This window comes from Clarias gariepinus, chromosome 11 (assembly GCF_024256425.1).
Source record: "Clarias gariepinus isolate MV-2021 ecotype Netherlands chromosome 11, CGAR_prim_01v2, whole genome shotgun sequence".
Taxonomy (NCBI): Eukaryota; Metazoa; Chordata; class Actinopteri; order Siluriformes; family Clariidae; genus Clarias; species Clarias gariepinus.
In genome coordinates this window covers 8,332,227-8,404,315 of record NC_071110.1, presented here as the reverse complement: position 1 = coordinate 8,404,315, position 72,089 = coordinate 8,332,227, and the positions used below count along the sequence as shown (strand labels likewise).

The 72,089-nt window shown below is 40.8% G+C and overlaps 3 protein-coding genes and 2 pseudogenes across 3 annotated transcripts; 4 read left to right on the top strand and 1 right to left on the bottom strand.

Annotated features, from left to right (window-relative positions):
- Positions 1–378: 378 nt before the first annotated feature.
- LOC128533287 (olfactory receptor 52N5-like) lies at positions 379–884 on the top strand (annotated as a pseudogene).
- Positions 885–6,771: 5,887 nt separating this feature from the next.
- LOC128533649 (olfactory receptor 52B2-like) lies at positions 6,772–7,719 on the top strand. The gene has a single exon (XM_053507933.1). The coding sequence runs from the start codon at positions 6,772–6,774 to the stop codon at positions 7,717–7,719; it is 948 nt and encodes a 315-aa protein (XP_053363908.1).
- A 12,804-nt stretch (positions 7,720–20,523) lies between these two features.
- LOC128533284 (olfactory receptor 52E4-like) lies at positions 20,524–25,461 on the top strand. Its single transcript, XM_053507527.1, has 2 exons — positions 20,524–21,441; positions 25,249–25,461. The coding sequence occupies exons 1-2, from the start codon at positions 20,524–20,526 to the stop codon at positions 25,459–25,461; spliced, it is 1,131 nt and encodes a 376-aa protein (XP_053363502.1).
- A 5,197-nt stretch (positions 25,462–30,658) lies between these two features.
- LOC128533282 (olfactory receptor 1J1-like) lies at positions 30,659–31,366 on the top strand. The gene is given in 3 exon segments (XM_053507526.1): positions 30,659–31,181; positions 31,184–31,254; positions 31,256–31,366. Coding segments are annotated over 3 exon segments (705 nt in total).
- A 16,435-nt stretch (positions 31,367–47,801) lies between these two features.
- On the bottom strand, positions 47,802–48,797 carry LOC128533281 (olfactory receptor 2A12-like; annotated as a pseudogene).
- Between the last annotated feature and the right edge of the window lie 23,292 nt (positions 48,798–72,089).

Sequence of the window (72,089 nt, the reverse complement as noted above, 5' to 3'; positions counted from 1 at the left end):
TTATGGGAAAATTTGCTTTGAGATACAAGCAAGCTTCCGGGAACAAATTATGCTCGCAATCCAAGCTGTACAGTGATCTGCACATTAATCTTTGAAGATTCAGTTTTGATAGTCTTCTTTTCTTTTTTTGGCCTAAACTATACTGCCACACTTTTATTACTGCTTCTTAAGCATTGTGGCAGCTTGTAGGTGCATTAGCGTCACTTCTGTGTCGTCTGTACAAGGTAAACTATCAAATTGATTGGCTCTGTTGAGTGATGCATATAGCTATGTCCACCTTAAGAGGAAAAAGGGCTAAATAGGAACAAAAAGTGCTACATGCTGTGACAAGCTGGTATATAACTGCTAATATCTTCACTTCTCCCTAACATTTTGATAATAGCACTGGCTTGGGGACTTGACATTGTCTTGATAGTTGCATTGTATGCAATTCAGGCAAGACTTCCAAAATGTAAAACAATAATTTGTATTGTAGCAATAATACACTGTTACGACTTTCATGTGGTGGTGACCTTACTGTGAATTATGTTTATGGATTAGCTATAACAGGGGTTGTGCAGAGCATTAGTGTGACTATTCTGTTATTCTCTTATGTACAAATTCTTAAAGTCTGTCTTTCCCATACACAAATTGATGCTAGACGTAAGGCTGTAAACACATGTTTTGCACAGATAATTACTTTTATTCTGTATGAAATAGTTGCACTCTTTACTGTACTTTCATATCGTTTTCAAAATATACCACTCGTTGCACAAGAAATGTGTGGTATGCTGATTTTTACAATTCTTCCAGTTTTGAATCCAATTATATATGGAATGAAAATGAAAGACATTAGAAATTCATTCGTCATAGTTTTGAAAAAAAAATGTGGACAATTATTTTAAAAGGTATTTTAAAGAATGTTGCACTCAGTTCCATTCCGTATGCTCTGTTAAAATATAACCATTTTATGCCTTTTTAAAATGTCGCATTTAACAAAAACACCTAAACGAAAAATTTCCCTTTATATTCGATAGATTTTATATACTTACCTCCTATAACTGACTTTGAATGTGCTATACCAGAGAAGTTTCATGAAAAATATCAGCCTTGCATATGCTGTATACTTTAGCCAATAGGATCGGTTCTTGTTGTATATTAAACAAGTTTTAAATGCAATAGAATGTATAAATATCTACATAAGTATTGGGTTTGTCATTTACATAGCATACATTTTACACTGGCATCTGTACAGCAATGTAAATGTTTTTGGGGGAAGTGGCGCCTCAAGCATTTAAGGCTCTTTGTTAATGGTTGCAAGGTCGGGGTTTAAGTACCACCAATGCCAAGCTATTACTGTTGAGCCCTTAAGCAAGGCTCTTACCCTATATGCTCCAGGGGTTGCTATACCTGTGACCCCAGTTTGCCAACTGGGATATACGAAAAAATAATTTCACTCTGCTATAATGAACATGTGACAAATAATTGAATCTTAAAATGTTTCTTTTTTGTGTATGTTGTCTCTATGAGGACAATGGATGTGCAAGATTTTATTTGATTTTTTTTTACAGATATTTCATACTGTATAATATGGTGTGAACAGCAGATGACAATACGATCCACTAGTCAGTCAATGTCCAGAATGGAATAATAAACGTCCATGTAACAACATGGATTATTATTTCTGTCAGAGGATCACACAATGCCAGAGGGTAATCTAAAGCACAAGACCTGAAAACAAAGCTATGTGTTTTAATGATAATTACGAGGTCTTGTCACACTTGCTCACAAAATTCACTACTGACATGTTTGGATATATTAACAGTGGGTAACATAATTAGAATTTAGCAGCTGTGTGACTTGGTAGTGGTGCACAAGTCACCGATCAATTTCTATCTCTATTTTGAAGTCATGTTTTGGAAACTTGGGGGTTATTTTTTTTTCTTTTATTATAAATTAAACCTAATTTGCACTATTCCTAAAATAAACAAAGTAAAACTACTTACCTATGATTGAGTTATACTGCATATACTTTACAAGTATCAACTTCAGATTGACCAACATACAGACATATTTGTTAAATATTGTTATATTTGCCTAAATCTGAGACCTGCTACAATCTATATATATTTACTGTTGCTGCTGCAATAAGAACATATTAATGGTATATTAACAAAAGTTTAACAAAAAAAAAAAGGAGGAAAAAAAAGCGTATACCAAGGCCTAGGGTGTATCAATGGGGGAGGCTGCAGACATGAAATTGTATACTGTATTTGAGTTTTCTGATTATATCATGTAAAATTAAAGTTCACTTCTTTTAAGCCGTGTACATTTTACTGTAAATAGAATCTGGGAATAACGTGGCAAGATGTAGAACTCACAAAATGTGAAGGGGTTTTTCTGTCACACAACCTACAACCTACAAACAACTACAAAAACACAATCTTATGAATATGTGCTATCTATTTGCTTACGTGGCCTTTTTTTTTTTTTTTTTGCTAAAATGAAATAAAATTCAGTTGATCATATTGCTTAGGTCATGCTGAAAAAAGGATGTGACTCATATTGCACAACCCTAAACCCCATATATAATTATTAAAACATAGTACAGGAAAAAGAAATGGCTGGGTTGTAAGGGCTATGTGCTCAAAAGAACAGCTCCATGTTTGTACACCAAAATAGTTTTTTACTCTACAGATATTGGTGGATTGAGAAGTGGGTTTATAGGTTGGATCACTGACGTGTAATTTTTGAAATATCAAATAAATCAAAATATTGTGTTAAATATGTATTTGTTATGTGTAGTAGATGGCTTTTGTGTAACATCCGTTTTGCTGCCAACCACCACAAGGATATTTATGATTATAGTTCAAGTTCAAGTTCAAGTAGGCTTTATTGTCATTACAACCATATACAGTTAGTACACAGTGAAACGAAACAACGTTCCTCCAGGACCAAGGTGCTACATGCAACATAAATTTACAACATAAACTAACAGAGACACTAAACTAGCTAACCAGGAGGCCTAGTTAACTGGCTAGCAGAGACAGGACAGAGAGACCTAACATAAATTACAACATAAATTAATAAAAACTAACTAACTAAGTATAACTATTTTAACAGACAACATAAAGTGCACGTTCAAATGTGCAAACAAGAGCAACAACAAAGTGACAGTGCGCAACCACAACATAACAGAACATAAAATATGGTGTTGAGGTAGTGGGTAAATGTAAATGTAACAGTTACAGAACATAAAATATGGTGTTGAGGTAGTGGGTAAACGTAAACATTCTTTAAAAACAGCAGCAAGAATTGAGGAATTAGTGCAAAAATTAGTCCAGTAATGATCATTGTGCAAAAGATAAACAGTGAAGCATTTACAGGTTGGTGTGTACGATAATTTGGTGGTGTAGGTCAGTGTGTCTGCACTTGTGTTGATTAGTCAGTCCAGTCCCAATGCTTTGAGATAGTTGAGTTAAGCTGTGTGATAATGTTTGTGTTAGTGTGTCTCTGTGTGTGTGTGTGTGTGTGTGTGTTTATCAGTCCAGTCCCTTTTTGTTAAGGAGACGGATGGCTTGTGGAAAAAAGCTGTTGCACAGTCTGGATGTGTGAGCCCGAATGCTTCGGTACCTTTGTCCAGATGGCAGGAGTGTGAAGTGTGTGTAAGAGGGGTGTGTCCGATCAGCCACAATGCTGGTGGCTTTGCGGATGCAGCGTGTGGTGTAGACGTCTTCAATAGAGGGGAGAGAGACCCCGATGATCTCCGCTGTCCTCACTATCCGCTGTGGGGTTTTGCGATCCGATATGGCACAATTCCCAAACCAGACAGTGATGCAGCCGCTCAGAATGCTCTCGATAGTTCCTCTATAGAAGGTGGTCAGGATCGGTGGTGGAAGCTGGGCCTTTCTTAATCTTCTCAGAAAGAAGAGACGCTGTTGGGCTTTCTTGTGTAGGGAGCTGGTGTTAAGGGACCAGCTGAGGTCCTTCTCTAGGTGGACACCCAGGAATTTGATGTTTTCGACGATTCCCACAGAGGAGCCGTTGATGCTCAGCGGAGAATGGTTGCCTCGTGTCCTCCTAAAGTCAACAACCATCTCCTTTGTCTTGTCAACATTTAGAGACAGGTTGTTGTCTTTACACCAGTCCGTTAGCCTCTGCACTTTCTCTGACTTGTCGCTGACTCGTCGTTCTTGCTAATGAGACCCACCACGGTCGTGTCATCAGCGAACTTAATGATGTGGTTCAAACTGTGTGTTGCTACACAGTCGTGAGTCAGCAGTGTGAACAGCAGGGGACTGAGCATGCAGCCTTGTGGGGCCCCAGTGCTCAGTGTGGTGGTGCTGGAGGTGCAGTTTCCGATCCGTACTGACTGAGGCCTACCGATCAGAAAGTCCAGGATCCAATTGCAGAGGGAGGTGTTCAGGCCCAACAGGTTCAGCTTCCCAATTAGTTGTTGGGGGATGATAGTGTTGAATGCTGAGCTGAAATCTATGTACAGCATTCGAACATATGTGTCTTTCTTGTCCAAGTGTGTGAGGGCAAGATGTAGTGTAGTGGAGATGGCATCGTCCGTTGAGCGGTTAGGACGATACGCAAACTGCAGTGGGTCCAGTGAGGAGGGCAGCAGGGTCTTGATGTGTCTCATGACGAGCCGCTCAAAGCACTTCATGATGGTGGGTGTGAGTGCAACGGGACGGTAGTCATTGAGACAGGACACAGTAGACTTCTTGGGCACGGGGACGATGGTGGTGGCCTTGAAGCACGTGGGAACGATGGCGCTGCTCAGAGAGATGTTAAAGATGTCGGTGAGAACATCTGCCAGCTGTTCAGCACATTCTCTGAGCACTCTGCCTGGGATGTTGTCTGGTCCAGCAGCTTTACGTGGGTTGACTCTGCGTAGAGTTTTCCTCACCTCAGCTGTAGTGAGACACAGCACCTGGTCGTTCGGAGAAGGGGTGGTCTTTCTCGCCGCCACGTCGTTCTGCCTGTCAAACCGAGCATAGAAGTTATTCAGCGCATCTGGAAGGGAGCCGTCACTGTCACAGGCAGTTGATGTCGTCCTGTAGTGAGTGATGGCTTGTAAACCCTGCCACATTCGCCGTGTGTCGCCGCTGTCTCTGAAGTGATTGTGGATTCTCTGGGCGTGTGCGCGCTTTGCCTCTCTGATGGCCCGAGAAAGTTTGGCCCTTGCTGTTCTGAGGGCCACCTTGTCTCCCGCTTTGAAGGCAGAGTCTCTGGTCCTCAGAAGTGCACGCACTTCCGCAGTAATCCACGGTTTCTGGTTGGGTCGTGAGATGATGTTCTTGGAGACAGTGACGTCATCGGTGCACTTGTTGATGTAGCTGATCACTGATGACGTGTACTCCTCCAAGTCAGTGAAGTCGCCGTAAGTTGCAGCCTCCCTAAACATGTTCCAGTTAGTGCACTCGAAACAGTCCTGAAGAGCAGAGATGGCTCCTGCTGGCCAGGTTTTCACCTGCTTCAGAACCGGTTTTGAGCGCCTGACGAGTGGTCTGTATGCTGGAATTAGCATAACAGAGATGTGGTCTGAGTAGCCGAGGTGGGGGCGGGGCTCTGCCCGATATGCGCCGGGGATGTTTGTGTAAACAAGATCCAGCGTGTTTTTTCCTCTCGTTGCAAGGTCCACATATTGATGGAATCTAGGAAGCACTGACTTGAGATTTGCATGGTTGAAATCTCCAGCAACAATAAACAGTCCATCCGGGTGTGTATTTTGCAGTTCACTGATCTTTGTATACAGTTCCCATAGCGCTTCCTTAGCATTAGCGCTAGGTGGAATGTACACTCCGATAATGAAAACAGTGGTGAATTCTCGTGGTAAATAAAAAGGTCTGCATCTAACAATCACAAACTCCACTAGCAATGAGCAATAACTAGAAACTAGCACAGAGTTCTTGCACCATTTCGTGTTGATGTAAACACATAAGCCGCCACCGCGAGTCTTACCGCACAGAGCTGCATTTCTGTCGGCGCGAAACGAGGCTAGCCCGTCTAGCTGAATAGCGGCGTCCGGTACTCTGTCGCTGAGCCATGTCTCCATGAAAACAAAGACACAGCAGTCTCTAACCTCACGCTGTGTAGCCTGCTGGAGTCGGATGTAGTCCAGTTTATTGTCCAGGGAGCAGACGTTAGATAAGATGATGGACGGGAGAGCCGGCCGGCTAGGGTTTGTTTTTAGCCTAGCACAGACTCCCGCCCGCTTGCCGCGCTTCCGCTTCCTCGCGCACCGCTTCCGATGACCCTTCCTCCGGCCTCTGGCATCAGGCAACGCCGAGGCTTCAAGGCCTGGTAACGCAGCAAGCCGAGGTTGCGTAGCTTTTCCCGCAGCTCATCGTCGACACATTACCCGGGTTATTTATATCAATTGTATGTCTGTAAGTGTCTGGCTGTTGTATGTACGGACACCAGTTGCGAAGATATCCATACACATAGAAAAATAGAAAAATAAACGCGCTACACACAAAACGTAAACAACGTAGCACCATTTTGGCTCCGGAGCGGCCGCTGCGTGCTACTGCCACGCCGCCATCTTAGTTATATAAGTTTGAGAGCATATTCAAGTTGTTAATATCCTCAAATGACATATGAGTCACCACATTGACTTGGGAGGACATACAATTGATATAAATACTGTATGGCTTACAATATCATTATTTTGACAGAGATTTTTGCACGGTAAGGTTATAGGCATTGTGATAAAAAAAAGCCAAATCCACACTGTAAATCTGTCATTTTCTTGCTTCGTTTGAAATCACCTACAGGTTCTGAATGGAGCAACTACTTTACAATAACACATTCAGTTTCAACCTTCAAATTTCCAGATTTGATACATCTCCTCAAGCTGTTTATCCTGTTTTTATTATTGGAGCTTTAATCTATTTATTTGCAGTGTTCTGTAATGTAACTATTCTAACATTGATTGTCACACAGCAAACTCTTCATAAGCCCATGTTTTACATTTCTTTTAGTCTTCCTTTGGCAGATTTAATGGGAATAACATGTGCTTTGCCCAGAGTGCTTCTGGATATTTTAACCCAAACAAATATGGTCTACTACCCAACATGTGTTCTGCAGGGTTTTCTGCTTCATTTGTATGCCACTAGTGTACTTTTTATTCTGGCAGCAATGTCATTCGATCGCTACATAGCGATATGCAAACCACTGAGATATAATTCTATAATGAGTCCCTGCACAGTTAGTGGTGTGATAGCACTGGCTTGGGGTCTTGACTTTGCTTTGATTGTTGTGTTGTTTGCTCTTCAGGCAAGACTTCCAAAATGTAAAACAATCATTTTTAATGTGTATTGTAGCAATAATACACTGTTACAACTTTCATGTGATGGTGACCTTACTGTGAATAATGTTTATGGATTAGCTATAACAGGAGTTGTGCAGGGCATATGTGTGACTATTCAGTTACTCTCTTATGTACAAATTCTTAAAGTCTGTCTTTTGCGCACACAAATTGATGCTAGACGTAAGGCTGTAAATACATGCTTAGCACAGATAATTATTTTTGTTCTGTATGAAATAATTACAACCTTCACAGTACTTTCATATCGTTTACAGAATATACCACCTGATGCACAAAAAATATGTGGTATGCTAATTTTTACAATTCTTCCAGTTTTGAATCCAATTATATATGGAATAAAAACCAGAGACATTCGAAATTCATTCATCATTGTCTTTAAAAAACAGATGACATTTAAATAATTCTAAAACAAAAGGTCATTTATATAAACATTACATGCTTACTCGTTTTTACTCTGTTTAAATACAACCAACTGCAATCTGCTGTCTTTTTCAAACATATTGTTAAAAAAATATATCTTTTTTTTTTCTGTCAAAAATGTGTAACTTTTAATATAATTATCTTCTTTAAAGGAATATAATTTCATGTCTTAAATCTGAAAATGTTTATGAAAATAGTAAGACTTACCGTATATACAGTGGGGGAAATAAGTATTTCATCCCCTACAGATTTTCTAAGTTTGCCCACTTACAAAGAAATTAAGGGTCTATAATTTTTATCATAGGTTTATGGTAAAGGTAAAGGTAAAGGATTAAGACACAATCAAAAAAATAACTTGTTGAATGAACGTAATTAAATTATGGAAAGAATTTCCACCTGATTTAATGGCTTTCTTTCAGCGTTAAGCAATTTTGTTGGCCCAACTTAATGTTCTTAGGTTCAGTCAAATTAATTTTATTAGGTTCATTTAACTTATTTACTACAGCTGCGTCCAACATACTTTAATACTGTTAACATAAATGAATAGCGTTGGTACAACACATTTTTCAGTTGTAAATTAAGTTGATCTAACTCAAGTAAATTTAAATTTCAAGACCTGGTCAACAGAATTCTGTGAAGGAAGGAAGCATAAGACAAACGGGATAAAACGGAGATTTTTATTTTACACCAGCAGCAACTTACAAATGAAGTCTCAATTTGAAAAGATGTACAAAACATAAAACACCACAAATAAGTATTAATCATAGAAAAAAAATTAACACCAACAGAAAGTTTTGTACTTCATAACTGTACGTTATGACTTAAATATGACCGTTAGAGACGGTTGGTCAGGAAACTCCTGAAGTCAGATGCAGACAGGACACTTTCACTCACAAACTCCTGTGAAAAAATACAGAGATAGATTCAATTAAAATTCATGATACTTAATTTATCAAATGAACAATATTTATACTTTCTTCCTCTCGCTTCACAACTCATGAGAAAAGACCGAAACCAGAACCGAACCACAGATTAAGCACGCGCATATAACCGTCGGTATTTTAAGTGTGATTAAAAATACAAGAAATAGCTTAAACCAAAATAACGTGACTACACATCGCTAAACAGCAGGTAACATTTATGTTCAGTATTTGGTTTCTATTTAGAAAGACGGGAATAATTCCTGCTTACCTTTTCCACACGCCCGCCAAACGTTTGTCTTCTCAACACGCTGTGTTCTCTTCTCGCGATATTTCCGGTTTTGCTATTTCCGGTTTTCATAGTGACAAGATCTCTTTGGTTTATCTCAACATGATTAAATCTAATACATGTTAAGTTGTTGAATTTCATGTAAATACAACATAATTTATTCATGGTCATATTGGAAACATGAAATTATTATGTACAAAACACATAATACATTTTAGTACATGTAACAGGTAGCCATGTTCATTTTTTTGAGTGCAGAATATCAACCAAAAATCTATAATAAGCACATAATGCAAATGTTATGAATTAATTTGCATTTCAATGAGGGAAATAAGTATTTGATCCCCTACCAACCAACAATAATTCTGCCTCTCACAGACTGGTTATGTGCTCTTGTGGTACACATATTAATTTAAGAAGGTGCTTTTAACAACAATGTGGTATGTGTATAAAAGCCACCTGTCCACAAAATCTCTATCTTCCATTCAAACCTCACCACCATCGGCAAGACCAAAGAGCTGTCAAAGCAAGTCAGGAACAAGATTTTAGACCTGCACAAGGCTGGAATAGGCTACCAGACCATCAGCTACCGTAGACGCTTGGTGAGAAGGAGACAACTGCTCCTTAAGAAGAAGAAATACAAATTACCTATTAATGCCCCTATATGCAAGATTTCACCTCATGGACTAAGAATAAGCATAAGAAAAATAAGGGACCAGCCCAAGACTACATGGGAAGATCTTGTGAATGATCTCAAGGCAGTTGGGAGCACAGTCACCAAAAAAAACATTGGTAACACAATACACCTGCATGGATTGTAATACTTCAGTGCAGCAAGGCTTCCCCTCCTCAAGAAGACACATGTACAGACCTGTCTGAGGTTTTCCAATAAACAGAGAAAGATTGGGATAAACTGCTGTGGTCAGATGAGACCAAAATTGAGCTTTTTGTCATGAACTCGACTTGCTGTTTTCGGAAAGAGAAAAATGCTGACTATGACATTAAGAACACCACAGTCCCTACAGTCAAGCACAGAGGTGGAAACATTATGCTTTGGGGCTGTTTCACTGCTAAAGGTACAGGTTGACTTTGCTGCACTAAGGGGCCAATGGATGAGGCCATGTGTTGTAAAATTTTGGATGAGAACCTCCTGAAGATGGGTTGTGGATGGGTCTTCCAGCATGAAAATGACCCCAAACATACTGCCAAGGCAACTAAGGAGAGGCTCAAGAATAAGCACATTAAGGTCATGGAGCCAGTCTTCAGACCTTAATACAATAGAAAATTCACAGAGCCATCTGTAACTTCGAGTTGCCAAGCAACAGGCAAGAAACCTTAAACCTTAAACATTCAGAGAAACATCTGTAAAGAATAGTAAATTAAAATGCATCCCAAGATGTGTGCAAATCTGGTAAACAACTACAAGAAGTGTCTTTCCACTGTGCGTTCCAGCAAGGGTTTCTTTACCAAGTACTAAGTCATGTTTTGCTTGGGAATCAAATACTTATTTTCCTCATTGAAATGCAATGAGGAATTTATAACATTTGTATCGTGTGCTTTTTCTGGATTTTTGATTGATATTTTGTATCAATCCTTTACTATAAATCTATAATAAAAATTATAGACCCTTTATTTCTTTGTAAGGGGGCAAACTTAAAAAATCTGTAGGGAATCAAATACTTATTTCCCCCACTGTAAATATGCTTTGCCCATATATATTATACCAAAAGCCATAAAAAAATCATGATATAACCTTGTTATGTATTAAAAAAAAATTATAAAAGTACCTCAATACCGACACAATATCTCTTAAAAATATCTCTTGAAGACTTGACTGTCTATGAAATATATCTGTGGTGATAAACAAGGGTGTATTTGTGTAAAAACCTGTAAAATAAATTTTTCTGTGTTATTTGATGTGATCAGTCATGCAATTTTTATTTGTGCAAAAATCAAAAATTGAAAACAAAGGATACAACCACCTTGGTTTCGCATTGTTTTATTGGACCTGGAAGTTTTTACTTGAGCTAAATAACTGGCATTTTTATTATTATTATTATTATTATTATTATTATTATTATTTTATTTTTTTACCTAAAAAACATACATGATAATTAAAGAAACCAAACAGCAGCTCACCTTAAAACTGTGTTAGTTAGACATATGGGACTAATTTATTTATGTTAGTTTTTTTTTGTTTTTGGACCTTTAGTGTTAATGTTTCGAAAGTGGAGAATGAGTTTCTCCAAAATTATCATGTTAAATGAATAATAATGGAACAAAACAAACTAAGCAAGTCAAGATATAACTGATATTCAGGAATTATAGTAATTTACATATAGAAAATGGCAAAATCGATCTAGTTTAGGCTCATCCATGTGGTGGGCTGGTGCCCTGATCATGTTGGTTATTGCCAAAATAGATCAATGCCAATGCAATCAACAAAACATTTTGGTTAGCTTATTAAGTGCATAAATAGACCTTTGTTTATGTTTGTGGGTGGTCACGCTCTGTTGTTTGTAGCTGTAAGTCTGGTGTTAACTGTGTTGTTCCTGCTCATACGCTGTCAGTGCTATTGCAAATTCTGTTGTTTTTTTTATTTTTTATTTAAAGTCTTCACTTATGCCTTGCCTATGACAAAGGCATAGCGGAGAGGTCTCCTAAAAATTGGGGGCTGTGACATTGTGACGGAGTGCACAGGATAGAGTGGAGTGAGATTCTGCAGAGTTCCCTAGAGAGAGACTGGATGAGGTGAGCGAGCAGCGCAGCAGAATTGGAAAGTCTCCTCACCAACTATAAAGTTGTCTATACACAGCTACAGGCTTATCTTAATATTAACGACATTTCTGAAAAATTTAAATCACGTCATAGTGAGTTTTTAACGATCTCCTTTAACTACAGATTTTGGCAATATCTTTGGCAAAGATATTTTTTTGTCAATATGGGCCCTTACAATTCTAAAGCAGCCCATCTTAATTGTGGTGCTACAAGGTTCTATTCTTAGCCCAACCCTTTTTGGCCTTTATTTCTTGCCGTTGGGATCAATCTTTTCCAAATACAATATTACTTTTCATTGTTTTGCTGATGACCTACAAATTTATTTGCCCTTAGATCAGGCACAGGATCTTTTAGCAACCTAATGGACTGCCTTACCGAAATTAAACAGTGGATGTCCATTAATTTTTTAAGTTAAATGGAAAAAAACTGAAATTGTCATTTTTGGTGATCTTGCGGTTTCAAGTGAAGTGGATAGTGCTTTGGGCACATTATCCATGTATTGCAAATCGCATGTAAAAAACTTGGGAGTGTTCTTTTTCTTTAAGTCCTTTAAATTTCATAAGCAAGTAAGTTATAAGCAAGACAGTTAGCCAGGGTAAAGCCATACCTCCCAGCTCGACTGGACTACTGCAACTCCATTTATTTCAACCTAGATCAGTTGTCATTATAGTGTCCACAACTTGTTCAAAATGCAGCTGCTTGGTTGCTGACTGGTACCAAGCAGCAAGAGCATATAATTCCGATGCTTGCCTCTCTTTACTGGCTTCCTGTTGCATACAGGATTCAATTTAAGGTCCTGCTCCTTGTGTTTAAATCTTTAAATTGTCTAGCTCCTTCTTATCTTTCTTATCTTATCTTTTCTATGCATACTCCAGCCAGAACCATGAGATCCAGCACTCAGCTCATTTTAACCACTCCAAGAAAGTTAAAAACCAGAGGGGACAGAGCAGTTGCTGTGGCAGGCCCCAGATATTGGAACAGTTTGGATCTGAATGCCAGATCTGCACAAACTTTGGAGCATTTTAAATTATTATTAAAAACACACATTAATGGACTGGCTTTTAGCACAGGTTGACTTGGATGTTTTTACTTATTTTATTTATTTTACTTTATAAAAATGTATTGCTTATTTTTCTTTTTAACTGTTTTATTTTCTCTTACCTAGTTTGATGTATTTTACCACCGGAAAGGATGTTGGAGAGACGAACCAACAGGGTAAACGCATAGAACAAACCCCTCTCGCAAGGCATGATGGTTGCCAGCCGAAGCCCCGCCTACGCCACACTGCCCCCACCCGAGCTATTACCGTCCCCGGTCACCATGACGAACTTAGTCTTTGAGGCGTGAAGGCAGTCGGCGCTGGCGTTGTGAACGCCGGAGGCCTTTTGGTTTACGTCGCCACCACCCACGCGCTCGTCAACCCGCTCGCAGTACTGATAACGCGCTTTGCTGCACGGCCAGCGGGATAAAGCATCGCTGTTAGCATGTAATTTTCCCACCCGGTGTTGAACGGTGAAATTGTAGTCCTGTAACCGCTCGAGCCAGTGCGCTAACTGCCCCTCGGGCTCTTTAAAACTGAGCAGCCAAACCAGCGAAGCGTGATCGGTCCGCAGCAAGAACGGTTGCCCATATAAATACGCCTGGAAATGTTTAAAAGCCGCAACGATTGCTATCAGCTCGCGCCGCGTGACGCAGTAATTCCTCTCAGGTCCAGACAACGCGCGTCTGAAGTGGGCGATAGCATGCTCCTTGCTCTCGGAAACCTAAAACAGGACAGCCCCCAGTCCTACATCGCTTGCGTCCGTGTCGAGGATGAACGTCCAAGATGCATCCGGATACTCGAGAACAGGAGACGTGACCAAAGCTTCACGCAACCGGGCGAAAGCATGCGCGTGCACAATGCCCCAGCAAAACGCTTGCGATCGTGGGGAAGTCCTTCACGAACCAGCAGTAATAAGAAGCTAACCAGAGAAAGGTGCGTAGCTGCGACACATTTATCGGTTCGGGCCAATTCTGTACCACAGTGATTTTGGCTGAATCGATAGCAATCCCTTTAGCACTAATTATGTGACCCAGAAAAACGGTCTCTTGCCGCAACAGCTGGCACTTCTTGGGATTAAGCCGCAAATTTGCCCGCCGGATAGCCAGAAATACCTCTCGTAGGTTAGCTAATGCGCCCTCAAACTCTTCTCAATCGTCCAAGTAGACCACACAACGGCTGCGAGGAATATCTGCCAGCACTTTCTCCATGAACCGTTCAAAAGTAGCTGGAGCGTTACATAGGCTGAATAGCATGCGATGAAATTGCCATAGCCCGCAACATGTTCCAGCGCATCATCTCTCTGCGGCAACGGATAAAAGTCCTTTCGCGTCACCTCGTTAAACCGCCGGTAATCAACACAAAATCGCCAAGAATCGTCCTTTTTACGCATGAGCATAACCTGGCTCAATGACTTGATGGCCATCTCACGTCTGTGTGCGACTAACACGTCCGGCTGTTGTTTGGGTATTAGCAACCTGGCTAACCCAAAATTACCACGCAGAGTTCCGTTATTCAAGTCTAACACCACACCCCATTTTTCTAAGAGATCCAACTCCAAAATGCACTCATCCTTGATGTTTCCCACGAAGAATTCATGAGAATGAGTCCGCTTACCTATTTTCACTTGAACTGTGCAACACGCCCGTATCCACTCATAGCTCCCTGAAACGGTGCGAACATCGAAGGCTGGGTCAGGCAGTCTGCAAACGCGCTTGCTTTGTCCCAGTAATCCTCGCACGCTGCCTCCTTACGGTTACCCGTGCCGAACCGGAAGTGTTGAAAAAGAAAGAACGGGTGGAAAATAATTAGTTTTAGATTGCAGTTCATTATACTAGCAGCACTAGATGAGAGTGTGCATTTAAAATGTACTGAAGTACAAGGTTATGGAATGAATTATATGTATGCCAGGCCAAAGGGGTATGTGCTTTAAAACTGGGAGACTGTGTCAGAACCCTGAACACTTTTAGGAAGGCTATTTCAAATGTTATGAGCTAAATATGAAAACGCTTTGCCCCTTTTTGTATTCTTTGATATTTTGGGAACTACCAGAAATCAGGAGTTTTGTGATCCGAAGAAAAGCAACGTGCGGATTGGAATTGATTCGAAAATTCACAGGTATCCACTAGAATAGGTAGATAGTATTGGGGTTATATGATTATATTTTCTTGATCTGGTGAGAACTCTGCCGGCTGCATTTTAGACTATTATTTGTATTATCAATGGTTTTAAATCCATTACAGTAGCAGCTTGTAGGTCATGAATGCATGAACTATCTTTTCTGCATCAGATAATGATAAAATGTTTCTAAGCTTGGCAATATTACTAGGGTTGAAAATGGCTGTTTGTTTTTTTTAATATTAAAAATTTGATTTTCATGGAACAAGTTTCTGTCTAATATTACACCCAGGTCTTTCAATGTCGAGCTGGTAGTAACAGTACATGCTCCTAAATGCAAGCTGAAGTGTGAGCATTTGTGTACTGGTTTTCAGCGGTTTGTGATCAGTGATAGTGCCCCAGAAAAAGAAAAAAAAACATTAACTTGATAAATTACTTGCAAAGTAAGAGTAAACAATTTCACCATTCACCATTACTGAACATATAGGGTGAGTGAACTGTATAGTAACATTAGACTGAAACACACACACACACACACACACTCGCTTAGATAAACTCAAGACATAAAATCACCTCAAAATATTGGGACTAAACTATATATTAGTGCCAAAATTCCTCAAAGCAAAATAGCAGGTTGAATTTCATGAACTGAGAAAAAACATGTGGCAATAAAAATGTTTAAAAGTTACAAAAATATTTTCAAGTGGTAAAAATACAATCTAATGAACAAATCTTCATTATTTTTCAATCTTACAAATTCAGGTAGACAGAATTCAGGTAACAAAATTCAAGTCGTTAAAATAGAGGTAATAAAATTCAGTGAAAGGTTTTTCTTTTTTCCTTTTTTTCTTTTCTCTTTTTTGCCTCATTTTGCATCTCACCCCCGTAATGGATATTGGATACCATCTTAGCTACTTAGCTAGATATTACTCCATCTGCCCAAATTGACAAAATCTCTGCTTGCTTGAAGGACATTACAGATTGGCTTAACTTAAACTTTCTGAAAATTAACATGGAAAAAACTGAAATAATTTCCACAAATTTTACTGGCAAGATTGCTGTCTCTCACATTAAAACACCTACAGTACTTTTGTCAAAAATTTGATCTCCACACTCTCCACACTCTCCTTTTAGCCTCACATTAAATCTGTCACTAAATCTGCATTCTTTCATTTACGCCGCATTGCCCAACTGCATCATCATTACCAAAGATGCTGAAACTGTCATCCATGCATTCGCCTCATCACGCATTGATTTCTGTAATGCCCTTTTCATTGGTCTTCCTGTCAGCTCCATCTCCAGATTACAATATATTCAAAACTCTGCGGCTAGAATACTCATATACTGTAACCCCAATCTTGTCTGATCTTCATTAGCTCCCAGTTGTCTACCATTCAAAATTCAAAATTCTTTTCCTTGTTTTCAAAACTATAAAAGGCTTAGCTCCCACTTACCTTTTTAATCTGCTTGCCCCCTACATTCCGACTCGTCCACTACGTTCCTCCGATTCTGGCTTTTTTGTTGTCCCTCAGTACCGCCTCTCTTCAATGGGCGGCAGATCCTTCAGTGTTATTGCTACCAAACTTTGGAACTCTTTACCACACTCTCTACGATCTGTTAACAACATCTCCGTATTTAAATCTTTACTTAAAACTCATTTGTTTTCCAAATGTTACACCTGAATCCACCTGTCCTCTGCATGTCTGTTTTTTTTTTTTTTTTGTCTGTTTGTTGACTGTTTTCTACTATTGTAAAGTGTCCTTGAGCTCTGGAAAGGCGCTATATTATTATTATTATTATTATTATTATTATTATCTTTAAACAGAGTTCATGTTTATGTCCAGAAGCAAGGCATTAAAAAGGGTGTGGGTTGCCATAATTCTGCATCCCATTTCAACTCATCATCTGGGTGTCAAGGCGATGCTATAAAAAGGAGGCCAGAAAGGCAGTCTGGTAAGTGTGATGTTTAACTAATCTAAACTAAATTTGCTTCTCTCTTCATTTCTCACAGACTCCAAGACTCCACCACTGCTGGTGCTCTTCTTTAGAGGACAAGCCCGCTGGGTCCTCTCTGTCTTTAAGGACCTCCTCACTGTACCACTCCACTCCACTCCGACCCATGTATTTCTTCACTGCGTGTGTATGCACAAGTTTGAGAAGGAAAGCTAAAAAAAAAAGCTGTCAAAAACCTGCACTTGTTTGAGCACCAGTAAATAATCTGCCTTTGTCTCTGTGTCACCACCCACACCTGACCAAGTCATCTCCCAACTACTTCAGACAAGTATCCAACAACATGCATTTTTTAACAGATTGCACAGGGATTACAAACCACTACTACAGAGCTGCCAGATTCCCCTGTCAGATTCGCAAAAAGAAGAGCAGGAGCTTCACCAGACATACACCCACACATTTTAGTGCACCCATGATCCAGACACAAGGGGAAAGCATGGATCTAAGCTCCTCTGCACGGAAGTGAGAAGGATCTCCTTTTTGCTCCTCACACACCTCTCTCAGCAGGTGGTGCACAAGGACAACTTTTCGAGGCTGCAAAAAGAGGACAGCTGCCAAAAGCACTGTTGGGGGCAGGTGCACGAGGTAGAAGGAAAGTTTGAGTAAAATAGGCAACCACAACCCACGGCATACTTTCTGGTACGAGGAGGCCACCTGTACTATCACACCAGTAGAAAAGGTTACCCCCTGAAACCTTCTAGTAGTTCTGGAAGCTCACCCCTATGCCGCGGCATATCTAGATGATGTCATTATCCACTTTGGCAGCTGGGACGACCACATCTTTTATTTCCAACGGGTATTTAGAGAACTCAGAAAAGCCGGTGTAACAGCCAACCTGTACCAGTGCCACATCAGCTTAATGAAGGCCTGGTAGGATACCTAGGATGTCGCATCGAGCGAGGACTGCTTAAGCCAAAAGAGAAAAAGTTAGAAGCAATAGTGGGTGCTCGAAGCTGGGGGAAGGGGGGATTATTGTGACGGCAGGGTGTACACACACACTACTCTTTCAACGCTGCTCCTCGCAGACGGCCAGCAAGAGCAAGGCACTAAAAAAGTGGGTGGGGTGCCGTAATCCCCACTATAAATAGAGGCCAGAAAGCCAGTCCGGTGTGTATGATGTTTAACTAGTTGAAACTCAATTTTACTTCTCTCTTCTGGAGAGCCCATCTCCCGGGGATCAGTGCACCAGAGAAAGCCTGGCTGAAGCTCGGCCACCTCCTCCACGACCCCACCTCCCGCCTCTTTCAGCCTTGCTTACCCAGTCTTGCTGGGTACTCTCTGTATTAAAGGACACCCTCAACACCACAGATTCCACTCCAGTCCTACCCATGTATTTCCTCACAGTGTGTGTGTGTGTGTGTATGCACAAGTTTGAGAAGAAAAGAAATAGAAAAAAAATGTCAATAAACTGCACTTCTTTGAACACTGCTAACATGTGCCTCTGTGTTAGTACCCAGACGCTACAAAGCTTTACATATATATATATGTGGTTGATGTATAGGCGGTGGGCAGTGGTGTATGCACAGGTGGTCACATACGATTATCTGATTTTATGTCATGCTGTGGGCATATCACAGGCAATTATCAGCTTTTGTGTCATACTATGGGGTATCACAGGCATAACTCAATGGCAGGCAGTAACATCAACTTTTCCGTCGTTCTGTGATCATGTCACATGCATTCCTCAATGATCTTAACAGTAGGCAGCATTGTCTTTAGCAAAAACGGGTACAGAACAGAGCTTAGGACTGCAGAGGTCTGTATATAACAGTTAGAAAGGCTGATGAAACATTAGAGCAGTGTGAGGACGAATTACCTGAAAACTCCATTCGTAGGTAATGGTAACACACAGATATCTGGATCTACACGCAGGTAAACCTCATGTCATGAGCAGAGCCACGAGTAACTTCTAGTAAGTAAAGAGGTATTACAGTACAAAGATAGCAAAGGTTTTACAAATACAAAACTATTACATTGTACTGTAAACATGTATGCAGCATATAGTTAAAGCTCATAGTACTTTTGCTATTATTTTTGCACAGTATACTGTATATCTTTTCATCGTCATTGACCTATGCTGAGTTGCCAGCACATTTCCGTGCCGCTTGAGTTTTAAGGGTTGGAACTACACTTTGGAATATGCAAGCCTTTAAAATAGTTTTTATGTAAAAAAGTAATAGCATCAAGTGCTTTTCGAATCCAGCTTTCATAATTTTAAAACCACCGAATTATAATTTTGAGGGCTTAATGGTTAGTACTGCTGCCTTGCACCTCCAGAGTCTTTGTTCGATTCCCACCTTTGATCTGTGTGCATAAGGTTTGCATATTCTCTTTGTGTTTGGTGGGTTTCCTTCTGGTTTTCTCCCACAGTCAAAAGAAAGGCAGATTAGGCTAATTGGTGTTCCCAAATTGCCTACAGCGTGTATGTGTGTTTGTGCCCTTTTAAAGGAATTAATCATGCTTTAAACAAAACAATAAATAATATTAACAGGAATATTTGCTAAAAGTAGTGAAATTAAATCTACTTTGTATGTATTTGTCAACACTGTCAAACAAAATGTTACCACCTTCAGATTAATTTGTTGACGGTGTTAATGCCTGACAGTGTTGACAAAATTTCACATTATGCTAGATAACTTCTAAAATGTAGGTAGGAGCCAGTTTGTCTTTGCATAATCTGCTAGACGCGGTACTGTATGGTTGTGACCACAGCAGTATCAATTTCACTTATATATATATATATATATATATATATACATATATATATACATATATATATATATTTTTTTTTTTTTTTTTTTTTACAAGAACCTGAGCAGTCTATAAAACATACAAGGAGTCATGAAAAGGTCCTTGGAATTTTGATTGACCACAAGATTGCCTTACTTAGTTCTTAGAAATGTCGAAATGGTGTTAACAAAACCTTAGAAACGATTTAGCTTATTTAAAAAAAGAGTTTAAAAAAGTAATTCATTTTTAACAGCTGTTAATTAATTAATAGGCACTTATTTTACATAGCATGCAATGAGAACACAATGAGAGACAAGGCCTTTCTCAGCTCTAGTGGGGACACTGCATTAAATAAAATAAAAATCTTGTCTTTCCTGAGTTAAGTTCGTATGTTAGTGCAGAACTGACCGGAAAGCAGAAGAAAACTTTTTTTTTAATTTTCAGATCAGGGTAAAGCACTGTGCAGTATAAATTGGTGCTCTACTATTTCTTATTTTTTAATTACAAATAAATTAACACAAATAAATTCTCTTTTTATAACAAGCCCATAACATACATTTTTCTGCTTTACAATTTACTTCATACATTGGATTAAAAGGTGTTGCTTAGTTTGCTATGGTGATGTTTACACTCTGACAAAAAATTGTCACATGGGACTATTAAATAATCACTGAGCACTATAAATCACAGGGCACTAGTAAGGAAGAGAATAGAGCTATACATTATGTTACAGTATACAGATTTCGATTTCAAATTGAAAAATGAATGTCACCCGCCTGATAAAGTAAAACACTTTAGCTTTTAAAGTAAGTATGTACATCAAATTAAACCTCAATTATTTTTACCTGAAATTTTAACCAACAGAATTTTTTCTTAACAGGTGGAAAAAACTAATATTACAATGACTGATTTTACCAATATATCTACTCTGACACTTCAGGGCTTCAATTTACCTCCTGAGACTATTTTCCCTGCATTTGTCTTTGCAACAGTGGGTTACCTGACCATCCTCATTTGCAATCTTGTCCTACTCTTCACAATCATTCTTAATAAGAGTCTTCACCAGCCTATGTACTTTTTGCTATTAAACCTGCCTATAAATGATCTTATAGGTTCTACAGCCCTGTTTCCACAAATTATTAAGGAACTCGTATTGGATACCAGGACAATAGAGTTTTCAACCTGTGTCGCTCAAGCTTTCTTTATACATATTTATGCAACAGGTGCAGTATTCATTTTGACAGTTATGGCATATGACAGATATGTGGCTATTTGCTGCCCTATGAGATACAACACTATAATGAGTAATGTACACATAGTGAGGCTCATCTCCTTGGTCTGGGTTTTTAATATACTAATAATAGCAGTGCTTTTTATCCTTCTGTTGCGCTTACCACGATGCAGATCTTTTGTGACTCACACATACTGTGACAACCCGTCTTTGCTCCAGCTGGTCTGCCTAAATACAACTATAAATAACATATATGGATTGATGACTGTAGCTGTCAGCCAGGTGATAACAGTTGGGCTAATTGCATTTACATACATTCGAATCCTTATAGCCTGTTTTAAAAACAAAGGATCTGATACACGTAGCAAAGCCCTACAGACGTGTGCCACACACTTAACAGTCTTTCTCCTGTTTGAATGTTTAGGCCTTTTCACAATTATTTCCTACAGGTTAACAGATATTTCTCCCCATTTAAGGAAATTCAGTGGAGTTGCCGCTATGATTTTACCTCCAACATTAAATCCTATTATATATGGACTAAGAACAAAGGAAATCAGGATACGAGCATTAAAATTTCTTCAAAAAAGGGTAATTAACTGATAAACCACATAATACTTGGCATAATGTTTTTAGAAACCTGCTTGTGCTTCCACTAATTTGACATTAATACATTTTTATTTACTTTCATTGTTCATTTTCTTTATGTAATCTGCTTTCAAATTATTTGTTGATATGCATTCACTGTTTTTAAAATAAAGATTTACAAGGATTTTTAACACCTCATTTTTTATTTAATCAACTACTAGCTTGCTTTTTTGAGTAGTTTCTGCTTTACTTGACAGTAATTTATATGTGAATCTATATTTTTTACATGTTGCTGTTGAGTAAATAATGAGATATCCAGTTTAAAGTCAATGCATTGTATTAAACCAAATATTAGTTGATGTGCAGTGGATTAATTAGTTACTTAAAGGATAATTAAAGGGCTAGGTAATACAACATTAAATTATAGGGGACAGAAAGTACAAATTAAGGACACAGATGTAACAAATCATGGATTTATTTGCTAAGCATTATGCTACTGTAAATCCTTTACACTACTGTAACTGTTACACTACTAGTGTTAATAAAGTTAACACTGTATTTATGCACTCACATAATTTACATGTCCAATTATTCTTCTGATATATTTTATTTTATAAATTGAACATTTAAGGGCCTTTTAAACAAATTTAAATTTTATGCATCTATTACATGCAACCTATTCCAAATCTGTACTTTCGTTGAATGTTAACGCTTATTATACTTATAGTCGTGTATCCAAATTAATTGAAAGTAATATATTTTTGTGCTAAATTTTTATGCGTTTGTCATATAAGTGGAGGCTGAATAGGAAGGAACTTAATAGTTTTTTTGTTTTTTTTATGTATGTATGGGGAAAATGTCCAAGAATTAAAATGTCCCTCCAAATTTAACAGCAGGTTCTTTCAATGAAAATGGCATAGTAATTCTTAATGCCACATTTCACAGAGATAATTATAAACATTAAACAGTTTTCATTCTGTTTTTAATACATAGGAGTTTAGGCATTACTAGACTGTTCAGTATGTTTTATATTGGTTTCTGAAATTCTCCAATCCAATGAGCAACATTTTAATTGACACTAGATGGCACTAGTGTGTTATAATAAGTCGGTATATTTAGTGTGACGTTAAATTCCATGAAGAAACATACATAAACATACATAATCATACATAATTATTATATTGTACAAATAAAACTAAATAAATACAGAAAAGAGTATTTTTTTAATTATTATTTTATTTATTAGGGGAAAACACATTCACACCTGCACAGCAGTGTGAATATTTGTTTATTGTGTGTGTGTGTGTGTGTGTGTTTAATGTACGCATGTATATATGTATGAGATGTATGTTAATAACCGGTTGTTGATATGACACTCCCAACTGTTTTGCACAGTAAAGATGAGTATAAACATAATAATGCTTAGACATGTATAGACATAATAAATCTGAATTTCAAATGACATTGTCATTGTCAGGGTGTTTTCATATACAGTAAATGTGTTAAACACCATAAGTGGAAAAAAAACCCCACAATTGTCCTGGTAGGTCTACCATGCATAATTTCACAGTGCACAAACTACTCATAAGGAGGAGGGAGTGGAATGATGGATCCATCTCATTCTGTTTACGCCAAATTCTGACTCTACCATTTGAATGTCTCAACAGAAATTGAGACTCATTAGACCAGGCAACATTTTTCCAGTCTTCAACTCACCAATTTTGGTGAGCTCGTGCAAATTGTAGCCTCTTTTTCCTATTTGTAGTGGAGATGAGTGGTACCCGGTGGGGTCTTCTGCTGTTGTAGCCCAAGGTTGGGGTGTTCTAGTGGGATCTTCTGCTGTTGTAGCCCAAGGTTGTGTGTGTTGTGGCTTCACAAATGCTTTGTTGCATACCTCGGTTGTAACGAGTGGTTATTTCAGTCAAAGTTGCTCTTCTATCAGCTTGAATCAGTCGGCCCATTCTCCTCTGACCTCTAGCATCAACAAGGCATTTTCGCCCACAGGACTGCTGCATACTGGATGTTTTTCCCTTTTCACACCATTCTTTGTAAACCCTAGAAATGGTTGTGCGTGAAAATCCTAGTAACTGAGCAAATTGTGAAATACTCAGACCTGCCCGCTTGGCACCAACAACAATGCCACGCTCAAAATTGCATTAAATCATCTTTCTTTCCCATTCTGACATTCAGTTTGGAGTTCAGGAGATTGTCTTGCCCAGGACCACACCCCTAAATGCATTGAAGCAACTGCCATGTGATTAGTTGATTAGATAATTGCATTAATGAGTAATTAAACAGGTGTTCCCTTTCAAAAGCGGGAACGAGATGCTGCGCGACAGCGCTATGGGACCGTGACCGGTTGTAAAGCACGTGTGTGTCAAACACGCCAAATATTTTGGCATGTATAACCTCAGGCAGGTGACGTCAACCGATGAGGTGCACCTGGAGGTTATAAATAGGCATGAACCGGAAACACCCTCAGATAATTTTCTCTTCAGGATCCATGTTGTGTGTGTGCAAGCATTTTTTAACAGAAAGCGAAAATAGAAAGTGTCTTACTACTCACCAGAAAGATGGCAGAGTTAGACACGAGTCCGTCCCTCCATGTAGAAGAATATCTCGCTGAGGGCGATCTCCACATTTTCTGTTTGAGTGTTTGGGGGAAGAGCACGCTATCCTCGGGCTTCAGAGAGCAGGTTAGTATTGCGATTTTCTCCCTATTAAAGTCCCGCACGCTCGGGTTCGCCGTCTTAAAGCAAAACCGCGACCTGCAGCACATTTCTTGCGTGCAAATCTGGCGGAGGCGCACAAGACAGGATTTTCCTTTTCTCTCGCTCTCTCGCCGGATCATGAGTCCTTTACCCGCCACTTCTCCAGCGTGCTTCGGCGCTTCTTGTAAAGGGGGGAAGAACTTTCTCTCTCACTTCCGCGGAGATGGAAACTATCACTCCAGAGCGCTTCTCTAGTGATGAGCCAGTGTGTTAGTTGGTGTTAGAGGTGGTAACGCACGGTCTAATGCGTACACCTCGATTTGACGTAAAAATAAATAAATTAAATAATTCCCCCAAACGCACAAGGTCAGCCGACAGGTGCCTGTCGGGTGGCCGGAGGAGGGACCTCAATGATGGCCCCTCCCCCTCCTGGCGACCTCCATGAGTTAACTCTTTTATGGAATAAGCCGTATTTTTCCTGTGTTTTTGTGCTATTGACATTTGATTTGTTCCAATGTCATGTATGAAAGCACGGTCCTTTATGATGATGTCCCAGATCAGAGAGACGCTCACAGGCTATCCCTCTCCTGGGAGCTCATCCTCTTGGGAAAAATCTACACTCCCCACCAAGCGTGTAGACTAACATCTTTATTGGTGGGAGAAGATTTTTCAGGCAGCAGGTCAGCCTGGTGCAGCCCTGCACACAATGGCTTTGCAGGCATACCAGACTGACCTACTGAGAGCTGCACCTTTTAGAGAGGCCGGCAGTGGGGAACCTGCTGCCAGCTATGTCTCTTTAGGTACGAAGCAATGAAGATAACCAGCATCCTTAGGAGACCGTGGTTCAATCTCCGCCACCACTGGTGTTAGCAGCGGTCTCCAGTGAATTGTTAGGTGTTCGGTCCCTTCCTTCTATGTTCAGGATGCCGAACACCTAACACACCCATCTAGCTGAGGTGTCAAAGTTCGTGCACCTTTAAAGAGGCTGGCAGCAGGGAACCTACTACCAGCTATGTCTCCTTAAGCACGAAGCACTGTGGAAAACTAGTATCCTCAGGACAAAGTGTTAGGTGCTCGGGTTCCTCCTGCCGTGTTTCAGGACACCGAACACCTAACAGCCTCCACCATCACCACTCCTCCGTCTGCGTCAACACATCGCCCTAGCTCACCTCACTTCTCAGGATGGAGCCCTAACGCCACAAAGCGTTCTCCTTCCAACACGAGGTATGAAGTCGGGTGTCATGGGGAATCCGAGCGCAATGCGGGCACAGCTGTCTCCTGCGTGCGCCGAATTCATTATAGCATACTCTAAAGGAGTATAAGCTAGGCAAGGTGGTAACGTCACCGCTCCCAGAGTGCCGCTCCCGGCTTTCATCCGAGGACCAATCTCCAGAGGCAACAAGGGTTACACGCTGGGAGCTTTTTACCCTTTCTATGTGGTTCAGACCCTCGTCCTTGACTCTGGGTCCCACTCTAGGTCCGTGCTGTCGTCGCGAGTTGCTAATGGCAGACGTTTTTCCTTTAGGGGCTGGAGTGCGGCCTTAGATGACCGCCCAGCCCAAGGGATCTGGAGAGGTCATCTTCTCGTGTGGCACATCAATTGCCCCAAAACGATGACCCTATTTCTGGCCCTGAAATACTCCCTCCAGCAGTCAAGAGGTTATCATGTACACCTCTTAGTGTGCTTAGGCTTTGCCAACTGGCTAGGAAAGGCTGTTCTGCATTCTTACCCAACTATCTTCCACAGTTGAAGCCTTCTGTCCTCCGCCGTTAGCTCCGGAGCAGTAAGTCTTCATTCGCTGTGTCCAGCTCATGCTCTTCAATTTACAGCGCATCTCTGCATTAAGCCAGGGCCGTAATTAGAGCAGGGTTTTATATGTCGTGGGGTCGCCATTAGACGAGTCGGGTTAAAGATGCTAGTGCTCTAGCCTATGAGGCGCATGGCATACTTCGCCTCTAGTGATTAGGGCCGTTCGATCACGAAGCTTGCCTCATCTATTGCTGCGGCAAGAGGGGTTTCCAAGCATGGCATGCGGCAGGCTGCCTTTCCGCAAAACATCGGTCAGGCTTCATAGGGGAATGCCAGGCTCGCGGGTCCTCGAGTCGGCATCCCAGGATTATGTCTAGGATTTCTTGGGGGTACTGTGCGCACACTACACAACCCTGGGGGTCCAGACACTTGCAGTGCGGCGGAGTGGGTATTCTCGTTCCCATAGCGCTGTCGCACAGCATTGAGTGTAGCTTTTAAAAGGGAACATCTCGGGTTCTTATATGGCTCTTTGTTAGGATAAATCATTCAGTGACAACCCTGTAAATTTCCATGTAAAGCAGCTTTGCTGGAGTGCCACTCTTTGTGATCTGAGTGTGTTGAGTGTGTGTAGTGTCATCAATAGGTCTTACATATTCATGAAAAGTTGTGGATTATTCAGTAAAAGAGGCTCTACTAAAAGCCGGGTGGTGGAGGCAGCACTGGGTTGATGCTGTAGGCCAACCGGCAGAGGCAGCGCTGGATCGTTAGTGTAGGCCGGGCAGCGTCGCGGACTGAACGGCGGATGCAGCACTGAGTCACCCTCCAAGCCGGGCGGCCGATGCAGCACTGAGTTGTCCCCACGCCGGGAGGCCGATGCAGGCCTGGTTCCTCTCTAGATGCCCAAGTGATGGAAGCACGCTCTGATTCTGATGTTGGACTGTGGGCTTGCAGGTGAGTCATAGGCGCAGAGGGGATGAGGTGAAAATACAAGTACCCTTGTGTGTAAGTTCCTCTCTTGTATGTTAAGTTCTTAGTCTGTATATCTACTAACCATGGAACTACTAACTTGCTTAGCTTAAAGTCTGTCTTGTTGTGCATGTATAGTCCCTTATGTTTAGCCCTAAAGTCTGTTTAGTGTGTCTTGTCTCGTCTGGTTTGTATCCCTTGTCTGTATTGTATATTAGTTTATTTAGTCCCTGGTCTGTGCATTAGTTAATTATTGGTTTTGTTTATAGAATGCTCCAAAGTAAAGCCAACAGCCTTTGTTCATGTTTTGTTTTTGTTTGGTTTTGTTATCATTAAAACGACTTTACTTAACATCATCCCCTCTGCGCCTATGCCTTGCCACCATCAAGCCCACAGTCCAACACCTAACAAACGTGACAAAAAGTGGCTTTTTTTATTTTAGAACCTTTGAAGTAAATAACTTAAAAACTGTTGAACATAAATAGAATGTTAATAATAATAATTAAAAATAAATATCTCACAGAGTTTGTTATATAGTGTAAAATTAAATACACACTTTACAGTATAGAGCAGGGGTGGGCAATTATTTTTCCCCAGGGGCCAAATGAGAAGCAGAAAATAATGCATATTGTATATCTGGGCCAAAAGTTTGAAATCTACTCTGGTTATTAGTTTTATTTCTATGTTAAAATAAGTAATTGGCATTGTTTACAGAAGCTTTAAGAGTATGTGTTATTTTTAGATAATGAGAGAGTGAGTTTGTTTTAGAAAAAACTGAATTTATTCAGTGAAATTATGCAAAACAATAGTAAGTGTGCAACATTTGTAACTCTTTTTCAGTCACATTAACACCACAATGCTTTCTGATTTTAACTTTCTATTAACATACCACAATGTCTTTGTATGCCAAGAATAATGTGACATAACTCACAACATATTTGTCCCACTGCCAAAAAATTTTTAAGTAAACATGTTTCAGTGTTTTTTTTCTTGTTTCTTTGTGAGAGAAATCTAGCCTCTGTTGAGCTTTAACAAGTGCATCAAAGTCAGGTTGAATGTTTGAGGTGAAGATTTGAAGCTCATCTGACAGATGATCTGTTAAGGTTATTTATTTTACACAACTGAGAGAAGAAGAAGGAGTAATAATAATAAAAAAAAGACAGAACCGTCATAACACACTGACTAACAAAAAAATACGACAGTGACACCTATTGGTAAATTACAGTACTACAACATAATCATCAGTAAGAGATCATCTGTACCTGGATTTGGTAAACTCCATTACGGAGAATGTTTGTTTACATGTATAGGTAGATGCTGCGTTTACCTCGTTGAAAAAATCATTCCCCGTGGTTGTCCATTTCATTAATCTCGCTGCTGCCAGCTCCTCCGTAATCTTGAATTCCTGCGTTATTCCTCGGAGAAACACGAGTAACTGTTCCATGTGTTGAACATCACAACTCGCATTCAAAGCCAAGGATAAAAAGTCAAAACTTCCTACTCCACTTTTTAGCTGAAGTTGGAGATTCTCTGCGATGTCCTCCTCCCTTCTGGTCACCGTTCGCCTGGACTTTCTCAAATGATTTTTTTTTTCTCTGGACATTAGCGCTGCTGAGCCACGCCACATGCACTCGGACTTGTTTCAAAGTACCTGTACGTAAAGGGCGCACGCACACTGTAAACAGGTTTCAAAACAACCTTTCTGGCCCGCGGGTCCTTAAAATGCAGTAGTCAAAAGTTTTATTCCCCAATCGCAACATACCTCTTCTCTATAGACATGCTAATCTACTGTACAATATTTGCAAAAACAGTTACACTGTATTATACTGTATACCATTATTGTAAAACACACTGTTATTTATTGTAAATAGGCCACTTATGCACTTCTGGTTAGTTGCATTTCATTGTACTTTGCACAATTAGGATAAAGTTGAATCCAATCTAATCTAATCTAATCTAAAGCTTTTGATCTGTTTTAAGAGTTTTTATGTAACAACTAGAATCAAAGAGTTTCTCTGTAACAGATAGAATCAAAGCCTCAGGTTTCTGTTTCTGTGTAACAGCTAGAATCAATACCTCAGGTTTTATTAACTAATGCAATTAAAGTAATAATTACTAGTGGAAAGTAAGGAAGTAGGAAGTAGTATTAAGTAGTAAAGTTGTATCTCAGTTAGAACTGTCTCTGTTCAGACAGTAGTATGCATTTAAGTTTAGTGTGTGTGTGTGTGAGTGAGAGAGAGAGAGAGAGAGAGAGAGAGAGAGAGAGAGACATTCACCTTATTTTAACGGAAATAATAATTATAAACAAATTTATGCAATAATAAAGTATATCTTAGCTGCTGAATGCAAGAACAGAAAAAAATACAATGGTTTGACATGCACATTAAGGGGAACAGAGCATTAAATGGAGCTCATGCAGCCATATTACCATTATTCTTAAAATTGTATTAGGTAAAATGTATTTTAAAAACCTTTTTTTAATTAGTACTCCCACACCACCCCTTTTGCTTTTCTATAACATCTAAGTAAGTTATAGGCAATAAAGGATTAGTACCGTATTTATCACTAAACTATTATCTATAACTAAGTTACTATTTATTTTGAAAGCAAACTACACATTTTAAGATTCAGGCCTTCAAAGGAAGGTTTATTTATTTATTTATTTATTTGTTATTTGGTGTTTTAGAACACAGAACAAAGTATTTGTGTTTTACTATAATTTAGTGTTTAACAGACATCATTTTGATACAATTAGGTGAAGTACTGCAAAGCTAATTGTTTTTTTGTTTGTGTACACACAGTACATAATTAATCCCTAATCAACTCATTATAACCGTGATATTTACTGGGTCCATATTGTTTGGATAAATTGTACTTGGATTGTAAGTAAAGATTTTATTAGGTATAGCATGTAATGCTTTTTGTTTACACATACATTTGGCTTATAAAATAAGGACAGTATATAAAAAATATAGATCACATTATATATATATTTCACTTTAGCTTTGTTGACTCATCATCTTTAGTGACATGGTTATTTATTACCTCTGACATGAGAAGTAAAATAACAGGGACAGACATTAGTCTTTCCCTAATGGGTCAAACAAGTGAGTTGTTCTTTGTTGAAAACATTAAAAGGTAACTTTATATCTACTAAATAGGCAGTCACATGCTCTAATTAGGTACTTAAATGAAAGCATTGGCATAATTAGCTGAACTACAAAGCTAATTGTTTCTGTGTTGGTACACACAGTTACTAATTATTCCCAAATCACCATTTTATATCTTCCCCACTTCTTTATATTTATGATATTCACTTTGCCTTAAGCCTTGGCTGAGTGAAGTTTGCACCTGGCTTGTAAGTAAGACTTATAATATACAATAAATATCACTAATGGTTACTTTATAATTGGAAATATACATTTGAATATAAATAAAGTCTAAATGTTTAATTTTCCTTTAACTAACTTTTAAAAACTTCATATAGATAAAACTGTATAAAATTGCATTTTTTTTCAAGTGTAAGAACACTATTCAAATGAATTTAAGTTCTAATAGTTCCAGTGGTATGGATGGATTTGCTAATGGATTTTATCTAGTTGCTTTTAATTCCTTGGTCAATAAGAACTACCTAATACTGGCATTGGGAATTATTTACCTAATCACTCTGCTATGCAATTTTATGCTTCTGGCTATTATTCTGATGAACTCAAGTTTACAGAACCCTAAGTTTTTTGCAGTTTGTAACCTTGCTGTAGTAGACATATCTATAAACAGTGTTATTATTCCACAAATGGTTCCTGTGTTTGTATTCAACCTCAATTATATCAGTTTTGAAGCATGCTTCTCCCAAATGTTTTTAATGCACTTTTTTGGTGACATGGAGTCATTTTCACTGGCCTTATTGGCTTATGATCGCCTGATTGCTATCTGCTTTCCTTTGCGATACTCCACAATTAATACTAATGAAAGGATGGTACTTATTATTGCTGGGCTTTGGCTTCTGGTATTTTTTATTGAGATTTACCCGATAGTTCTAGCCAGTGGTCTGTCCTATTGTAGATCAAGGGTGGTGCCAAGCTGTTGCTGTGAGCATGGTCAAGTTTACAAATTAGCTTGTGGAGATATTTCTTATAACAGAAATGTGGCAACTACAAAGACATTAATTGTTCTGCTTGGCCCTCTGATTTTTATTATTTTATCGTACATCATAGTGGTGGTGGCAGTTTTGCAAATTGCATCTTCATCACAATGCTGGAAGGCCTTGAACACCTGTCTTACTCACATGGTCCTGGTTCTTATTTATTATATGCCAGTGATTTGGGCTTATATACTAGGGAACCTACGATTAGTACAATCAGTTGATATTTTCTCAGCAGTTCTGACAGTGACCAGCACACTGCCAGCCATGTTAAACCCTATCATATATAGTCTAAAGACTGAGGAACTGCAAGAAAAGTTGCTGAAATTTTTAAAGCCACAGAAAGTATCACCCCAATGAACAGATGAAATAGTGTTAATTATTTAAGCAAAGTTTTTTCAGTGAGAGAGGACATAAAGTTTGAATGCAGAGGATGGGGTTAGATGGAGGCAGATGATTCGCTGTGGTGAGCCCTAAAATAGAACAGTCAAAAGACAAAGAAGAAAGAAGACTTAAGCAAAGTTTTTAAAGCAGTTAACTATAATTAAATACCATATTTAATGCCTTTTTCTGATTTAAATAACTGAAATATTGTATTAATAGTTGGTTGCATGCACTGTTGTTTGCTAATGTCCTTTTTGAAAATGTTTTAAAAGTAATTTCAATGTAAGGTTATCCTATGCTACAGTACATTCACAGTGTAAAAGATTACTAAAAATCCCAGCATTGTATTTTAATATCCATAAGATGTTCTTGCTTGGTTGTCAGTAAATTCTAGTCTTACATAATTCAGCATAAGAGGACTAATTATTAGAAAGAAAATATTTAAAATGATAAATAACTTGTGCAAAATGTTTAAACCAAACAGTCCATGATGTTTTTGGGTTTATAAATCTATAAATTTATTCACTGTTGTCAATTGTTCTTTGGTTCTTGTTTAGCATCAGAGTTATTTATTTTCATGACACCATCACAAGACATGAGAACCCTCTGCAGTATAAAGATTTACCAAAACAATTTTGGCTAACTGCCAGGCAGTCAATCCAGGTTAAATGAGGCCATAGTGTGTCATCCCAAAGGGTTTACAAAAGGTGGTAATTTGCTCTGTTCTTTTCAACCTTTATATTAATGATCTACTATATCTAAGCAGCTGTAGGCTTGTAATACTGGATGCATGATTAGTAACAATTCAGCCTATACCTTGGGTGCCATTACATTGCAGTCACAGACACCACACATGCTCACACACACTGGATTAACCAATGGAAATGTACCAAGGATGTCAAACATGCAAATTCCACACAGACATAGATGTTGACATACAGTATATGTCACTATGCTCTTTTATAACTTAGTAAGTGCCCTTGTTTACTTACTACTCACATGATGTTTTTCACAATGATTGTGTTTTCTCTTATTGTTTAACTTTTCTTAGCCGTGGGTTGATGTGTACATCTTAGTATATAATGGGTGTCTTGCCATTTATGTTTGGATTTCATTGCCCAGACTGAAAGATTGATGCATTCAAAATAAACTATCTTTAGCTGAACCCTAACTCTGAGTCTTCTGATTCCTTTATTATCTAATGCCTTTATTATACTTTACAACAGTATTACAGTCTCTTCAGTAGTAATGGAGATGCATGTCACAGTGAAAAATATTTACCACAAGATGGCAGCAATAGACCAAATGTAACATTATTTCACACACTCCTGTACAGATGTACATGTTTCAGTCATACTTTTAGGAGTCTTGCTATGGTTCAGAACCCAGTTTGGACCTACTAAGCCATGAGGAGCATCAGCATATTTTAAGTACCAATGTAACTGTGCTTTTTGAACATCTTTTTTTTTTTTTTTTTTTTTACAAATTTACTTCCCTTTGCTGTTATAATATCCCCTGTGAAGAATTTTCACATGATCATGGAATACAGTTGTTGCCAGTCAGCAACAAGCAAAGAATGCCTGTGATGTGACTCATATTTCAGTCTATCCCAGTGTGGGATTGAGGTCATGGCTTTTTGCAGACCCCTTAAGGTCTTCAATGTTGACCTTAGCAAACTTTTAAGCAGTGTCATGTTTGTACATTTCTGGTCCTGTTAATTCTAGTGAAAGAAACTTATATGCTACAGGAGACCTATACAATTGCGCTGTTCCAACTTTTGTTAGGGAATGGCCTATATATGTGTTGGACAGTAAATTGTCCATAAACTTTGGTCATTTAAAGGACATATGTCCCTGTCCAGACTTTGCTGTAGGATTATATATTTAGGAGAATAAATGTGCCAGGTCAGACAACAAATATTAGTATATCACTTTCACTTTATTATCTATATTTTAATTAATAAGAACATTTACATGTATTAAAGGTTGCATAGTTTTTTAAATAAAAGCTGTCAGAAGGATTCATCTTTAAATACACTGAAAGACTTAAGAACAACTGAAAAGATCACCACAAAAATAAGAATAAATTTTTTTTATTATTATATCACCTTGATGCATGTGTACTGTAGGTTACTGCTTAAGGCTTAAAATAAACTCTAGTTTACAATGTCTATTTAAATATCATATAAAATACAACTAATGTTATTCTGGGTATAATTATTAAAGTTTATATACATGTCAATATTTATGACATTTTAATAATAAATAGTATAATAATAAAGCCTATCCTTTGTGTTCAAGATATAAGGGGACTGGCCAAATTGTAATTTGAAAATGAGATTGTTAGCAGATTAAAAATAACAAACATCAACAACAGCATTGTTTTAACAAACAAAATCTTGTCAAGCATAGTGCTTTTGGCAGTTGAAAGTTTTCACTAGTAATCTTTACCCACAGACGTGCAAGGTTTTTTCAAGTTCAAGTAGTTCAAGTAGACTTTATTTTCACTTCAACCATATACAGTTAGTACACAGTGAAACTAAACACTGTTCCTCCAGGACCAAAGGTGCTACATGCAACATAAATTTACAACATAAATTACCAGAAAAACTAAACTAGCTAACTAAGAGGTCTAGTTAGCTGGCTAGCGGAGACAAGACAGGACAGACTGGCCTAACATACATTACAACATGAATGAACAAAAACTACAAAAAACTAACTAGCAAAGGAACATAAATTAACAAAAACTAACTAGCTAAAGAAGACTATTTACAGGTTTTACAGTTTCATACACTACAGGAATAGTAAATGTAAAGCACTGATAAACAAATAAAGCAAATATAATACAATATAAAAAGTACTATAAAAGTTTTTTTTTTAGTAAAGTTTAGCACCAATTTTAGTATATATATTTTAGATAGTATATACTTGTGGCAACGCTGAGGGATGGGAATGATTATAAAGTATTTTGAAACCGATTACGCCACCCAAATAAGGAACACAGGTCCGTTAGGCTAAGTGAAACAGAGAGACGGGTGTAAAAATTTACAAAACTTTATTTTAGTTCACAATAAAATGAAATAAAACACTCAATAGCATCCAATGCTACGTATCAAAATCCCCCTCATGCACACTAGGGGTCGAAACAGGGCCCACTGTCTACTCACACATAAACTATAACATAAAATAAAAAATAGAATAAAACAATACCTACAAAAAGAAAACAAACAAGAATTTTAGGCACAGGCTTCCCAGTGGCAGAGGCAGGCTAAACGAGGTACAAACCCTAAGGTCCACATCACACGCATCCACACACACTCACACAAAGTAAAACGGGAATACAATCAGCACTGCACTCCACACCGTTGCACTAAAACCCATACTCAGAGCTAGGTAGCTAGCTAGCCTCCCGGCCCAACGGTGCCTGAGGTGGACCACCACAAAATAACATTTTAATCATACAATAAACAAAAACACATCCAATTTAACCAAAATAAACACAATATAAAGAAACAGATAAAGAGAACCGAGTTCTCTTTACATTAAACACAAAAACTGAAAATAAGAAAGGAACAAAAATAATTAAACCAAAAAGTAACAAAATACTAAATTAAGATTTCAAGCCAACTGTTCCCTGAATCAGTCATATTAATTTCAGAGTTCTCCAGAAGCTACATTACAACACTCTCCACAATACAATTACAGATGCAGATAACCAAAAGCCCAAACAGACCTTCGAATAGCAGCAAGGCAACTCCGAATTGCTTATACAGTTAGCAAAGAACATAACAAAAAAATTTTGTATTTACATTTACGCATTTGGCAGACGTTCTTATCCAGAGCGACTTACAAAAAGGGCTTTAAAGTTTTCATCATTAAAAAAATACTTACACTTGGTTAACTAGGTTAATAACTAAGTGCCATTAGTCCAAAACAACTGGGAAGAGTTTTTTTTTTCTTTTTGTGTGTGTGTGTGTTTGTGTGTGGGCGGGGGGATTAGTCCAAGTACTGGAGAAACAGATGCGTCTTGAGTCGGGATTTGTCGGGATTAGCCTAACCCTATTGATGGAGGATCGGAGGGAACGTGGTGCAGTGCGTGGTGTGATTAGAGCAGAGAGGTAAGTGGATGCTGGGTCATTTTTAGCTTTGTAAGCAAGCATCAGCGTTTTGAATTTGATGCGGGCAGCTACAGGAAGCCAGTGCAGGGATCGGAGAAGTGGTGTGGTGTGGTGTGGGAGAACTTGGGAAGGTTAAAAACGAGACGTGCTGCTGCATTCTGGATCAGTTGCAGAGGACGAATCGTGGACAGAGGCAGGCCTGCCAGAAGTAAGTTGCAGTAGTCCAGTTTTGAAATAACAAAGGACTGAACAAGCACCTAAGTAGCCTGTGAAGAAAGAAATGGACGAATTCTTCAGAAAAAAATCTACAAGAGCGAGTAAGGTTAGCAATGTGTGGGGAAAATGACAGATGATTGTCTACGGTTACCCCAAGATTGCGGGCGGTGGCTGAAGGAGAGATTTGGTTGTTGTCAAGAGATATCACAAGGTCTTGACATGGGGATGAGTCACAAGGAATAAACAACAGTTCGGTTTTACTGAGATTGAGCTTCAGCTGATGAGCAGCCATCCAAGATGAGATGTCTGCCAGACATGCTGAGATCCGGGTGGAAACCTGAGTGTCAGAGGAATGAAAGGAGAGAGTAAGTTGGATGTCATCCTCATAACAATAGTATGAAAATCCATGCAATGATATGACCTTACTAAGAGACCAGGTATAGAGGGAGACAGAAGAGGACCAAGTACTGAGCCCTGCGGGATACCAGTAGAGAGTCTACATGGGGCAGATGTAGATCCCCTCCATGTTACCTCATATGACCTATCTTCTAGGTAAGAAGCAAACCATTGCCATGCTGTTCCACAAATTCTAAGGCTTAAAAGAATAGATAATAGAATCTTGTAGTTCACCATGTCAAATGCAGCTGACGGGTCCAGGAGGATGAGGACAGATGACAGTTTAGCAGATTTAGCAGCATGGAGCTTCTCAGTGACTGACAGCAGGGCAGTCTCTGTAGAATGTGCAACTTTTAATCCAGATTGTTTGGGATCATTAAGGTTGTTCTGTGAAAGATAAAGAGACATTTGGTTATAAACAGTTCTTTCAAAAATTTTGGAAGTGAAAGAGAGAAGTGATACCACGCGATAGTTGTTAACTTCTGATGGGTCCAGGCAGGGTTTCTTGAGTATAGGAATAACCCTTGCCTTCTTAAAAGCAGCAGGAACATGACCAAATGATATGGAATGGTTGATGATGGTTGTGGTGAAGGGAAGAAGGTCTCGTGAGATGGCCTGGAGCGTTGTGGAAGGGTTTTAATGTGCATGCCCACCTCTCCATTAGCCACATAGCTAAAAACAACAACCACACACCTTCTGTCCATGCGCACACCGTAAGGAAAGATAAAATTCAGCCTTAAGTACTATCGGGAACCATTCTGATAGGCTATCATGGGTGACAAATCACCTACCTGTGAGCCAATGAGAAGACCCCATTGCCTACAATCTACCCACAGCTCTTGGATCGTCGCTCCAACAATTACCCCGATTAACCTAAGCCCCAGGCCTAAACTGTGTAGACAGGGAATTAAACAAAGCATCAACAGCCTCAACACTTACCACCCTCCCCACGGCCCTAGGAAGATGGTTGCGATTGGAATGATGGCTGGCAGTAGTTCGCCTTGTGTGTCTTACTGCCCCATCACCATAAGAGGGACCTAACGGACCAGGATCGATCATGGGTAATTAACTTACGGCACCCTGCCCTGATGATCCGGGGCCCACAGGGGCCTCAACCACAGCAAATCTTCTTTCTTGCTTATTCCTATTTATAACCTGCAGGTGCACTTCATCAGATGACGTCACCTGACTGAGGTTATATATAGCCAAAAAAGTTGGCGTGTTTGACAAACACATGCTTCACAACCAGTAACACAAAGAGATGTTCCCATAGCGGTTTCACGCAGCATCGAATGTAGCTTTTGAAAGGGAAGTTCAGGAGAGTGAACACCAGGAAAGCAGCAGGAGCTAGCACCTGTGTTCACAGAAATATTCAAGCGCTGGAGCACCTGTGTCAGTTGATCTAAACCTCCCTCACCCTTAGCACTGGAGCCGCCAAGAATTGTGTTGTGAGCCCCCTGCTGTACCTATAAATGGATACCACCAAGTTTGCTGACGCAGTCATAGATGTACCTTTTTATTATATTCTTATTTCATACTTTACATTAAAAAATATATTTTTTTCTTTCATACTTTATTATAATTATATTCTTATTTAATATTCTTATTTAAAATACTCTTTTTTATTTTCTTTTAAATGTTTTTAAGGTCATTTCACTGTATATCACACAGTATATATGTGTATAACCGTGTGTATAGCGAATACAATTTGAATTTGAGATGGACTGAAGAAGCACAAAAAGCAAAGTACTTAATTAGGTGCTAAAAACATTTAAAACTATGTGCATTGCATTTCACATGCAAATTTGTATTTATTTATTTTTTTTAGCCAGTGCAGTTGAGCTGGGGATAGACACATTGAAATAATAATACAAAAAAAAGTTTCTACTGAGACACTTAATAAAAAAGAAAGTCACAAATATGAACCAGGTAATGTTTAGACCTTTAAATGTTAGCTAGGTCATTTAAGTGTAACCTGAATGAATGTTGATCTAAATGCTGTAAATAGTAATATTATTCATATATTAGATTAGATTTGATTAGATTAGATTCAGCTTTATTGTCACATACACGTACAGAGCCAATGAAATGCAATGCCAACTTCCCAAGCTGGAAAAGTGAGTTTCTTATGGTGTCACATTATCATTTACAACATCACTGATTTCACACAGTGATTCATCACATGATTCCATGTACCTCTTTCTTCCTTTCCATGAGAGGGATGGGCCAAGTCTGCTGCTGTTCTTTCTAACTTGGAGCGATCAATGTAACATATTAAAACTTTACTCTTATTACATGGAATTTTTCTCTTTTTTGGGTTACCCACTATAAGGATTACTAAAACTGAAAAACCAGAAAATTCCAGGCTGGGCCAACTTAAGCACTAATTATTTAAGTAAGAAAGGAGCAAATATTTTCCTTTACTCTCTTTTTCTTCAATGTAAACATTGAACCTGCTGAACGAGCCCTGTGGCTGAAAAGATTCACAGACACAGGGGGCACAGATCAAGTTTAGGAAACACAACTGCAAACATGACGCACAATTTACCCAACAAATGTTTTAAAACTAAGCATTTTTTAAATTTATCTCTACTGATTAACAGAACTGTTATTATTGAATATAGTTATTCACTATGTTGTAACCTGCCAAATAGCTTCTGTCAAGTGTTTTTAAAAAATCCAAACAAGCTCGTAATAGGTGATTATGGTATGATTTCACAAAGGTTACACTGAGATTTATGATGTCTGATGACAAAGGTTGTCGTAAAAATGCAGTGGCACAGTTTAATTAATTACAAACTGCACTTACAATCCCTATGATTATCTGTCCGTGAGAGATTGCTTAGTAATTGTAAGTACATTGAAAATGACATTTGTAGCTTAAATATATGGGTTATGTGTAATGGGTGTCACAATTAAACAGTTGGTAGTATTAGAGTTCCATGGAACAATTGCCCTGCAGACTTTCATGTTTTTTTAAATGCCAAACAATGTATGTTTACCACAAAATGTACCAAAAGTCTTACGACGTTTGTGACAAATTTAACATAAAATGTAAAAAAAATTGTTAACAAAAATTTTCATATATCATATATAATATAATCATATATTTCAACAAATATTAGTATATAAAATAAAAAGTAATATACAGCAGAACCTTGGATTGCGAGCATAATTAATTCCGGAATATTTATTATAAAAATAATTAATACAAAATAGAATGTAAAAATAAAACAAATTAACCTTCACTTTACTTTTGAAAAGAATTGTAACTATAGTCCTTGAGACCAGATGTCAGGTGTCCTGATGGCGCCGGTAAGGTTGGCTGCCTTCACGACTGCTCTGACCTATTTTACTTTGTTTTCGTCTTTTTATCTAAAAGTTATCTTTCAGTGACTTTAAACCGACCAATTTATCACCATTGAGTACATTAGGTATGAGGCTACAAGGCACAATCTCATCCACCGTTTGGTAAATCCGACCATGCCACCATCTTCCTCATGCCAAAATACAAACAAAGGCTGAAACAGGAAGTTCCGGTTCAGAGGGAGGTTGCGCGCTGGACAGACCAATCGGTGGCCTCTTTACAGGACGCACTTGATGACGCAGATTGGGACATGTTCAGAGACAGCAGTGTGTTTAAGAAAGCGTGTCTAAAGACGCTAGTGATGCTAATGCTAGCTGCGCTAACAGCTGCAAACAGGAAGACACTGCCAGTACCGGAAATGTGTTCATCATCACCGAGCACGACTTGAGGAGAACCTTCAAGAGAGTGAACACCAGGAAAGCAGCAGGACCAGATGGCATCTCAGGGCGTAGTTTCAGAGCCTCCGCAGACCAGCTAGCACCTGTGTTCACAGAGATATTCAACCTCTCTTTATCTCAGTCGGTGATCCCCACATGCTTTAAAGAGTCCGTCATTGTTCCTGTTCCGAAAAAAAACTCATCCTTGTTCCCTCAATCACTATCGCCCTGTAGCCCTCACCTCAGTAGTGATGAAGTGCTTTGAACGCCTGGTCAAGGACTTCATCAGCTCATCTCTACTAGACACACTGGACCCACTACAGTTCGCTTACCTTCAAAACCATTCAACAGATGATGCCATCTCTCATCTCCTCCACACATCACTTACTCATTTGGACACTAGAAGAGGGAATTATGTTAAAATGCTCTTCATCGACTACAGCTCAGCATTCAACACCATAATTCCCTCCACACTCACCACCAAGCTGGAGCACCTGGGACTCAACTCATCTCTGTGCCAGTGGATTTCTAATTTTCTAACTGGCAGACCACAGGCAGTAAGGATGGGTGAACATGTCTCAGCCTCCCTCTCTCTTAGCACTGGAGCCCCCCAGGGTTGTGTTCTGAGCCCCCTGCTGTACTCTTTGTACACATATGATTGTGTGGCCACTTCCAGCTCCACCACCATCATTAAATTTGCTGATGACACAGTCGTGGTGGGCCTGATCTCTGACAACAATGAGTCGCCCTACCTGAAGGAGATTGGGAATCTGGAGAACTGGTGCCAGAGGAACAACCTCCTCCTAAACGTCAGTAAGACAAAGGAGTTGATAGTGGACTTCAGCACTAAGCGGGAGAGAAACTACCAGACCCCCATCATCAACAAGAGCCCAGTGGAGAGAGTGGAGAGATTCAAATACCTCGGTGTTCACATTACACAGGACCTGTCATGGTCCTGTCACATCAACACCGTGGTGAAAAATGCCCGACAGCGTCTCTACCACCTCAGACGTTCGAGAAACTTCAGACTGCCCTCCAACCTTTGTAACTTTTACTCCTGCACCATAGAGAGCATCCTGACAGGAAACATCTCAACCTGGTTCAGGAACAGCACCATGCAGGACAGACGAGCTCTACAGAGGGTGGTTCGATCAGCTGAGCGCATCATCCGCACTGAGCTACCTGACCTGCACTCAATCTACAGCAAGTGGTGCTGGACCAAAGCCAGGAAGATTGTAAAGGACCTTAACCACCCCAGCAATGGACTTTTCTCTCTGTTGAGGTCAGGAAAGCGATTCCGCTACCTGAAGACCAACACAGAGAGACTGAGGAGGAGCTTCTTTCCACAGGCAATACGGTCTCTTAATCAGTACACCACACAGTACTGATCCATTTTGCACATCCACACACATTGCTTTGCACTCACTGTGGACATTCTGGACATTCATTTACACTAGTGGCCACTGCACAACTACCCATTCCTGGACATAAGTTAAATTATCACGTCACTTTAAATATGTCACTAACCCCCCCGGACGTTCTGTTACCTGGATGCACAGTCACTTTAAACACTTTACATTCTTGACATTTCTATTTATACTCAATTTATTTTAAACCTCATTCCCACACATACAATCCTAAATTTTTCATCTCTGAATTGCACAGTTGTTCTTATTTTCTAATATTTTTTTAAATATATTTTGTACTGTACAGTTATGTTATTTAATTTTAATTCTATATTTTATTTAATTCTTTCTTAGTTAAATTTACCTTCTGTTTTCCTTTTCATATTTATTTTCTTATCTTTTATTTTAAGGTCACGGGCAGTTGTCTAAGCATTTCACTGCATATCATACTGTGTATGACTGTGTATGTGATAAAATTTGAATTTGAATAAAATTTGAATTTAAAAGGAGAGGAGAAGGAAGGGGTAAGCTGCTGTGTAAGACACACACAGTACACCTTGGCGCGAGTAGCACACACACACACCACACACATAGAAACACAAAATTTAAGATGCTTTATGTGCACACAAGTGGTCACAGTGTTATAATAAACAGTACACGCGTGCACGGGTGTTGACTATACAAGTGATTACTGAGACCAAGCATGGGAGACGATTACCCACAATTCCACAGTGCACGAGAGAGAAAAAACATTGCCTCAGTTGTGATCACCTGACTCGGGGTCAAAACAAGAAGCGCATTCATGCCACATGATACTCGATGATATTTACATCAAGACTCGCATGTTTTTCAAGGCAAAATTTATTTTTAAATTTTGCTCATCTTGCGAAATTGTCAAGAACTAACCTGGAGTGACCAGAAGACGTAGCTTTAGCGGTTAGCCCTTTGTTGCGTGAATGGTAAACCCAAACGCGGACGAACACGAGTGAGCAGGATAATCACGCTATTTGATCTAAGGACTCTCACGAATGGGGAGCAAGGGAGAGACACAATCTAACCCGCGTCCTATAAATACACACTCGATCAGGATTTTAAACCAAGAAGGTGAGTACTCACGGTTTGTAGAAATCCGACGTAGCATCGGCGACTCAATGACTGAGCGAGGTGCTATGGTTTGTTTACCTCTTTTATACTTCCTGGTTCGCGACCGCTTAACTTCCGGGTCCTAGTGCTGGTCGCGTTCCGAGTGTGCATGACAGTACCCCCCTGTCCAGGACCGGCTCCGGACGGTCCTGCGGTGGAGGATACCCTGTGACGGTAGTCCCGGATGAGCTCGGGGTCGAGGATGAAGCGAGCTGGAACCCAAGACCGCTCCTCGGGACCGTAGCCTTCCCAATCGACCAAGTATTGGGTGCCTCTGCCCCGAGGCCGCGAATCAAGGATCCGTCGCACGGTGTAGGCGGGACCGCCGTCAATGATCCGGGGAGGAGGAGCAGGGCGGGTGGGTGGAACCATGGGTGAAGTGGTGAAGGGTTTCAGTTGTGAAATATGGAATACTGGATGGATCCGGAGCGCCGCAGGCAGCTGGAGCCGGTAGGTGACAGGATTGATCTGTAGATGGATGCGGTATGGGCCGATGAACCTTGGTGAAAGTTTCCGGGATTCTGTGTGGAGATGGAGGTTTTTGGTTGAGAGCCAGACCTTGTCACCTACTTTGAACAACCGTCCCGGAGGGTGTCGACGGCGATGTTGGGTGATGTAGCTGGCGTTGGTCTGTTGGATGGCACGGTTGGCTTGTCTCCATAGCCGTCGACACCTACGGACCAACTGTTGGGCCGAGGGTACGTCAACCTCCGGTTCCTGATGGGTGAACATCGGAGGTTGGAAACCATAGCATACCTCAAATGGGCTCAAGTTGGTGGCCGAGGAGACGTGAAGGTTGTGAGACAGCTCAGCCCATGTGAGGTAGCGGGCCCAGGAGCGCTGGTGATCGGACACGAAGCATCTCAGGTAGCGCTCCAGCTGTTGGTTGGTCCGTTCCGTCTGACCATTAGTCTGGGGGTGGTATCCGGAGGACAGACTAGTGGTGGAGTTGATCAGACGGCAGAAGGCCTTCCAGAACCGGGCGGTGAACTGGGGCCCTCTGTCCGAGACGATGTCTTTGGGGAACCCATGCAGACGGACTACGTGTTCCAATATCAGCTCTGCGGTGACCTTAGCTGATGGGAGTCCGGTGAGGGCCACCAGGTGAGCTGCCTTGGAGAACCGGTCGACGATCGTGAGGATGGTGTTTTTCTCTTCGGAAACCGGCAGGCCTGTGATGAAATCCAAAGCGATGTGCGTCCAGGGTCGTCGAGGAACGGGCAGAGGTTGGAGCTCTCCTGGGGTTGGTCGGTTGGTGTCCTTAGCCCTGGCGCACACCGGGCACGCCTGAACGAACTCCTCGATGTCCTTCTTCATGGAGGGCCACCAGAACGCCCGTTTCACGAACTGTAAGGTTCTTCGATTTCCCGGGTGTCCGGCCACGGGCGATGAGTGACCCCACTGGAGGACCTCAGATCTTAGTGGTTGGGGCACGAAGAGTCGTCCAGGCGGTGCCCCTGCCGGCCCGGCCTCCGCAGCTTGAGCCTGGCGAACCCTTGTCTCGAGATCCCACTGGAGCGGTGCCACGATGCGTGAAGTGGGTAGGACAGGCACGGGGTCCGCCCGGGGGGCGTCTTCCTCCTGTTGTCGCGATAGGGCGTCCGCCTTGGTGTTCTTCGACCCCGGGCGGTATGATAGATGGAAGTCGAACTGTTCGAAGAATAGTGCCCACCGTGCCTGTCGGGGATTGAGTTGCTTGAGGTTGCGGATGGTGAGGAGGTTCTGGTGATCTGTCCAGACGATGAACGGCTCACTGGCGCCCTGGAGCCAGTGACGCCATTCCTCCAAGGCCCACTTTATGCCCAACAGCTCGCGGTCCCCTACCCCGTATCGCTGCTGAGTGGGATTAAATTTCTTGGAGAAGAAGCCACATGGGTGTAGCTTCTGGTCTGGACCTCGCTGAGAGAGAACAGCGCCGGCGCCCACATCTGACGCGTCCACCTCTACAACGAACGGTTGGTTGGCATCTGGGTGAAGAAGGATAGGTGCGGTGGTGAAGCGATGGCAGAGTTCCCTGAATGCTGAGATGGCGGCCGGAGTGAGTTGGAAGGGGTGAGTCGCGGGCCTGGTCAGGTTGGTCAGTGGTGCTGCAACTGTACTGTAGCCCCGGATGAAGCGACGATAGAAGTTCGCAAACCCGAGAAACCGTTGAAGCTGTTTGAGCGTCCTGGGTAGGGGCCAATGACGCACAGCCTCTAGCTTCTGCGGGTCCATGGCCACACCCTGGGGCGAGATGACAAAACCCAGGAACGTGGTGGAGTGCTGGTGAAAAGCACATTTTTCCAACTTACAGTACAGTTGGTGGGCGAGCAATCTCTTTAGAACAGCCCGGACATGTTGGGTGTGTTCGGTGATCGTGCGGGAGTAGATGAGAATGTCGTCCAGGTAAACGAACACCCATCGGCCCAACATGTCTCTCAGGACATCGTTGATGAACTGCTGGAAGGCCGAGGGTGCGTTACATAATCCAAATGGGATGACCAGGCTTTCGTAATGTCCCGTGGGGGTGATGAAGGCCGTCTTCCACTCATCGCCCTCTCTGATGCGCACCAAGTTGTAGGCGCTCCGGAGGTCCAACTTAGTGAACACGGTGGCACCAGAGAGGGCGTCCAGGGCTGAGTTGGTTAGCGGCAATGGGTGTCGGTTCTTGATGGTTATCTTATTTAACCCCCGATAGTCGACACACGGGCGAAGTTCCCCCCCTTTCTTTTTCACAAAGAAAAAACCGGCGGCTGCCGGTGACGAGGAGGGCCGGATGGTTCCCTGGCGAAGAGCGTTGGTGATGTATTCTTCCATCGCCTGCGTCTCAATCGCTGACAGGGAGTAGAGGTGGCCGCGGGGGGGAACTGAACCCGGCTGGAGCTCTATGGCCAGATCGTAGGGACGATGAGGTGGAAGGTAGGTGGCTCTCCTTTTGCAAAAGACTCCAGCCAGGTCACGATAGGCAGGTGGAATGGCATTGATGTCGACATCGGGGGCCTCGGACTCCGTGGAACACGTCCCAGCCGGGGCCCGTAGGCAAAGTTCAGTGCAGGTCGGTCCCCACTGGAGGATTCGGTTCTGGTTCCAGGAGATGAGGGGGTCATGCTGCAGCAGCCACGGGTATCCGAGGATGATGGGAGGAGATGAGATGGAGGTGAGGTGAAATTGAAGCTGTTCCTGATGTTGGTCGATTATGAATGTGATTGGTTGGGTCTGGTGAGTGATGGGACTGGATGAGAGGGGCCGACCGTCGACTGAGGTGATGTGAACCGGCTGGGATAACGCCTCGATCTTCATCCCCAATTCTTTGGCATAAGTTGAGTCAATGAAGTTACCAGCGGCACCGGAGTCGATAAACGCGGTACTTCGGACTCGTTTGTGGCCAAATTGGAGAGTTACCTGGACCGTGAGACGTGAGATGGTGGCGTTGATCGTGGTGGAGAGGTGGAGAGGGCCCGGTGAGCTTCTCCTTGCACTCACCGGGGCTGAGCGTTTCCCGGACGAATTGGACAGACCGCCCGGTGATGTGCTGCTGACCCGCAATAGGCGCACAACCCCTCTCTGTACCGTCGTTCGCGTTCCGCCACGGTCAGGGAGGCGCGTCCTAGTTGCATGGGTTCCCCGGCTCCGGTGTCAACCACGGCAGGAGGTGGAGATCCGACAGATCCGGTAGTGGAGGTGGTGAGAGCAATAGGTGGTCGTGGCGGGGTGTAGGAGAAAGTGGGTGCAGGCGGCAGGGTCCTAGGGGCTGGCTTCGGGCGAGAGAGGATGCGTTGGTCGATGCGGAGGGAGAGCTGGATCATCCCCTTCAGGGTAGCAGGAAGCTCCCGCCCGGCGAGCTCGTCTTTGATGCGTGGAGCCAGTCCCTCGTAGAAGGATGTCCGGAGCGCGGCATCTCCCCAGTCGGTCTGCACGGCGAGGGTCCGGAACTCTGCAGCGTACCGGCTCACGGACGATCCTCCCTGCCGCAAATGGTAGAGCTTGGTGTCGGTCTCCACCTCGCCCGCTGGGTGTTCAAAAGTGAGTCTGAGTTGGCGGGTGAACTCATTATATGAGTGTGCGGTGTCTGAATCCGCCCGGAGAACTGCCGTGGCCCACTCAGCTGCCTGCCCGGATAGCAACGAGACCAAAAGCGCGATGCGTAGCCGATCGGTGGAGTACCTGGTGGAATTAAACTCAAACACCAGATCAAGCGATGTTAAAAACACATTGCACTTTCCGTCCGTGCCATCCCATTTATCAGGAAGTGCCAGAAATACATCCGAAGGGGGGGGGGGGCGGCGCCGCGGCCGCCGTGACGGGAGAACGGCTAGCCGCGCTATCTACAGCCGCCCGGAGATCCGCGTTCTCCTGCCGGAGCTCCGCGACCTCGCGGCGCAAGGCCGCGACGTCTTGGAGGTCCCGGCGCAGATTAGCGATCTCCCCGGTTAGCGTGTTGATAAGCTTGGCGTGCTGATCTACCACGTCGCAGAGGTGCGCGTAGTCCGCTGGGTTCACCGCGGAAGGCTCAGTCATTCTGTCAAGAACTAACCTGGAGTGACCAGAAGACGTAGCTTTAGCGGTTAGCCCTTTGTTGCGTGAATGGTAAACCCAAACGCGGACGAACACGAGTGAGCAGGATAATCACGCTATTTGATCTAAGGACTCTCACGAATGGGGAGCAAGGGAGAGACACAATCTAACCCGCGTCCTATAAATACACACTCGATCAGGATTTTAAACCAAGAAGGTGAGTACTCACGGTTTGTAGAAATCCGACGTAGCATCGGCGACTCAATGACTGAGCGAGGTGCTATGGTTTGTTTACCTCTTTTATACTTCCTGGTTCGCGACCGCTTAACTTCCGGGTCCTAGTGCTGGTCGCGTTCCGAGTGTGCATGACAGAAATGCTTACAAACCGAGTTACTAACAATCCGAGGTCCAACTGTATAATATGTTCAATTGCTCAATGTGCTTAATTTCTTTTAACAGAATGTTTACCTTTTTGTGGAAGATCCATTACCAAAAGAGAATCAATGTTTTTTCCCATGCATTAAACAGAACTGAATTATGGAATATGAATAATTAAATAAAAATTCTAAAAGTTCATCAGAGGACCTGATTTATTGAGACAAAATATGTATAACATTCTCTAATTTATTTCTGATTTATTATGTGACTCATTTATCCAAAAAACAAACCAACACCAGGACAACCAGAGGTATCCAATCTAATCTTAAAAGTTTTTTTCAGGTTTTTATTTCAGTTCAATTTAATATACACCTAACACTTAATTCAGGTGTGGCTTTCTTTTGACTGGAATTAAAACATTTAGAAACACTGGATGCTTAAAGACCCATGAAAGAATAAAAATGTGTATAAATGAGTGGGAAAAAAAGTTTGAAAATATCTAATCTGATCACTTTACTTAAACCAGCAAATGAGAAACATAAGTTTTCTTTTTAAAAATTTTCAGAAAGAAGTTTCTGAATTCCTTTGTACTCAAAACATAAATTATGGGATTTAACATGGGTGGAATTGTTATTGACAGTGAAATGTTAATTATCCTAGCAGTTGGATGTAGAGAGAATGAGTATGTAACTGACACAGGAATGAAGAATATTCCTACTACCAGCAGATGAGTAACACATGTTTTGAATGCTTTAAGACGACCCTCCCATGTTGTAAGTTTAGTTAAGGCCAACAGAATGCCCACATAAGATAAGATTATGGCAGTCAGTGGCAAATAAAGATATACTGCAATAGAGACATTTCCCATGAAAACATTTATGCTGTTGTCATTACAAGCTAGTGTATAAACTGGCCCATGGTCACAAAAAAAGCTATTTATCTCAATGGATTTACAGAATGAAAGTGGTGTAATCAAACCCACCATAATGGCAGAAAAAATAAAATTAAATATCCATATTGTTGTTAAAATTGCTATCATAAAGGAATTATTTACAATAGCATGATATCTCAGAGGTGAGCAAATGGCAATAAAGTGATCATATGCCATGACAACAAGAGTTAAATACTGCGCACCTGCGAAGAAATAAGTCAAAAACATGTTAGCCAAACATGCCTCATAGGATATGTACTGTGAATTAAATAGAAAAAGCTTTACAAGGAAAGGAATCAGTGCATTTGCTTCACCAAACTCTGACAAAGCTTAATTAAAAATACCCATGTATTTAGGAATATGAAGACTTTTGTCAATTATTATCATGTAAAGCACAATTGAGTTTCCACACAATGATATAATATAAACAAACATTAAAAAGACAAAGTAGTATTGACTAAAAGGTATTCCAGAAAATCCACTGATGAAAAAGTATTCTGGACGCACAAATGATACATTTTGGAGAAAACTGAAGTTCAACCCACTCATGATAAAGTAGATTTTAACGTTGATTAAGTCCTTTCCTGCCTCTGAAAATATATAATGAGATATAAAAAATCAGCCAGATGTTCTTGTGTGGATATATATATATATATATATATATATATATATATATATATATATATTTGCCTGACTCAGTATATGCACACAAAGAATATTTAATATCATATACATTTACGATAATAAATACCTTAAACCTTGTACACTTATCTACTGTACATGCATTATATGTAAATATGCTGAAAATTACTGTTGAATCTCTTCACACTGTTGAAGTGATAGTGATGTGAATGCAGCCCATTGCAGCTAGTATTATTTAATTTTACAACCTATTTTATTTATTTACTTTTGATACTTCTCTTTTGGGAATCTGGGGAAGGATACAAATACATTACACGATTAACTAAACCCGTTGGGGACCATCAGCAAAAAAAGGCAATACATAAATATACTATAATTATATGTGAACAATTAAACAAAATGTTTCCAAGATATAATTGAGATATTCAATATGTTCTTTTTCTAAAACACTGTTAGTTGTTATACACTTTTATATAAAATGTGCACTGTCCAAAGAGTTCAACTTTTGTCTTATTATTTTACAGCATATTTGCCCAAAAGTCTTTAAGATAACCAGGATGTTTTGTGGAAAATGTGAGGTGAGCTTTTGTTTACATTTTGGTTGTGGCTAGCGTCTTGGAAATCTCCCATGGATGCCATTTCTGTCCAGTGTCTTTTTTATTGTTGTATCATGAACTATGTCCTTACTTGAGGCAAGTGAGGCTCAGTTCTTGAGATGTTGTTCTAGGTTCTATTATAAGCCACTCCCGGGAAAGTTCACTACGCTTCTTAATTTTCTTCTTTTGTGAGTTGGTGGAGGCCTAAAGCCTCTGAAATAGCTTACATTTACATTTAGGCATTTGCTCAAGGGCCCAACAGTGGCAACCTGGTGGTCATGGGGTTTAAACCTGAGACTTTCCGAACTGTAATCCAATGCCTTAACCACTGAGCTACTCCTGACCATTGAGCTTGAAATTGCAGAGTAAGTTTGTACAGCCTCTTTTCCTTAATAAATGAAATAATAATGTAAAAACTGCACTTTGTACTAAGTACTATGTACTAAGGTTACAGTTGTGTAATATAATTTTTTTTGATTATCTCAATTAATTAAGTGTGACAAACATGCAAAAAAGGGGGGTAAGCTGTTTAGATGTCACTATATTTTCTATATTTAATTTAAAGGTTAATATTAAATCTAGAGTTGAAATGCCCCCAAGTGGCACAGTGGTAAAGTGTTCATATAGTGATCCTGTAGCCTCCCACGGCTGGTGACCTTATTGGCTGATCTGGCCAAGGTAAGGGATGGGGCACTTAGCGCTCTCACATCAATCGTGGCTCCAAGCCAAGCACAGGGGGCTGTGAGCTTCTGCAAGTGGATGACATTGCTAACAAGCAGTTTTCATAAGAAAGTTTCATTTCTTGAAACATTCAGTTCACACAGTTAGCACAACAGCATTCATATTGGACCACAAGCCGATCTGGCCGAGGACAGATTCTCCTCTCCTTTCTCTCGCCTTCTCTTCCGATCGGGAAGTCTCTCCTTCCATTTCACAAGTGCGCTCCAGTGCTTCTTGTGAGTGTGTAGAAGAGACTCGCTCTCTTGCTTTTGTAGAAATGGAAGTAGCTACACGTCAGAATGCTCCTCTAAGGAGGATAGAGAATATGAGGAGCTGTTTAAAGTCATAATGCATGCAGTCGAACGGCTGCACATAGATTGGCCGCAGGAGCAAGCCTTTCCCAAACATTCTAAATTAGACGACAGATTCCTGTTGGGTGGCCAGGAGACGGAGCCACAACGCCGCTGTCTCCCTTTATTTTATTTTTTTTTGGCGACCTCCACAACGAATTATCTCATTCTTGAAGCAAGCCTTATTCTTCCCATATTTTTGTACCATCAACTTTGTCTTATGCGAATATAAAAAGCTTTAGAGAAAACGGCTAAAGCACGAGGTTATATGATAATGCCCCAGATAGAAGAGACGCTCGCGGGCTATCTCTCTCGTGGGACATCATCCTCACTGAAAAAGCCAAGACTTCCCTCTGTGTAGAACTTCTTCTTTCCTGGTAGGAAAGGCTTTCCAAGCAGCAGGTCAGGCCAGCGCTTCTTTGCACACCATGGCGGTTTTGCAGGCGTATCAGGCTGATCTGCTAAAGGATTTGAGCACGAGGAGAGGCACCTGTGGTTAAACTTAACAGGCATCAAGGATAAGGATCGAACATTCCTCCTTGATGCCCCAGTCTCACCTTCCTGGCATCAAGGAGGAATGTTGTTAATTCCGTCGTCACTAAGTTTTGGGAAGCTAGGCTATATGAACAGGTTTTCGGGAAAATTCTCCCACGCCGTGCTCAAGAGTCAAGTCTGTTGGCCACCCAGTCTCGACCAGACCTGATTCTTGCCAGACGGGAGGCGCAGAAGGAAAGCGTCAGCAGCCAGCACCCCCTCGCAAGGACTGGGGTACAGCTTGCCGCCCTTACAAGCCGCCTCAAAGAGATCAAACCACCACACTGTCTTCTTTTCGAAGAAGAAGTCCTGAAGCTCATGCGCCAGGACTGTGGGGGTGATTCCCCTTCACGGGGAGGGGCGCATAACATTCTTTCATATAAGAAGGTGCACCCCCAGGGGGTCTGTGTTTAGTCTCCGCTGCCTTTGGTGTTTCTCCAACAGCAAGTAAGTCCTTAGGTCATATCCTGCTGTACTCCAGGATGCCGAACCAGTAACACTAGCCCCTTTAGGAGAAACTGGCAGCGTGAAAGCTACTGCCAGGCATATCTCCCTGGGTGTTAAAGACTGTAGAAAAAGGGCTGCAGGATTCAGTTCTCACGTCACCCTCCACTTCTGTGAGACTGGTAAGGGTGCATCTGCTGACAGAAGTTGCTGGGAATAGGGGCCATAGAACATGTTTTTCCTACCACGCTACTACAGTCGGTATCTCTTGGTTCCCAAGAGGAATGGGGGGCTGCGTCAAATTTTTTTATTTTTGCGGGCTGAACCGCTTTTTAAAAATAAATAAATACAGCTTCAAAATGTTGACTGTCAAAGTGATTGTTCTCAAATCCTACCAAGCGATTGATTTGTGACAATCGATCTAAAGGACGCATACTTTCACATAGAAATATTGCCACAACACAGTAGGTTACCAGTATTGGGTCCTTCCATTTGGTCTAGCTCTTTTACCCGCACATACACAAAATGCATGGATGCAGTTCTGGCTCTTACGACTCCAGGGCATCTGTATTTAAATTATATAGACGACTGGCTGGCGCAGTCTCAGTAGCTAGTGCTTCGACATCAGGATGTCATCCTAGCTCACCTTTGTTTCTTAGGATTGAGACCCAACGCCACAAAAAGCGTGCTCTTTCCTGGTTTAGAGGACAACATATTTGGGGTGTCACATGGGATTCGATCAGAAGCAGGCACAGCTGTCTCCCGCTCATGTTGAATCCATTCTCAACACCCTCAAGGTAATCAAGCTAGACCAAAAAGTGACTGTTCATCACTTTCAGAGATCTTAGCTCTCATGGCAGCTGTATCCACGGAAACACTTTTGGGCCTTCTGCACATGAGAGCATTTCAGTTGTGGCTAAGAAACAGGGGATTTCACTCGAGGGCCAATCCCCAATAAGGGTTACGCGCCAGGGGCTTCGTACCCTTCCTATGTGGTTTGGACCCCGGTTTCTGACTCTGGGTCGCACTCTAAGCTCGTCTTGTTATCACAGATGCTAATGACAGATACTTCCCTCACGGGCTGGGGTGCGGTATTAGATAACCGTCCAGCCCAAGGGAGCTGGAGAGGCCATCTTCTCGCGCGGCACATCAATTGCCTCGAAATGATGGCTCTATTTCTGGCCCTAAAGCACTTCCTCCAACAGTTGAGAGGCTATCATGTCCTAGTGCGGGTAAACAACACTACGACCATCTCATATATTAATCGCCAGGGTGGACTGTGCTCGCGCCACTAAATAAGCTAGCGCACCAGGTTTCTGTCCCTCAGGGCAATTTACATTTCAGGGCATATGAATGTGGGAGCAGTTGTACTGTCCAGTCAAGCTCACACACACGGGGAATGAAAACCCCACCTCGAAGTAGTCAGTCAATCTGGGAGAGATTTTATGTAGCAGAGGTGGACGCCTTGGCCCAGACGTGGCCCAGGTTATGCCTTTATGCGTTTTTCCTGATAGCTCTGTTTCCGGGAATCTTGGCGAAGGTCCGTCAACAGCGTTTACGCCTCTTATTGATAGCGCCCTGTTGGCCGACCAGAGTGTGGTTCTCGGATCCAGTATCTCTTCTCAAGGGCTCACCATGGTGATTCCAGTGAGGAGGGAACTTCTGTCTCAGGCACAGGGGACAATATTCCATCCCAGGCCCGAGCTTTGGAACCTTCAATAAGTCAAGCTGGTCTTTCAGCCAGCGTTATTGACACTATTTTAAATGCTAGGGTTCCCTCCACTAGGAAAGCCTACGTCCTTAAATGGAATGTATTTGAAAGTTGGTGCATGACAAAGCAGGTAGACTCAGTCCACTGCCGAATTGTTTCAGTGCTGGAGTTCCTGCAGGAAAAGTTGTCCTCGGGCTTGTGCCCTAGTACTCTCAGGACAAACGTAGCCGCTATTTCAGCCTGCCACGTTCCGACTGATGGGTTAATGGTGGGATCACCTGTTTCATTCGTGGAGCTAAACGGTTGAGGCCACCCACTAGAGCCACTGTCCCGTCATGGGATTTATCTATCGTGCTCGAAGGTCTAATAGACACCCCTTTTGAATCACTAGAGTCAGCGCATGTCAGGTTTCTGACCCTTAAGATGGTTTTTCTGATGGCCATTACCTCTCTGAAGAGAGTTGGAGATCTGCACGCCTTGTCAGTCTCCCCATCCTGCCTAGACTTGGGCTAGTCAGGGCCATTCTGCATCCTAATCAGAACTATCTTCCGAAAGTTCCATTCTCAACCATGCACCCTGTTGTTCTTAAAGCCTTCTGTTATCTGTCTTTTACAGCTCTGGAGCAGGAGAGACTTCACTTACTGTGTCCAGTACGTGCTCTTTAGATTTACATCCACCGCACCGGCCAGTGGCGTAAGTCAGAGCAGCTCTTTATATGCTATGGGGCCGCAACCGGGGGGCGGCCGCCGCTACACAGACTCTGTCACACTGGGTGAGAGATGCAATTGCCCTCTCCTATGAGGCGCGTGGGCTCACTTCGCCTCTAGGAACTAGAGCTCATTCAACTAGGGGGATTGTCTCATCTATCACTCTGGCGAGAGGTGTTCCCCTGCAGCAAGCATGCGACGCGGCAGGTTGGTTCTCTCCACACACATTTGTTCGATTTTATAGCCTGGATGTTCCTGCTACTCCGGGTTCACAGGTCCTCGAGTTAGCTTCCCAGAGATGGTTCTGAGACCTCCTCGGTCTTTGTGTGCACACACTACACAAACCGGGGCTCCAGACACTTGCAGTGCGGCGGCGTTGGTATTCTCATTCCTATAGCATTTTCACACAGCACGTGTTCACTGAAAAGGCGAGAACGAGATGCTGCGCTCCAATGCCGCACTGCCCACGTGACTGGACGTCCCTTCAGACAAAATCAATCTGAGGAATGTTTCCGGTTTAAAATATTGATTATTGAATTTTGGTTTTTGACCAAAACATTAATACAATTTGTTAATCAATTATTTGCATTTTGTTTTATTTGAGTCATTAAAGCTCTGCAAATACTGCATGATCTTGGGTATTTTGAGGTGTTGTGATTTTGTCTTTCCTTTAAATATACACTCTAAATAACAATAGTTATATTCTGAATTTAGGAGAAATATTTTCAGCAAAAATGTTCGTCAATTTGCCAAGACAATAAAATCTCAATGAGAAAAGAAAAAGAAAAAAAAAAACCTTATACACCTGATACACTATTTATGATAATGCAATATTCTTCGTCATTCGTCTAATGGTACTAGTGAGGTAAGATTCTAAAAACTTCTAATTAAGGTGTAGTGAATAACAGGGCTCCCCCAGAGAGAGACAGCAGTCAACTGACCACAGTCCAGAGACCTTCTTCCAGCATGCACGTCGCCATCCCGATAAGTTATCTGATCCACGATCATGAAGGGGCATCTGTAAAACAAGGCTGCAATCTTATCTGATTCGCGATCATAAAGCAGATTTGTGACACGAAGCTGCAGGAAACCTCACAAGGCATAAGACCAGATGCTTTAAAGTTAACCCCAAAACGAAGGGTTAAGGAAAATTGGCGATTCGGTAAACAAAGCAGACATTTTTACAGCTTCACCCCGAGCTGGGGGGAGAACCTATCACACCTGGATACTCTTTTGACCTCCGCAAGACATGCCTTTCAATGAACAAAGGCATACGGCATGGACACTATTTTAAACATTTTTACAGTGTGCCAGTATAGGGCAAAACGTTTTCACATATATTTACCCAGTATCTTTCATTCAAGTTCAAGTTCAAGTTGGCTTTATTGTCAATACAACCATATACAGTTAGTACACAGTGAAACGAAACAACGCTCCTCCTGGACCAAGGTGCTACATGCAACATAAATTTACAACATAAATTAACATAGACACTAAACTAGCTAACCAAGAGGCCTAGTTAGCTGGCCAGCAGAGACAGGACAGAGAGACCTAACATAAATTACAACATAACATATTAACTAACTAGCTAAGTATAGCATTTTTATAGACAACATAAAGTGCACGTTCAAGTGTGCAAACAAGAGCAACAACAAAGTGACAGTGCGCACCCACGACATAACAGAACATAAAATATGGTGTTGAGGTAGTGGGTAAACATAAACATTCCTTAAAGCAGCAGCAAGAATTAACATTCCTTAAAACAGCAGCAAGAAATTGTGCAAAAGAGATAAACAGTGAAGCATTTACAGGTTGGTATGTACGATAATTTGGTGGTGTAGGTCAGTGTGTCTGCACTTGTGTTGATTAGTCAGTCCAGTCCCAATATTTTGAGGTAACTGAGTTAAGCTGTGTGATAATGTTTGTGTGTGTGTGTGTTTATCAGTTCAGTCCCTTTTTGTTGAGGAGATGGATGGCTTGTGGAAAAAAAGCTGTTGCACAGTCTGGATGTGTGTGCCCGAATGCTTCGGTACCTTTTTCCAGATGGCAGGAGTGTGAAGTGTGTGTGAGAGGGGTGTGTCCGATCAGCCACAATGCTGGTGGCTTTGCGGATGCAGCGTGTGGTGTAGATGTGTTCAATAGAGGGGAAAGAGACCCCGATGATCTTCTCCTCTGTCCTCACTATCCGCCCTAGGGTTTTACGGTCCGATATGGCACAATTCCCAAACCAGACAGTGATGCAGCCGCTTAGGATGCTCTCGATAGTTCCTCTATAGAAGGTGGTCAGGATCGGTGGTGAAAACTGGGCCTTCCTCAGTCTTCTCAGGAAGAAGAGATGCTGTTGGGCTTTCTTGTGTAGGGAACTGGTGTTGAGGGACCAGCCGAGGTCCTTCTCTAGGTGGACACCCAGGAATTTGGTGCTTTCGACGATTCCCACAGAGGAGCCGTTGATGCTCAGCGGAGAATGGTCGCCTCGTGTCCTCCTAAAGTCAACAACCATCTCCTTTGTCTTGTCAACATTTAGAGACAGGTTGTTGTCTTTACACCAGTCCGTTAGCCTCTGCACTTCCTTTCTGTACGCTGACTCATTGTTCTTGCTAATGAGACCCACCACGGTCGTGTCATCAGCGAACTTAATGATGTGGTTCGAACTGTGTGTTGCTACACAGTCGTGAGTCAGCAGTGTGAACAGCAGGGAACTGAGCACACAGCCTTGTGGGGCCCTAGTGCTCAGTGTGGTGGTGCCGGAGGTGCAGTTCCCGATCCGTACTGACTGAGGCCCACCGGTCAGAAAGTCCAGGATCCAGTTGCAGAGGGAGGTGTTCAGGCCCAACAGGTTCAGCTTCCCAATAAGTTGTTGGGGATGATAGTGTTGAATGCTGTGCTGAAATCTATGTACAGCATTCGAACATATGTGTCCTTCTTGTCCAAGTGTGTGAGGGCAAGAGGTAGTGTAGTGGAGATGGCGTCGTCCGTTGAGCGATTAGGACGGTACGCAAATTGCAGTGGGTCCAGTGAGGAGGGCAGCAGGGTCTTGATGTGTCTCATGACAAGCCGCTTAAAGCAATTTATGATGGTGGGTGTGAGTGCAACGGGATGGTAGTCATTGAGACAGGACACAGTAGACTTCTAGGGCACGGGGACGATGGTGGTGGCCTTAAAGCACGTGGAAACGACAGCGCTGCTCAGAGAGATGTTGAAGAGGTCAGTGAGAACATCTGCCAGCTGTTCAGCACATTCTCTGAGCACTCTGCCTGGAATGTTGTCTGGTCCAGCAGCTTTACGTGGGTTGACTCTGCGTAAAGTTTTCCTCACCTCAGCTGTAGTGAGACACAGCACCTGGTCGTTCGGAGGAGGGGTGGTCTTTCTTGCCGCCACGTCGTTCTGCCTGTCAAGCCGAGGGAGGGAGCCGTCACTGTCACAGGCAGGTGATGTCATCCTGTAGTGAGTGATGGCTTGTAAGCCCTGCCACATGCGGTGTGTGTCGCCGCTGTCTCTGAAGTGGTTGTGGATTCTCTGGGCGTGTGCGCGCTTCGCCTCTCTGATGGCCCGAGAAAGTTTGGCCCTTGCTGTTCTGAGGGCCACCTTGTCTCCCGCTTTGAAGGCAGAGTCTCTGGTCCTCAGAAGTGCACGCAGTTCCGCAGTAATCCATGGTTTCTGGTTGGGTCGTGAGATGATGTTCTTGGAGACAGTGACGTCATTGGTGCACTTGTTGATGTAGCTGGTCACTGATGACGTGTACTCCTCCAAGTCAGCAAAGTTGCAAAGTCCACATACTGATGAAATTTAGGAAGCATTGACTTGAGATTTGCATGGTTGAAATCTCCAGCAACAACAAACCGTCCACCCGGGTGTGTATTTTGCAGTTCACTGATCTTTGTATACAGTTCCATAGCGCTTCCTTAGCATTAGCGCTAGGTGGAATGTACACTCCGATAATGAATACAGTGGTAAATTCCTGTGGTAAATCAAAAGGTCTGCATCTACAGATCTGGCCTGTAAAAACGCACGTTTTCGGAAAAGGGATCCCACAAATGCCCTTCAATACCTGTAGGGGGCAGTCGTGTTTTAGTCTAAAGTATTGTATGTCTACTGAAGCCGAAAAATGTTGTCTCTTAGGCGCCCATTGACAGCAAGCAACAGAGCTCATAAACGTGTTAAGCTCAAACTAATATGTATTTATTCATCATTTTCATTCAGAATTATTATTATTAGTAGTAGTAGTTCTCCGAATTTATTATTATTATTATTATTGTAACACACCCGCGCGTGTGCAAAAGGGCTACAAAAATGTATGATGTTAGCCTATAACAGTATTGTTTTATTGTTTTTATGCACTCAGAATATATAAAGGTACTGGTGGCTCAGTGGTAGGTGATTCGCCCGGGTTCGATTCCCAGCCAGTGCACAAAATGCCGGTGTTATGCGCTAAAATGCCACGATATAGCCATTACATTATCAAGTTATGTTTCAGTACTATATGCATGTTTGCAATTGAGAATTTTTTTGCATAAGCTATGAAACACATTAGCACTCACCTTACAGTTGCTATAATTTAATAATTATCATAAGCAAAAAGTGTAAAACAAAGGATTCACATTTATTACATTTTCACCCAGAGCGGGATTCGAACCAGGATCTGGACGAGTTTATACTATTACAGTGGAACCTCGGATTACGAGCATAATTCGTTCCGGAGGTGGGCTCGTATTCCAAAACGCTTGTAAACCAAATTTAATTTTCCCATAAGAAATAATGGAAACTTAAATTATTCATTTTACAGCCCAAAAAAATAAGTACATAAAAATAATTAACACAAGACATTAAGTAAAAATAAATCAAATTAACCTGCACGTTTCAAAAAAGTTAAAAACAAATCCTGGCAGATAAGCGTTTTCCTTTGTGCATGCAGGCGCTGTGTGTGTGTGTGTGCGTGTGTGTGTGTGTGTGCGTGTGTGTGTGTGAGGCTAGAGTAAGTGAAGACTCTTGCTTTCAGCCCCTCCTGTCTCCCTCTCCTCATCTTACACATTAAAATTTTCTTCTTTCGTTTAAACACACTCACACACACATTAACAGAAAGACTGTTGTTCTCATCTAAATTATTAAAGCTTCTGCGCTTTATTTTAATGTTGCTCGTGACAGCGTAACAGCTCGTTAATCTATGCTTGTGTAATGATGAGACGGACAAACTCATCGATGCCCATTCTTTTATTTTCTGCATTGTCAGGTTATAGTACAAACTTTCGGGTGGATCCTGCACTTAAATCCAACAAAAAAAAAAACTACTGAAGAACAAAACTCAGGCTCTATATCCTAACTTAAATCACACATTCGCGTTCGCACACACCGGACTGCATTACCCACAATGCATCTCCCGCACTGGACTACACTTCCGTAAACAGAGGTCATAAATCAACGTCTCCCTTCCGCTACACTGTTTTATCTAAAAGCAATAAACATCGCTAAAGACACTCATGTGAGCGCAAACTAACAGAATCACTGCTGTAAAGTAAAACAAACAAACAAACGACCCAGCACCTTCCCTCTGAAAAGATTTGCGACAGAGTTTCTCCGGAGAGCAGAGTGTGTGTCTCTTGCCTTCATTTCTGTGCGCGCATGTGTGTTTGTGAATGAGGGTTTCACACACACACACACACACACACACACAGCCGGCACAGTGTCTAATTACGCTTGCGCGCGCGCGCACACACACACACACACACACCGCGATGATGAAGAAAATAGATTTTTAACCTCTGTATTGAGAATTTCTTTTGCCTTACTCGCGCGCACACACAGGTGTTATAACAAACAGTACACGCGCTATACACACGCGCTTCCGAACACAAAATAAAATATGTTTTACAGACACACGTAGGCACAGTGTTATAGTAAACAGTACACACGTTGATTATACCAGTAAGAGAGACGAGCACTAAGACCCAGCAGGGGAGATGAATACCTGCAGCGCAAGAGAGAAAAACCGTTGGCTCAGTTGTGATGACGCGACGCTCGGTGTCAAAACAAGAAGCGCATGCGTTATACATGATACTCGGAGCTCGTAAACCACGACAACGCTCGTTTTTTAAGTCAAAATTTATTAAATATCTTTCGGAACACTCGTAAACCGTGTTACTCGTAATCCGAGGTTTAACTGTATTTAAGCAACGCCACACCACATGGAAAGCGGCAAAAATGCTTCAATTTCATTGGCTGTCACTGAGTGTCAGCTATTCACGACTGGCCCCGCGGAACGCAGAATCCCCGGGCTTTGACTGCGCTTTCTCCATTCGTTATTACAGGGGCGGACTGGGACCAAAAAGTGTCCCTGGACTTCCTGGCCCACAGCAGCCCACACCATAATACATTGGCTCATTAATGTGGAGATACATTTTTAACACCAGTTACTAGTATAAAAATATAACACAATCCAGAAATCAATGCTATTTAAACATGTTATTTGAAGTATCACTGAACATATATTGGGTCATATTAGTAAAACAAAGAAATGAAGAAAAGAACATCAAGACAAACAACATATAAACCTATAAAGACAATATTTTAAAAGGAATGGCAATAAAACTGAACAGGTGAGCTAAAATAAAATCAGTAGCAGCAGTAGCTCACGCTAGTAAACTAGTTACTTATTTTAATTATTATGGTAGTCAATATTAATACAAAATGATGCTGAGTAACATTATTTCAATTAACATTGACCACCATAATAATTACTAGCACAAGTTAAGGCTGCTACTAATTTTATTCTGTTTGATTGCCATTCTTTTTACTTGGCTCTGGTAGATCAGGGGAGACGTGTTGGTCATCATCAGCATGTATTATGATGTGGGATGTGGTGCGCTGCTGGATCCAGCCTTACTGTCCCTGACCTGTTATAGGCAGAATCTGTTCATTTGAAGCATTTTACAGCATTTACCTCTAAAGCTTTTTCTTATTTTCTCTAAAGCTTTTTCTTATTTTCGCGTTACCTTTTCTTCTTCCTGCTTTTCATTCATGTAAATTATTATTATTATGCTCAGAAAATTCGCTGCATCGAGAAAGGATCAATATCTAAAAAGTTTAAGATGCCCACGTGTGTGGACAAAGAATAAAAAAGTGTATAATCTTTAATAAAGTTAGCCTAATACAATATTGTTTCCAATGCTGAAGCAAACATGATTTTGTTTTAGTCTATTCATTGAATACAACGCGACAGCGCGCTCCGAGGTGAAGCGCACCCACAGTTACTGTAATCCCCCATCTCACCTTTACGACAGGTGTGAAGTCATTAAACCGGTTTCGCTGCTGGGGGAATTCGCAGAATTGGGGTTTTTAAAACAAATTAACAAGACCGAGCAGACGTCAGAGAGGGGGTTTGGTTGGTTAGAACCTGGCGCTGACGGGGGCGCGGGGAGGGAGTCTCGCCCGGGGAGCAATTCAGTGTAGAACCGCCACTGCCTATTTTACACCACATCACGTACGTCCCTGATCTCGGACTAAACTCCGCGCCTTGCTTTTATAATGTGGAGCAAGCCCGAGATCATATTAACGTAGCATTCATCATTCAAAGTTATTCATATCAATGTATAGTTAGTGTGATTTGAAAAGTGCTATAACTCCACCTGCCACAGTTTCAGCCCAGTGGAACAATCTGACTACATGTGAAGTGCCATGAAAAAATATTTGCCCCTTCCTATTTTTTTTCTTTGCATATTTGTCACACTTGTATAGGTGGAATTTCACCTAAACACTTTAGGTGAGAACGTATAGGTTAATATGTATAGGTGAGAACAGCTGATTCACCATTGGGGAAAGTGAATAATTTGCATTTGAATGTTGTCTGGCATTGCAAGCACACGCAGTGACACTAAAAGAACAATAGGATTAATAGGAATAGGAGGCACTAAAGAGGAGGATTTTAATTTAGACTATAAAAAATTAACCTGCGTCTATTTTTAGGCGTGCCAGCTGCCACGGTTTTCAATACAAATCTTATAATGTCCACACAACATGCTGTTGAGCATGCTGTTTGCACACCGCGCTATAAAATACGAGTACGACGGCCATCCGCGGACAGCAGCTCCTGCCTCATTGTGAAAACGTTGTGATTTTGTAAATGTTTGAAAGCAAATAAGGTGCGCTGTTCTGTATTGTTTTTGGTGAACTTGAGCGCGTCAGAAAATGAACGCAAACATTTTTTTTTTAAATGGTTAGAGTCAGTCTGCTTGCTGTTTTCCCGACGCGTTCATAATCATTAGTCTACTTCTGCCGGTGCGCTCTGGAAAACTTCATGCATGCGGCTGAGCGCTGATTTAAAACTATGTAGTAAATTAAAGAGACGAATCACGATGCCGAATCGAAGTCCTGAGCCCAAACCTCATTTAAATTAAATTAACAAAATTATAGGTAAAAAAACAATAGCGTTTATAAATTCTTTCTGACATGAGTTGCCTCGGTGTTATGCGCAGAGCGCCGGGAGATTTCCTAAAGCTCCGAAATCACTGGGGCATTTTTTCTAAATAGATGCTATCTTAATAACTGATGGAGGTTTTGAGCTGTACACACGCATTTTTAAGGGGTTTAAAACGAATTAATAAGTCAGAGCAGACCTACATGAAAGGTGAGAAGTGAGTAACTGAGCGCGCTGTCGCGGTGTATATACTGTACAACACACGTTTATCAACCTTTTGATGAAAACGCTGCCTTTTGTAAAGTGAAAGTGCTTTACAAAAGACGAACTGCTTTATTTCAGTTATGAATTCACAATCACATCACATTCCAGCTATTATTTCCAGCCGTGGTCAAATAATGGATGAAATAATTATTAAATGCTGGACACAAACAGCAAATATGATGATTATTATAAAAAGCCCGAAGAAGTTCGTGGTCATAAAATAATATTTACTTAATAATATAATATATATAGTTCATTCATGTTTTCTGATGATGTCGACACATTTTTACGTTTTAAATAAGATATGTTGGCATATTCACGAATCAGGACATTCGCATAGTTAAGTCTATCAGATTGCCTACTATCAGGAAATTAAATTAATTTCAAGGCCATTTAAACCGAGACATTGCCATGTCTTTCCCTGTTTTGTCCCTGTTAAAACATTACAAAAAATATATAAGAAACTTATTAAGAATTTTAAAGCATGAATTTGGGCAGCTCATTTCATTATTATGAAAATAATATGAAGCAGATATACACACATTCATCATGAAAGATCTGTTGTAAAGCAAAATAAAATTCATGTTTGCTTCAGCATTAGAAACAATATTGTTTTAGGCTAAGTAATTATACCCAATTCTTCATTATACTTGGTCCGGCTTTTAGATAAAGTCCTTCCATGCGCCATCTGGCGGATATTCAGTGAAGCACAACACATTTATTTAAATTCCCGAATGTTGCTCACGGCAAGTCGCGGCACGCCGCGTGCTAAATTGCGGCGTCTCGCAGGAAAACACGTGCAGTCTTAATGGCCACATCTGTAACAGTCACAAACTCCACCAGCGATGAGCAATAACTAGAAACTAGCACAGAGTTCTTGCACCACCATTTCGTGTTGATGTAAACACACAAGCCGCCACCGTGAGTCTTACCGCACAGAGCTGCATTTTTGTCGGCCGCCATCTTGAATCTTGAACTGGCTAACACACCTAACACATAGTATGAATGCAGATCAATTCCTGCTTTCTGTTTCACCCGAAAACTGGTTCCTCTCAAGGTTTCTTCCAATTACCATCTCAGGGAGTTTTTCCTTGCCACTGTCGCCCTCAGCTTGCTCACCAGGACTATCTGACCATTTTGATTCATGCACACTCTTCTTCCATACAAACTTAAATAATTCTTTTGATTGTGTAAGGCTGCTTTGCGACAATGACAATTGTTAAAAACACTATAATAAAATTTAATTGAATTATTGAAAACAACAAAAAAAATAAGTCACTGAAATAACATTTGTGTACAAGACTTTTGTGACATGGATCTTGTAGTGTAGAAGTTTTACTTTAAAATGGAGTGACAATCATCTCGCTCACTCATTTACAGAAACAATGAACAGTACATTCATTTAAATTTTACTTGCAAAAATTCCAGGAACAGTTCAAAATAAATAAAAAGTGCAAACATTTAGGGTAAATGGTGCAAACCAAAAACAGTGTAGGATATAAACTGTGCAAAAAATGTACAAGCAGGGTAAAACTCCAACAGGAACAATGCAAAATAAAAAAAAAAAAAAACAGAAATTTAAAGGCAAATAATGCAAACAGGAACAGTACAAGATAAAATGGGTGTATGATTTAGTCACACAACTATACAAACCATAAGCAGTTGAAAGCAGTTCCTGTTTAACTGAACACACAAAGGAACATTGCATATCTGGCATTCCAAGGTGTTTTTTGTCGCTTGCCATGCCCTGCTTTGCAATGAGCATGTACTCTGTGACCAGCAGTGGCAACATCTTTGGCATCCAAGGTCAACTCAGCTACTGGAACTGGTACAGATGTTACTCATGCAGTATTCTGGTTTTACCGCCACGCCTCATTGTGGCGACATTTGAGTTTGTGCATTTGCTGGCTTCTACCGCTGAGTGGCGCTATATAACTATAGACTGACGCCTCGGGCATCAGTTCATTCTCTCAATGATTAATGAGTCGCGCTCTGTTAGAGCTGCACATAGTAGCGGATAAAATCAAGTGAAACGCTGTAATTAAACGAATTCATAATCACAGTATTAAAATTGCAGTACAAAATGTAGAATTTAAATTTAATTAAATCTTATTAGGATCGAATTTAAGCAAAGTAAACGTTAACACAGTGAGCCTTTAGATTTTATCATGTGTAATTAGAAAAGCTACGCATGTATGGTTTTCGTCATCTTATATTTTGTGTTTTTTAAATTTGTAGTAGATTTATTAACCGAAATAAACGAAAATAAATTGCCATAAAAATTAAAACATTGTCAGGCCGTGCTACTGCGTCAGCAGATGTCGATGTGTTTTTGCGTTATTATAAGAATTGAATGCAGTAGGCTGTTATGATCATCATAATGTTCTTTAATAAATGATAAAAACATTTTAACAAATTACATTTTCACATCCCAGCACCCCCGTTGCGCTGTATCACCGTTGGCAAAAACCTTAGAAAATACATGTGAAACATTAAACAAATTTATCATCACAGTACTGAAATTACAGTACAAATTTAGAACTTAAATATAGGGGGTTCTTAGTTCCATCGAAATTAAGCAAAGTAAATGTTAACACAGTAAGCCTTTATATTTTATCATGTGTAACACTCGCGTAGCCAGAAAACTCTGCCTGTGTGTATCAGAAAACGTGGGTAAGTCACAAGTGTTGTCAGATTAATGGGCATAAACTATATAATAAACCTATACAAGCTACATAGCCTTTATAAGACTTTACTTTTATTTAAGTGCACGCACAATGAGGACAAAACGTTATGATGTTGTAAAATAATAAAGGCAAACAACGCTATTCTGTATCGGTTTCTGTGAACTTGAGCGCGGTCAGAAAATAAACCGAAACTCCGTGTATACTCGCCTCACAGATGTGAAAAATATATACTTACAGAAAGCAAAATGTTTGCTTTTATATAAACTAATGAAAAAAAAATCTACTTATGTAATTCGTATGAAATGTGGATTACTACAGCGCATCCACTCACAACCGAAACCAAAGACATCAACTTATCAATGAATTATTAAAAATGGCCAGTCAGTTTCCTTGCTGTTTTCCCAGACGCATTCATAATCATTAGTCTAGTTCTGCTGATGCGGTGTTTCTTATCCCCACCCCCGTTAAAACGGCGTATTCAGAGAAAGCCTCGCCAGCAAGAGGTTGTGCGCGCGCGGTCCACTACACAGCAAAAACATATTTGTATATTATGACTGAGATAGGAAGGCGGCTAATAAATAATTATTAAATGGTGGACATAAACAGAAAAAAGAACAATATTATTTTACTTTTGATTATTATTATCATGTTATTGAATGATTACTTAAAACTGAAGTGCTCCGTGTAGATTCATGCCACGAGTCATTTTATCATACAAAGATTATTACGTTGTGTTCGGACCACTAAGCGTCTGTGGATTCCAAAATTGACATTTTTATCATTTAAAATAAAAATGTTCTTACAAGCACTTAAGCTGTTGTTTTTGCTGTTTGTTTTTTTATAATAACAATAACAATAGACAGATAGAAACATAGAGTCTGTCTAAATAAAATTAATTGCAGCCGTTTGCAAAATGTCCCTTTGCGCCACCTGGCTTTCATTTCACAAATTACTTTGAATTGCGACTGATTTATTTTGGCTGTTGCCATTTGCTGCAACAGAGTGTGTGGCAGTCATAGACATTCCGCGTGAGTAACCACTGTACATGGTCACTACTTGTCCGTTTTGGTGCTACTTCCTGTGAGACACCACAAAGCTCTTTGATGAGCTGTTCCATAAACTCTTTATGGGACAAGTTCTTATAGTGCTTACATTATTCAAATATTTAATGTAATAAAAAAAAATATATCTGTCATATTAATTTTATTAGGCTCATTTAACTTATTTACTACAGCTGCGTCCAACATAATTTAATAGTGTTAACATAAATGAATAATTTTTGAGTTGTAAATTAAGTTAATCCAACTCAAGTATATTTATACACCAGCAGCAACTTACAAATGAGGTCTCAATTTAAAAAGATGTGCAAAACATAAAACAACACAAATAAGTATTATTCATAGAAAAAAATTAAACACCAACAGAAATGTTTTGTACTTTATAACTGTACGTTATGACTTTTAAATATGACAGTTAAATACGGTTGGTCAGGAAACTCCTGAAGTCAGATGCAAACAGGACACTTTTCAGTCACAAACTGCTGTGAAAAAATACAGAGATAGATATTCAGTTAATTCAGTTAACGATACTTAATTTAGCAAATTAAAAATATTTATACTTTCTTCTTATCGCTTCACAACTCACAAGAACAGACCGAAACCAGAACCGAACCGCAGATTAAGCACGTGCATATAACCATCAGTATTTTAAGTGTGATTAAAAATACAAGAAATAGCTCAAACCAAAATAACGTGACTAAACATTGCTAAACAGCAGGTGACATTTATGTTCAGTATTTTGTTTCTATTTAGAAAGATGGGAATTAATTCCTGCTTACCTTTTCCACATGCCCGCCTAACGTTTGTCTTCTCCACAAACTGTGTTCTCTTCTCGTGATATATTCTCGCAATGTTTGCTTTGATATGTCCGGTTTTCATAGTGACAAGATCTCTTTGGTTTATTTTAACATGATTGAATCGAATGCATGTTAAGTTGTTGAATGTCATGCAAATACAACATAATTTATTTATGTTCATCTTGGAAAAATGAAATTATTATGTACAAAACACATATTACATTTTAGTACATGTAACAGGTAGCCAACTTCCTTTTTTTGTGTGTAGTACTGTAATTGCTGATCAAAGAGATCAATGCCCCCCATATGCTGGTTGTACTGTATGCAGTCACAGATGCAGGACATGGAAATGTCTTCGTAGTCCATGTACCTTGTAATTTTACCCTTTTCTTCACCGTGTCTCCTATATAAGCAGACTAGATGGTAGAACAGACAGATACTTCTCGTGTGTCCATCCACCTCAAAAATACAAGAGGTCCCGAATCCACCTCACAAATACAAAAGATGCTAGCCAGCTAACTAGCCCTCTTGGTTAGCTAGTTTAGTGTTTCTGTTAATTTATGTTGTAAATTTATGTTGCATGTAGCACCTTGGTCCTGGGGGGACGTTTTTTCGTTTCACTGTGTACTAACTGTACATGGTTGTAATGACAATAAAGCCTACTTGAACATGAACTTGAGATTTGAATCCACCTGCCAGATCCCCTGGCAGACTTTTTAGAGAGTAAATTATCTGCATTCCGTGGGCAGTCCTTTCTCTTGTCTCTGTCCCACATGCACCAAACTTCATGGAAAGCAAGTCTTTCAGCAGCTTTGGTCTTGTGTAGAAATCGTACCCAGAGCCTTGTACCCAGAACTTTATAGTCCAAAATAGACGTCACCACATCATATGATAAGCCATGGCCTGTGGGAAAGTTGTTTTTTTCCTGTTTACACAGAAAAGTCCATAGTGTACCTATTTAAGGAATCAGCAAGAACAAACAACTTGAATCCCCACTTAGTCGGCCTGACTTTCATACACTGTGTCATTCCTGTGTGTGCTTTGCATGCCAGCATTTTCTCATCCACAGCTAAATTTCTTCAAGGATGATAGATAGATTTGCAAGCATGACGGATAGGGTCGTTAAGAGGTCTAACCCTAAACAGACGATCATGTTCGGATGTGGCCCTCTTCCTGTCATTCTCTTTGTCTGAATTTGGGTGACTCATGTGCACATCCAAAGATATCATCCGGTATCTGTCCCTTGACATACAGTAACAGTAGCTAAAAAAGGTGCTGCCCAAAATACTGTTCTGTCTCCAGAAGTCTGTGATGGAGGACAACTTCACCATGGCCATTTAAAATATGATCCAAATGTAGTGGTACATCTCAGTGATGCTGACAACTGTCCATTTATATTTGCGCCTGTAGGGAATATTTCAATTTTTGGTGTGTTTTATGATATTATGTGTGCATGAGAACAAAGTGTTTTCTATCTTTAACCTCAACATGCTGCGCTATCAGCAAACACATTTCTTAGTATAAGCTATGTTCAGGGTTATTAAATTGGACCTTTGCGGATACCGTAGCAGCTCACATTGAATCCCAAATGGGATGACCAAGCTTTCATAATGTCCTGTGGGGGTGATGATACGGTTTTGGTTCCAGGAGATAAGGGGGTCGTGCTGCAGCAGCCAGGGGTATCCGAGGATGATGGGAGGAGATGAGATGGAGGTGAGGTAAAGTTGGAGCTGTTCCTGGTGTTGGTTGATTATGAATGTGATTGGTTGGGTCTGGTGGGTGATAGGGCTGGATGAGAGGGGCCGACCGTCGACTGAAGTGATTTGAACCGGCTGGGATAATGCCTCGATCTTCATCCCCAATTCTTTGGCATAAGTTAAGTCAATGAAGTTACCAGCGGCACCGGAATCGATGAATGCAGTACTTCGAACTTGTTTGTGGCCAAATTGGAGAATTACATTGGAGAATCAGCTGTCTGCCCGGATAGCAACGAGACCAGAAGCACGATGCGTAGCCGATCGGTGGAGTATCTGGTGGCATTGAACTCAAACACCAGATCAAGCGCTGTTAAAAACACATTACATTTCCCGTCCGTGCCATCCCACTTATCCGGAAGTGCCAGAAATACATCAGAAGGAGGGGGGGAGGTTGGCGCAAGGCTGCGACGTCATGGAGGTCCTGGCGCAGATTAGCGATCTCCCCGGTTAGCGTGTTGATGAGCTTGGCGTGCTGATCTACCACATCGCAGAGGTGCGCGTAATCCGCTGGGTTCACCGCGGACGTCGCTCAGTCATTCTGTCAGGAACTAACCTGGAGTGACCAGAAGACGTAGCTTTAGCGGTTAGCCCTTTGTTGCGTGAATGGTAAACCCAAACGCGGAAAAACACGAGTAGGCAGGATAATCACACTATTTAGTCTAAGGACTCTCACGAATGGGGAGTAAGGGAAAGACACAATCTAACCCGCGTCCTATAAATACACACTCGATCAGGAAATTAAACCAAGAAGGTGAGTACTCACGGTTTGTTGGAGAATTCCGACGTGGCATCGGCGACTCAATGACTGAAGAATATGAAGAGGTTGCAAAATCTCTGATTAAAAAGTATCCAAGCCTTTAGGAAAGAGGTTCTGTTGGTGGGTTTATGGCTGGAAAGTCAGTCTACAGTGGAAGATGAGAAACTATCGTCATACTCTGCGAGCAGCAGGCTGTCCCGAAGTAAAGATAAATTCTTTAAAACACAAACATGGTGAAAATACAAATACCAAAAAAGGCAAAAAAGCCCAGGAAGGCTGAAGTCAATTTCTATCCTGATTTTCCAGCTGGAGAGAACAAACGAAGCCTAGAAAAAGAACGAATCGCATTGCTGTATGAGATTCAGAAAAATGAATGAATTTTTTTCAAAAAAACAACTATTAAGGTATTAAACAAAAAATGGAAAGAACATTTGCCTACAGAAGACATGAAGTAATTGAGGATGTGCCCTTCATTGTTGACTTCCAAAGCAGAATTCCAATGCAATTTATATATTAAACATTACCTGGTAAGTGTGTGCATTTGAAAATTTAGTGAAAATATAACATTATTACGCTATAATTCACTGTATACTCCATGATGTTGAGTCCTGGAGCTGATATCCGGAAAGGTTTTGTGTTCAGTTGCGTTTTGACCCCACTCCCATAGTCCTTTGTGCATTAGCTTTAGCTTTTAGCTTGCAAAATATGGGAGAAAGAGAGTTGTCACACGGGAAAAAAGTAGTTGCGCACAAACAGGAAAGAGCAGATGGCTGCACACAATTACACGGGAAAAAGCACACATTTTCAAGGAAAAAAAAGCACATTTATTAGGGAAAAAGCATACGGTTTTAAGGAAAAAAAAAGGACATTTATAAGGGGGAAAAAGCACATTTGTAAGGGGAAAAAAAGCACATTTATAAGGGAAAAAGCACACATTTTTAAGGGAAAAAAGGACATTTATAACGGAAAAAGCATACATTTTCAAGGGAAAAAACACACTTACAAGGGAAAACACACACACATATACGGGAAAGATGATTTGCCCTTCTGGGCCACCGTAGAATTCTCTGATTATTTACTTTTTCTGGATGCACTGCTAAGCCATGTTAAATTTGCAACCTGCATTTTTGATGCAAGATTCAGTTTAAATGACTTAACTGTGTTACTGTTTTTGTGTTTTATAGGACGCAGACTCTGAGAATGCAGAAAGAGACATGGCCAACACAGTCCTGAAGATGCAGAAGTCAGTGAACTACCATCGGATGTTGGACTCATTGTTAAGGGAGTAAAAGTCTTTCAAAATCTTGGCGGTGTCACCAAGGCTTGTGCTCTTATTTTGGGAGTCATATACAGCTTGAATCTTAGCTATCCACCAGACCTGAGTTTTTTCAAAAAGTCTTACTAGGACTTGATGCACAGAAACTTACACACAAAATGCAGGTGCTCAAATGTGTTGATTGAATCAACACATCTTTATTTCTCTTTCATTTTTTTCCGTGATCGGTGACAGTTAAATTGTCTGTAGATTTAAAAAATAGGGGCCAGTTTTAATGTTTCCATTGTTGATGGCCATTTGAAGTTCTGCAATTTTTTGGAGCATTCTGCCTATCTTTAGCAGACTGTTGTTTTATTGTTTTTAGGAACTGTGAAGTTAAAATTGTTTGCAGTTGTTTACAAAAAAAATGTCTAGTTTTAAAGAGGCCAGTTTTAATGTTTCCTTTACCAAAGCTTCTAAAAATTTTAATTATAAAACAAAATAATGTTTATGGTGTGCTCCCTGACTTAAACAAAATTTCCTTTTGTTTTATTTTTCTAATTAAAATTATTTATTACAATATTTGCAGACAGTTGCACATTGTCTGACTTTGGAAAGAATGTTTGCAGTTGACTAGAATTTTAATTTATTTTTTTAACAAACTGGGACATTTAAGCTGTTTGTGGTCATTTCCAAAATAGACGCCAGTGTTAATGTTACCTTAATTGTTGGCATAAAGGATCTGAAATATTAGACATGGAGTTGTGCAGCATTTGAAGGTATCCTGTTTAATTTCAACAGACATTTGATCCAAATAATAGTGACAAATCTGAATTGTTTGGATTTACTTTAAAATGTTTTGTCAACTTTACCTGAATTTCTGTTGTTCATACAACTAAATTGTTAATTGTAGAAACTACTTAACCCACTTGCGTAGAACCACTTGACACTTCTTTTTTTATGTTAATCCAACAAATATTTTTTTTTATAGTGTGCACCCCTCCTTTTTGGTTCTTTTTGTGTGTGTGCATATATATACTCGTCTTTTACAATAAACTTTAAACATCTCACTGAGCACTGAACTGTGTGTTTCATTGAGGGGTTCCCTGATCCAAACGGGACACGCAGAATACAGGCTAAGCATTGAGTAGAAAGGGGGTCTACCAAAATTTAAAAAATCCTTACAGT

Coding starts and splice junctions, on each gene's coding strand:
- LOC128533649 (XM_053507933.1), top strand. CDS start 6,772: ATGGAGCAACTACTTTACAATAACACATTCAGTTTCAACCTTCAAATT.
- LOC128533284 (XM_053507527.1), top strand. CDS start 20,524: ATGACTGATTTTACCAATATATCTACTCTGACACTTCAGGGCTTCAAT. Junction 21,442..25,248: donor TAAAATTTCTTCAAAAAAGG/GTAATTAACTGA, acceptor GCCGTGTTTCAG/GACACCGAACACCTAACAGC.